General features: G+C 41.8%; 1 pseudogene; it reads left to right on the forward strand.

Annotated features, from left to right (window-relative positions):
- Positions 1–7,562: 7,562 nt before the first annotated feature.
- Positions 7,563–46,175, forward strand: LOC134203461 (suppressor of lurcher protein 1-like; annotated as a pseudogene).
- The last annotated feature ends 25,914 nt before the right edge of the window (positions 46,176–72,089 follow it).

Raw genomic sequence — 72,089 nt, forward strand, 5'->3', positions numbered from 1 at the left:
CTCACAACAAAATTTTCTCGCTACGCTGCTGATTCACCGGGCATGGTATCTTTTTAAATGAAATTTGATTTTATGACTGATGACAGATATTTTGATGTAATGTGCCATCAGATGGTGCGATACGGTGATCAACACCATTGAACCATTTCACACAAAAGAGCTAGAAATATTAGCGAGCGCCTTTTTACATAACTGGTACCAAACATGAAAATCCTCTTGGTATCATTTTCAAGAAATCATTTCTGCGAAATTTCTTTACTCTTCCCACTCAACGAATTTTTAGAAATTGCTTCTTCCTTCCTTTTTCTTGAATCCTGTGCATTTCTTCCCCCAGGAATTCTGCAAAACTTCTTCAGGAATTCTAGGAAACTCATATTAAGAAAAAGCAGGGTTTTCCTGCTTTAGAAATTATGGGGAATTCTTTCCCAGTAGTTCTGAGCTTGTTCCCTGTTCCACTAAAGGTATTATGGACAATTCTTCCTCCAAGAATTTTGGGAAAATTTGGACCTCATCAGACTGGCATTTTTCTTGAATTCCGTTAAAAACTTCCTAAGGAATTCTAAACTACAGACTACCTTCTCACTTCAGAACAAGTATTTTTTTGTTCTGAATTATCGGGAAATCTTCCTCCCAGATATTTTGGGGCTCGATATACAAAAGAATTGTGGTATATTCCTGCTTTAGAATTGTTGGAAAATTGGAGAACCGGTGAAGAACCTTCGAAAAATTTCATCCTACAAGAATTCCTTCCACGGAAATTCTCCGGAATACTCATTCAGAAAATTTTGGGAATGGCCCCACCAAACGACAATCACACTCGCTTGAATTTTAAGAAATCTTTTCCCCAGAAATAATAGTAGTTTCTGTTTCAGTTCGCCGCCGTACCAAACTGACAATCTACAAAACGCTCATTAGACCGGTAGTCCTCTACGGACACGAGACCTGGACGATGCTCGTGGAGGACCAACGCGCACTTGGAGTTTTCGAAAGGAAAGTGCTGCGTACCATCTATGGTGGGGTGCAGATGGCGGACGGTACGTGGAGGAGGCGAATGAACCACGAATTGCATCAGCTGTTGGGAGAACCATCCATCGTTCACACCGTGAAAATCGGACGACTGCGATGGGCCGGGCACGTAGCCAGAATGTCGGACAGTAACCCGGTGAAAATGGTTCTCGACAACGATCCGACGGGCACAAGAAGGCGAGGTGCGCAGCGGGCAAGGTGGATCGATCAGGTGGAAGATGACTTGCGGACCCTCCGTAGACTGCGTGGTTGGCGACGTGTAGCCATGGACCGAGCCGAATGGAGGAGACTCTTATATACCGCACAGGCCACTTCGGCCTTAGTCTGAATAAATAATAATAATAATTCTGTTTCAGGAATTCGGAAGAATATATCCTCAATCCTTATGAAGGAACCTTAGGTGATTCTTCGCATGGTCTTCCTGATGGAGTACTTTGCAGCGTATGTACTATATAAATTATACTTATTGCGATTAGGGCACGAGAAAAGCAAATATTTAACGAAAGCATTTTTCGTCACCCACCGAAGAAATGTTTGAACGATAATTTTGAACCGCGCCGATCCGAGCCGCCGCCACCGAGAGCAATCGCGTGCCCCGGCTAAGCCGCCGCTGCCGTTAGAAAATTGCGTTCACGCCGCCGCCGGCTTAAAACAGATCGGCGCAAAGCTCTATTCGCGTATAGATTTTAGAAAATACCAGATCGAAGCTTCGGACGTAGGTAGCGCAGAACGGGTTCGCAACGTTAGGCATTATAAGTACGTTAGGCATACCCAGTACAGCCTTTCAGTTAATAAGAATATGATTTTTGTTATACCGCAGTTACGTCGGCGTTTTCTATTACTCGTTATTTTAATTTGTTCGACATCCGATATTAGCAATAAAAGTTGCTAATTGTTATCGCAGTTACCCACTCTTTATCGAGATCCCAAAACCCAACAGTAGTGACGACTTCTGCAGCTCTCTCAGCCAAACCAACCAAAACTCTGCCAAAAGTGCCACACGCATCTTCCCAAAGTTGCCGGTTTCCACCGCGTCGGAGCAAGGAACTGGAAGAAGGACTAACGCTTAAAAGCAGCTGAAAAGAGGACCAAAGAAGCACCAAGCTCATTTGCTGTGTGCACAGCAAATCAACGACAAGCATCGATTTTCAACAATCCGGTTTCCGAATGGCTTGAAAGCGGGAGGTAAGGTGGGAATAGGCGCATCAAATCCGGTGAAAACACCTCTGCTTCCATCTGTTCGGTTTTCTCAGCGCTGTGGTCTTCCAAGCAATCTTCGAACCAAATAAAGATGTTACATTCATTCATTCAGGAAATCCAGAAGGCGCTCAACAGGAACATTACCCTGATGTGGGTCCCTGGATATTCTGGCATCATGGGAAAATAATATCAAAAATAATGTTATAAAAGACATCAACGGAAGATTCAATATTACCTTCATTCTCTAAAATTTGCTTCCAGTTAAATCTACTTAGCTTATGTCTTATGTTGTCATAGTTTGCTTTGTCGTATTCAAGGACTTCTTCAAAGTCACAGTCGCTGGGTTTTTTATATTCATGAACGAACACAGAGTATTCGATTGCCGTGTGGAATGTTTCGTTTTTCCATAAGGGATTCAATGATTTAGTCACACAGAAATCTTCTTGAATATTGGTTAGTAGGAGATCAAGGTAACAGTTCTGTTGATTTTTAATGTGATTGATTTGGTTAAGTCCTAGGCTAGCAGTTCTGTCAAATATAAACATAAGTGTTTCATTTTCCCCAGCGACTGGAAGTAGAATTTGTTCGTTCTCTGAATCCGGAATAAAGTCAACGGTGCGTTGGTTAAAGTCTCCGTATGTACTTTGACTTCAGGTGGAAGTCCCGATAAAATTTCTTCTGCAGTTTTTAAAAAACTTTCATAAGATGTTGTTTGCGCATGTTCCGGTGGGAAATACACAGAGGAGAAAACATGGGTTTCTCCTGCAATGTTAGATTTCACCCAAACATGCTCAAAGTTCTTATATTTTTTTGTAGTTATTATTTCTGAATCAAAATTGCTAGAGATTGCGATTAGAACTCCACCGCCAGACTTTTTTTTGGATTCTAAGAGATCGCGATCGTCCCTGAATACGTTAAAGCTGCTTCCAAAAAGTTCTTCACTATTCACGCTTTCATCCCAGCTGGTTTCAGTTGCCAAAATAACCGAGAAGGACGAGCTTAAGATGTTAATATGAATTTCCTTCATTTTAGCTGGGCTTTTCATGCGATTGAAATTTTGACAGTAAATCAAAACTTCAGTGGCATTCTGTTTTGATGAAGAACTTGTTGGAAGCACGTTGGTTGTTAAAATATTTACCCCGTTGGTCGATAAGATAGTGCTATTTTCTTCAGCCGAAGAAGGCGTCCTTACTTGCGAAAATTTCCGGGGGAAGGAGAGTGGTACCTCGTTGTGCTCTCCCGTAGTTGCTGCAGGCGATGTGTCCGCTCGCTGGACAGGTATTGTCGGTATGACTGTAGATCAGCTGCAGCTTCTGCTGGCCCAATTCCGTATTCCTGATGTACTTGGATGAATATTTGATGTAGATGTTCTGGTGCAGTCGGCAGTCCTTCAGATGCAAGGAGCATCCTGATGCTCGTTGGAGTCAATCCCTCGACGCATACATTAGCAGACTGGTCCTTCATGTATGCCAAAAACAACCGGACAACCTTCATAATCCTCGGGTCACGTAGTCTGGCTTTAAGGAAACGGCCGTCTCCTTCGGTGGATTGCTGAGTCAGACGGACGATGGGTGGTCTCATCGGATCTAACTCAAATTGGCTGTCAGGATTCGGTAGTTGTGTTTCCTGTTGTTGTTGCTGATATATTTGGTGTTGTTGATGATTTTGTTCTTGTTGTTGTCGTAGATGCTGTTGTTGTTGTTGCTGGTGCTGTTGCTGAAGGCTTTGCAGATTTCCGATATTTGGTTCACTCTGTTGGTTGAGGATTGGTGGAGGTGTGGGTTTTGTTTTTTTGGCCGGGTTTATCGTTTCACCTTTTTTGAAATTGATGAACGATTTTGCAGCAGGAGCAGAGAGAGCTGCAATTGGGTGGTCTGTAGATGCTGGGGGTCCGGAAAATTGATGCTTTGCCATTACGAGCAGCTGTTTGTCTGTAGATTTGTTGTGATTGTTGTTGTTTTTGCTGGTGTAGGAAGTTGTAACGTTGTTTTTGCTTCTTATTGGTGGAGCTTTTTGTTTATGATGTCTTTTACTGTTAGTCGCCTTTTCATTCAGTGGATTATTGGTGAGGGTGTTTCTGGAGATTTCATGCTGCCGGTATTCTTCCAGTTTTTTCCAGTCTGGGCTCCAGCTGCATTTTTTTCCTGGCAGAAAGCATTTCCAACCAGCTTTATTAAGGTGTCTAACACAACTTCCCTTTACTTGCGCCATTTTTGCGCGTCGCTCAGCGAAAAGCTCTGCAATGGCATCACGCGAAATTTTCTGCCGGGCAGGAGATGGGTTTGGTTGGTGCTGTTTTACTTTGGTGTTGAGTGGAGATTGTGGATTGTGAGCCCCAGCAACTAAATTATTTTCAGTGGAGTTTTTGTCTTGGGATTCCTCTGCTAGTTCATCCGCCAAAGTCTTGTTTGCGAGCGTTGAGATTTTGTCAGTACTGCAGTCAATATTGGAAATAGCAGCAGAAACTGACCTGACCTCCTCTAAAAGCTGCTCACTCAAAGAAATTAAGTGAGGGAAGTCTCCAGTTGTGCTTCGTTTTGCTACTGCTGATGTAATTTCAGTTATTGCCGCAGTCACAGCTGACTTGGTTAAAGTTACCAAGTCGCTCTTGACTGCATTCATGAGGTCCGGCAGCAAGTCTGTTGAGTGTTCTGCTTCCGTTGTTGTTGTTGTTGCTGTTGTTGTTGCAGCTGCTGCCGAATTGGCGGTCTTTTCCACAGTCGTACAGGTGAATGCTGAAGGTGTGTCAAGTAGGGCTGATAATTTATTTTTTATTTCCGTAGCACTATTTTTGCTGCTGTTGGCGACGTTAGAAATGTTTTGCTTAATAGTAATAGTGAATATGATAGTGCTAACTCATCCTATGACTAGTGAATACATTGTACTGAAAAGTCCCAAATGTGTTTAAATTCAAATTGGTGCCCAATATTCAAACTACATATCTACCCAAACAGCGCCAGCAACGAATGCTGGATACTTTGCTAGCATCAAGATTCACAGTTCTTCCAAAATGCTTCATTCTTAGATTGTATTTTCTCAATGACATATTATATAAAATCGAATGTTTTCCAAACAAATTTCTTTTATTCCTTGCCAAATGCAATCAAAAAGCATGACCCGTCAACACCCGAAATAGAGTTGACTCGATTCAAGCGAACAAAGAACTTCGCGCGGAAAAACATCACGTCATGCCGGACATCCAAAGACAATAACAACACATCCTTGCTTTTCTTGACCGTAAATAGAAATCGAAAGCAGCCATCATCGCCGCCAGTTTATCGACGAAAAACCACGCCGTCTTTTTCGCCAATGACGATGACGCATTCAGCGAAGAACTGACTGACGATGGCTCAAAGATTCATCTGCTCGCGGGCAAACAATGAACTTGTTAAATGTTGATGGGGTTACTCAATTCGAATCGGAAGCTGCTGTCCACTGTGGGAGATTTCCAATCAATATGACCATATACTTCTAAAAAAAACAATAATCTGGGTGTTCTTACTTTTTTTAAATAGCCAAATTTGAATTCTAGTAACACAGGAGGTCATTAAATCAATGGATAACCAATGTTTCCGCCATTCTAACTTGTTCAAACGACAACGAAACCTAACTGGTCGTCACTAAGATCTTGCTATTAGTTGTTGTTATTATCACCGGCTTGATTGATAATTTTAACCAGCGCAGAACACGAATAAAAATAGACGGTTCTTTGTTTAACGACCGTTCGAAATCTGAATCGGAGAACGATGTGACATCCAAGACAATAATCGCGTGTGGGTGAAAGAAAGTAATTTCAAATCTAATAAACAAGTGGCGTATTTTTAGCGGTTTGATAAGCCACGTTTTCCTCCGAGTGGGGCTCCTTTCGAGCGGTATCAATCAAATTAGCTTCTTTTCTCCTGGGTGCGGGAGTCTGAAAGATCGTTGAAATTGGTGGTGGCGAGGTCGAAAACATTAAAAAAAGATTTACGTCAATGACAAAAGAATGCTTTAAACTGTACTCATACATGCGTGATAGCGTCTCATGAGATCATCTTTCAAGATCATGAATGAGGTTTTTTTTCGTATTCAAAACTCGGTTCTTGTGAACGTGCCTTTTGCGTCGCAAAAATAGTACATGTTCGTTGAACATGCGACGCATAAAAAAAGATCAGTAAACCTTGACAAGTATTTCATATTTCGGAAGTTGAGTGACCACTTCAAGTTTGACAGTTCGAAATGCTTGAAGGTTGGATGGCCGAACATATTTTTAGAATGGAGAAGTTTTCAGTAACACACTGTTTTCAAGATAAAGGAACTAGCTTTGTCGTTACCTCCGTTGGGGCTTACAAACTTTATGTAAACAATTCAAAACTACTTTACAAACCAGGCACAAAGTTCGCGCCATTTTAATTAGTCACACATTGTAGCGCACATAGACAGCAACCAGAGAAATGGTCTCGTGCATGTCAGCGCCAACTAAGATATTTACTAGACCAGAAAAGCGCAAAGCCAACTATGCCCCCCACACAAGATGGCAATCAGATGACAAGCAAGGGCAAGGCACACTGACTGGCGAAGATCACCGAAATTGAAAGTGGTTTCCTTCGGCACTACCGGCACGAACACACAGTTTAATTAAATTATCTAATCTTCGCAAAGTTTCAACACCATTAGCTGCTGCTTTTTGTGTCCCGAAAATCCAGAGATGGAATCTGAGCATTTTACTTAAATTCATTTGCTCGAACGCTTTCTGGTTATTTGTTGGTTTTGAGTCGAATTCAACAATTTGTACTTGTCACAACAAACCATGCTTTCAACTTCGAAAGTCCCCGAAGATTATCCGCATTTCCCTGCGGAGATATTTAGGATCATTTTTGGGTTTTTAGGTGACAAAAAAAATGCGCCCTTCTGTTATACCGCAACGTAACAAAGAAAAATTTAGTGCCATTTTGAGAAAACGCGATTTAGATAAAGACGTTTTGTCCATTTGCATGCAAGCTGATTTTTTATAAGGTTTTTTGCACGGGGATGAGCTTTGATAAATTTTCAGGTTATCAATAATCTGCTAAATAAATTGAGGAAAAAGAAACATACGACATTTATGCAAGCAATTTTTATCCACCACTGAATCACGTTAGGTCAAATGCAATTCGGCCATGCCAAACCAACCCCTTTTAGCTACAGATTGGAACCCACAAATCCGACACGGAAGAGCTTACTGGAACGCGTTATCGCGCTTATTCAGAAGCTTTGCCACAGATTTGGAAAGTTTTTCACAAATCCCGTCGAAAGAATTCCCAACCATCAGCAGCTCCACGTTTTAACAAACTTTCTCTTCTGTTCTCTTGTTTCAGGTCCGCCACACTGCAAACCGCACACTTTTAGTTCGATCCAAATGCGAAACGGCAGCATTGCACCGTCCCACAAACGGTCGGGAGTTTTCCCGTCGGCCACCTGCGAGCTGTACGAGTTCGTTGGCCAGGGAGTGGAACGGATCCAGGTACGCATTTGCTCCCCGACCGAAGAAACTAACCGCTTTTCTAATCTAACCCAAACCGACCACCTCTCCCTAATTTCAGATTGTTTTCTCCGAGTTTCGTCTGCCTCCAAGCTGGAACCGAACGAATGTGGCGAGACGGACATTCTGATGGTAATTAGCTGATTGAACTTTGTCCTCCCTTCGGGCGCGGGTTGAGGTTAATTTGGATGGAACTGTGCTTGTTCTTGGGAATCGGTTTTGGCTGATGCAGAAGGCACCTGCTTTGCGATTGTTAACTTTTCCCATTTTGCAAGTGTAAACCATTGAATGAGCGTGCAATTTATGCGGGTTTGGTACACTTGGGGAGGGCTGTTGGCTCCTAGCTATGTAGACTAGCTATTAGAGGCAAATTGTTTGTCTACTCTGAATTGGCGAATAAATTGGGTCATTACACAAGTCAAGAAGCACAAAGACGCAAGAAGTCGAAATCATTGGAACATTCCAATCACGTCATCTACATCTGTTAACAAACGAATTTGATTTAAAATTGTTAAATGCTTTCCATGTCCAAGGAACTTTACGCCGACATTCAAACCAAATTCCATTGAAACCATAATTTGTTCAAATGAAAAGAAAAATGATGATTTATACAGCAAGAAAGTAACACCTCACGTCCAAAAGTCTTGAAACAAACTTCCTTCGGCAACAGCCACCTTTCATCATTCGACCCCACCTTAAGCCATGAAAACTTTTACAAAGTCAAGTCGCACCCACACCACTCTCAGCGTAAAATCGAACCCGAACTGCTCGTCATTTCTTCTGAAACTCCACTTCCAGCAACTCAATTGAGCGCATAAACTTTTTCAGCTTGAAATATATACACCCTCCGCCACAGAACAGGCAGCCGTTGTTTCTTGACCGACAAAAAGCGAACGCAAGGGGGGAGAAAAATTACGACCACGTGCTGAACGTGCACGCGAAAACGGTAGAGGTGTTGCTCGAATCAGTACCCAGCTCAATGTCGACCAACTGTGGAGTAAGTGAAAAACTTTTGACTGCCAGGCATCCCCCACATCGCCATAACTTTGCCATCTCACTTGTGAGTTTTACTCAAGGGGCAGGGGTAATGACCAACATAATAAAAACTGCACAACCGAAGTGCGGAGTGAATCCGTTCGGGTGAAGGAGGATTGATGTTCGAAAAAAGAACCATGTTTTTTGCTTCGTCTCCTCCATTCTGGGAATGGAAAGGATTGGGGAGCACGAACCAAAACTGTTTCCAATTTCGGTAATTTCCGAATATTTTCTCAATTAAAGGATTTGAAGCCAATTGTTTGAAAGTTTAAAAACTAAAGGAAACAGATGTATGGCAGAAGTTGATTTATAACTCCTTAGTAGTGGAGTATTGGATTCCTGCATGGCTCGAAATACGCCTGTGAGACACTACAAAAGCTGAGCCAAGATCTGTAATTTAAAGTACCAAGGTCGCAAAAACGTAAAACGTAAATATCTTTAGATTTTTTCAGTGATGCTCCTAAAACCTAGTAGAATTCTGAAAGAAATTCGTGGGGCATATTGCTGAAGTAATTCCAGCAGAAATTTCTTAACGATTATCTGAATGTGAATTCCTGCAGAAATTCCAAAAGTAGTTCCAGGAGGATTTCGATGAGAAGTTTCTTCAAGAACTCCAGTAGAAATATTTAAAAAAAAATCAAGAATAATTCCTACAGGAGTTCCTGGAGGTACCCTCATAGAAATTTTAAGAAAAACACCTGGAGTAGTTTCAGGAAGAAGTTCAGGATGAATTTCAGGGGGAACTTTCGAAGAAATTCCAGATAGAACCTATATGTTAGTTCGTGGATGATCTCTTGTAGAAATTCTGGAAATAATTACTAGACCCTGCATGAACATCTTGAAGAATTCTGAAGGGAATTCCGAAAAATCTGCAGGGAATTTCCGTGGGAACATCCGGAGGTACTCTGGAGAAACCTTCTGAAAGAATTCCAGGAGGACTTTAGAAAGAACTTCTGGGTGAACTCCAGGAATTTTAAAAGGAAAATTCAAGAAGGAACTCCAGCAAGAGATCCCCAGACCTTCCACCTGCAGTTCTTCCAAGAATGTCTCCTGGAGCTGGTCAAGGAATTCTTCCCGAGGTTCCTAAAGAAATTCTTCCCGAAGTTCATCCAGGGATTCCTTTCGCAGTTAGAGGAGTTCATTCTGGAGGTACAGCAGGAACTCCTCTCAAAGTTCTTTCAGGGCTTCCTCCAGAGATTCCCCCTGAACTTCCTTCAGAATTCCCCCTAGAGTTCCTTTAGGAACTTGGAGTCCCTCTAGACATTTCTTTTGTAGTTTCTTCATCAATTTTTGTTTGGAGTTCTTCCAAATATTTGTCCTAGGATTCCGTAAGGAGATAATTCAAGAATTCCACCAGGAGATCCTCTAGCAATTTATTTTGGAGTTCCTCAAGTTATTTATATTGAAGTTTTTTTTTAAGAATTCATCTTTATTCCTCCAGGAATCCCTCAATGAGTTCCACTCCACCAAATATTTTATCCAGGAATTCTTTTTGCTGTTCTTCCTGGAGTTTCTTTAGGAATTTCTCCAGGTATTTCTCTTGACGTCTTTAAGGAATTCTTCTTAGATTTCCTCCAATAATTCTACCTGAGTTCATACATGAATTCTTTGAGGAGTTCATGCAGGAATTACTTCTGGAGTTCTCATCTAGGAATTCCTCTTCGAGTTCCTTCAGGAACTCATCTTGAACCTTCCTTCAATTTCCTTTATAAATTCCAGGAACCTAGCAGCACTATTCGGACCGATTTTTATGCTGCAACTAAAATGTGGCCTAATTAAGTTGCATATATTTAGAAGAAGCTTCCATACCACATGTGTGCTACTCGTAGAAAAGTGTTCATCCAGAAATTCTTCCAGAAACTAATCATTGATTCTTCTAGAAATTTATTCCAGAATTCATCCTGAATTCCTCCAGAAATTCAATCTTAATTCCACCAGGAATTCATCAAGAAATCCTCATAGGAATTCATCTAGAAATCATCCCCCAGGAACTCAATCGGAATTTCCCCAGGAATTCATTCAGAATTCTCCCATTAATTCAGAATGAGTTCCGCCTCTAATTCGGAATGAACTCCCTTAGGAATTCAGAATGAATCCACTTCCTCCAGAAACTTACTTGGAAATCCTCCAGGAATTCATTTTAAATTCCTCCAGGAATTCATTTTGAATTCCTCGAGGAATTCATTTTAAAATCCTTCAGGAATTCATTTTGAATTCCTCGAGGAATTCATTTTAAAATCCTTCAGGAATTCATTTTAAATTCCTCCAGGAATTCATTTTGAATTCCTCGAGGAATTCATTTTAAATTTATTCAGGAATTCATTTTGAATTCCCCCAGGAATTCATTTTGAATTCCTCCAGGAATTCATTTTGAATTCCTCCAGGAATTCATTTTGAATTCCTCCAGGAATTCATTTTAAATTCCTCCAGGAATTCATTTTGAATTCCTCCAGGAATTCATTTTGAATTCCTCCAGGAATTCATCTTGAATTCATCCCCCATTTGGAATTCCTCCAGGAATTCATTTTGAATTCCTCCAGGAATTCATTTGGAATTCCTCCAGGAATTCATTTGGAATTCCTCCAGGAATTCATTTGGAATTCCTCCAGGAATTCATTTGGAATTCCTCCAGGAATTCATTTGGAATTCCTCCAGGAATTCATTTGGAATTCCTCCAGGAATTCATTTGGAATTCCTCCAGGAATTCATTTGGAATTCCTCCAGGAATTCATTTGGAATTCCTCCAGGAATTCATTTTGAATTCCTCCAAGAATTTATTTTAAATTCCTCCAGGAATTCATTTGGAATTCCTCCAGGAATTCATTCTGAATTCCCACAGGAATTCATTCTGAATTCCCTCAGGAATTCATTTGGAACTCCCTCAGGAATTTATTTGGAATTCCCCCAGGAATTCATTCGGAATTCCCCCAGGAATTCATTTGGAATTCTTCCAAGAATTCAGTTGGAATTCCCCCAGGAATTCATTCGGAATTCCCCCAGGAATTCATTCGGAATTCCCCCAGGAATTCATTCTGAATTCCCCCAGGAATTCATTCTGAATTCCCCCAGGAATTCATTCTGAATTCCCCCAGGAATTCAATCGGAATACCCCCGAGAATTCATTTGGAATTCCCCCCGGAATTCATTCGGAATTACCTCCAGAATTCATTTGGAATACCCCCAGGAATTAATTCTGAATTCCCTCAGGAATTCATTTGGAATTCTCCAGGAATTCATTTGGAATTCCCCCAGGAATTCATTTGAATTCTCCAGGAATTCATTTGAATTCTCCAGGAATTCATTTGAATTCCTCCAGGAATTCATTTGAATTCTCCAGGAATTCATTTGAATTCCTCCAGGAATTCATTTTGAATTCCTCCAGGAATTCATTTTGAATTCCCCAGGAATTCATTTTGAATTCCCCAGGAATTCATTTTGAATTTCAGGAATTCATTTTGAATTTCAGGAATTCATTCTGAATTTCAGGAATTCATTCTGAATTTCAGGAATTCATTCTGAATTTCAGGAATTCATTCTGATTTCCCCAGGAATTCATTCTGATTTCCCCAGGAATTCATTCTGAATTCCCAGGAATTCATTCTGAATTCATTCCCCCAGGAATTCATTCTGATTTCAGGAATTCATTCTGAATTCCCCAGGAATTCATTCTGAATTTCAGGAATTCATTCTGATTTCCAGGAATTCATTCTGAATTCCCCAGGAATTCATTCTGATTCCCCAGGAATTCATTCTGAATTCCCCAGGAATTCATTCTGAATTCCCAGAATTCATTCTGAATTTCCCCAGGAATTCATTCTGAATTTCAGGAATTCATTCTGAATTTCAGGAATTCATTCTAAATTCCCTCAGGAATTCATTCTGAATTCCCCCAGGAATTCATTGTGAACTCCTCCAGGAATTCATTCTGAATTCCCACAGAAATTCATTCTGAATTCCTCCAGGAATTGATTCTGAATTCCCCAGGAATTCATTTTGAATTCCCCCAGGAATTCATTTTGAATTCCCCCAGGAATTCATTTTGAATTCCCCCAGGAATTCATTTTGAATTCCCCCAGGAATTCATTTTGAATTCCCCCAGGAATTCATTTGAATTCCCCCAGGAATTCATTTTGAATTCCCCCAGGAATTCATTTTGAATTCCCCCAGGAATTCATTTTGAATTCCCCCAGGAATTCATTTTGAATTCCCCCAGGAATTCATTTTGAATTCCCCCAGGAATTCATTTTGAATTCCCCCAGGAATTCATTTTGAATTCCCCCAGGAATTCATTTTGAATTCCCCCAGGAATTCATTTTGAATTCCCCCAGGAATTCATTTTGAATTTCACCAGGAATTCATTTTGAATTTCCCAGGAATTCATTCTGACTTCCCAGGAATTCATTCTCAATTTCTATAGGAATTCATTCTGAATTCCCCCCGGAATTTATTCTGAATTCCCCCCGGAACTCATTCTGAGTTCCCCCGGAATTCATTCTGAATTCACCCCGGAATTCATTCTGAATTCCCCCGGAATTCATTCTGAATTCTAGGAATTCATTCTGACTTCCCAGGAATTCATTCTGAATTCCCCAGGAATTCATTCTGAATTCCCCAGGAATTCATTCTGAATTCCCCAGGAATTCATTCTGAATTCCCAGGAATTCATTCTGAATTCCAGGATTCATTCTGAATTCCCCAGGAATTCATTCTGAATTCCCCAGGAATTCATTCTGAATTCCCCAGGAATTCATTCTGAATTCCCCAGGAATTCATTCTGAATTCCCAGGAATTCATTCTGAATTCCAGGAATTCATTCTGAATTCCCCCAGGAATTCCATCTGAGTTCCCCAGGAATTCCATCTGAATTCCTCAGGAATTCCATCTGAATTCCCCAGGTATTCCATCTGAATACCCCAGGAATTCATTCTGAATTCCCCAGGAATTCATTTTGAATTCCCCCAGAAATTCATTCTGAATTCCCCCAGGAATTCATCCTGAATTCCTCTGGAATTTATTCTGAATTCCCCCTGGAATTCATTCTGAATTCTGCTAGGAATTCATTCTGAATTCCCTCAGGAATTTATTCTGAATTCCCCCAGGAACTCATTCTGAATTCTTCCAGGAATTCATTCTGAATTCCTCCAGTAACCTCTAGGAATTTGTCTGAGGGTTCTTTCAGAAATTTCTCCTAAAGTTCCTCTAGGAATTGCTTCTGGAATTCTTCCGTTATTTTCCGTTATTTTGAATTCTCCAGGAACTCATTTTGAATTCCACCAGCAACTCATTCTGAATTCCCCCAGGAACTCATTTTGAATTCCACCAGGAACTCATTTTGAATTCCCCCAGGAACTCATTTTGAATTCCCCCAGGAATTCATTTTGAATTCCCCCAGGAATTCATTTTGAATTCCCCCAGGAATTCATTTTGAATTCCTCCAGGAATTTATTTTGAATTCCTCCAGGAATTCATTTTGAATTCCTCCAGGAATTCATTTTGAATTCCTCCAGGAATTTATTTGAATTCCACCAGGAATTCATTTTGAATTCCCCCAGGAATTCATTTTCAATTCCCCCAGGAATTCATTTTGAATTCCCCCAGGAATTCATTTTGAATTCCCCTAGGAATTCATTTTGAATTCCTCCAGGAATTCATTTTGAATTCCCCCAGGAATTCATTTTGAATTCCTCCAGGAATTCATTTTGAATTCCCCCAGGAATTCATTTTGAATTCCCCCAGGAATTCATCCTGAATTACTCCAGGAATTCATTTTGATTCCCCCAGGAATTCATTTTGATTTCTCCTTGGAATTCATTTTCAATTCCCCCCGAAATTCATTTTTAATTCCTCCAGAAATTCATTTCGAATTCCCCCAGGAATTCATTTCGAATTCCTTAAGGAATTCATTTCGAATTCCACCAGGAATTCATTTTGAATTCTCCAGGAATTCATTTGAATTCCTCAGGAATTCATTCTGAATTCCTCAGCAATTCATTCTGAATTTCCTCAGGAATTCATTCTGAATTCCTCAGAATTCATTCTGAATTCCTCAGGAATTCATTCTGAATTCCTCAGAATTCATTCTGAATTCCCTCAGGAATTCATTCTGAATTTCCCCAGGAATTCATTCTGAATGCCCCCATGAATTCAATCTGAATTCCCCCATGAATTCAATCTGAACTCCCCCAGGAATTCATTCTTAAAACCCCCAGGAATTCATTCTGAATTTCCCCCAGGAATTTATTTTGAATTCCTCCAGTAATTCATTCTGAATTCCTCCAGGAATTCATTCTGAATTCTTCCAGGAATACATTCTGAATTCTTCCAAGAATTTATTTTGAATTCCCCAGTAACCTCTAGGAATTTGTCTGAGGGTTCTTTCAGAAATTTCTCCTAGAGTTCCTCTAGGAATTGCTTCTGGAATTCTTCCGTTAGCTCCTCCTGGAGTTTCTTAAAAAATCATCTTTTAATCTCTCAAGAAACACATCTTGGAGTTACTCCAGAATTTCATCCAGGAATTCTTGGAATAACTCACGCCCCTGATTACGTCCGTCAAAACTTTAAAGAGTGACAAATGTGAGAAAAAAAATACATTCAACAGGGAATTTTTAAATTTGAAATTCCTTGGAGTAACGGAAGCAACTACAGAAAAAAAACCTGAGGCAACTTCAGGAGGAACTCAAAAAGGTTGTGCTTGTGGAACTTCAGGATGGATTCCTAGAAAAGCTTCAGGAGACATTCCTGAAGGGTCTCGAGAAGAAATTTCTGATGGAACCAGAGAAGAAATCACTGAAGAAGTCTGAGTACGATTTTCTGAAGGAACTAAAAAAACTCTGGGCGCAGTTATTGTAGGAACCCCAGGAGGAATTTCTGGTGAAATACGAGAAGGACTTCTACGAGGAATTTAACTCAAGATGGAATTATGTACGAACTCCAGGAGGAATAGCTATGGGCTTCTCAGGAAGAATTTCTTGGTTAAATCCAGGAGAACTTTTTGGAAGAACAGCAAAAGGAATTTCCTTGAGGATATCCAGGAGGAATGCTTAGTTGAACTCCAACAATTTCTTTGGGATTCTCCTGAATGGATTTCTGAAAGGCTTCATGTTTCATTCCTAAGCGAGCTTCATTAAGACTTTCTGGAAGATTTCTAGGAGGTATTCAACGAGGATTTCTAAAATCCAAAATACCTAAACTCCTCAACTCATAAATCTCTAAATTCCCATTACCAAGTTCCTGTGTTCGTAAATTCATAAATTCTCGAAGCCCTAAGTTTCTCAGCTCCTAAATTTAGAAATTCCCAAATTCCCAAACTCCTAAATTCCTTAATTCCCAGATTCATAAATTACTAATTTGAAACAGATTACGATCCATTACCGTGGCAGGCCTTTCTTGGCATGATGGTTTCCATACCTAACCAAGCCGCCCACAACAGGGTCATTAGGCTAGAAGATTCACGATTCGATTGTGTGCTATTTAACAGATACTTCGCTTCATACTTATTCGCACCCTAGCGAACGGCTTTCAATCTACTGATTTTGAAATAATTACTTTCGTTTGTCGATTATCCCTCATACTCTGAGTAGGACTAAACGATAGAGCCGTGTAATAAATCAATATTAATTAATAATACCTATCTCTTAATAAATTCATACATTACATTCCTAAATATGTTCTAGAACTTGATATATCGTCATTACTTGTAATTAGATATTTATCAGTTCAGATTGCAGTTTTCGGCCTGGCCATCGCACTTGCGCCGCGATCCAACTTCGTTTTCCCAGTGACCATAGCCTTTTCAAATCATCTAATTTCTAATCCCGTTTTCTCAGTATAAGAAAATTATTAATTTTTTACAAACTGGAGTTTTAGATACACATAATGATTACACATAATGATAATTTTTTGATTTGCCATAAAATGTTGGATGATTTCAATTTGAACGGTTCTCATAGAAGCAATGCGATACGACTTGAAAGCAACATATTGCGACTTTTAAGTGCTGCTCAGGGTTCATAATGCTCACTCAATCTCAGGAACACATGATTTTCCCTCACGAAAGTTTTCGGGGAGAAATCGCTTTTCGAAAAGAAAAACAGCCTGAGAGTGATAACAATTTTTCGCTCACTTCGATTGCCGCCTAACTTTGGTTTACTCTTTTTCTTTCATATTCGAGTCTTTTCGTGGCATCATCAATGCAAATGGTAGTAGCTTATGTGGAAGAAATAACTTAACTTTTCATACAGATAGCGAGGTGGTGTGGCTAAAGTAAACGCATCCCCTCAGCTATTATTGTTACTATTCTGGGATCGAATCCCGGCGCGGCCATACAATTTTGTAATTGTTCTGCGATAATTCTCGCGAAAAGTGAGTGAGAGGTAAAAGTAATGAAACGAAAATGGATTTTCATCTAATAGGCAAGATTTTCGTTCATCTTCCAATGCTAATTTTAGAGAAAAGATTGATGGGTGAAAGATGATCCTCAACATAAACAACGAAACAAGATTTTCCCTTGGCCTGAAAAACGCTTGCTTTGGTCTCATTGAAACGAAAAGTCGAAACCCTGGACTGCTGCTAAAACGAGGAACGGAATATTCTGGCTGGTTCTCAGAGGGCAATGCATGGATTCAATATGAACCGTTTGTTTGAGAAACTGCATATGTAACATTTTTGGCCAAAATGAGATTTTTATATATTCTGAATCCTTGTCCAAAAATACGTATTCTGGCAAAAACACGAAAAAAAAGTTCACAAATGTATGAATTTTTGTTTGTTTGTTTGAGAAACTGCATATGTCCACGTACTTTGAAGAGCAATTGTGGAATACTGCTTAGATTTTTTGCACTGAAAATGCCCCAGGGTGTTGAGTTTTGCCAAAAACTATTGATCTGTATCGAAGAAATCGAAAGATTCGGTGCAAATTTGTTCAGAAAACAGTTTTTTGTTGTTTTCTCGAAATAGTGTAAAATGGACTTATGCAGTTTCTCAAACAAATGATTCATATGTTGTTGCATGTTTTTATGGCTTGTAACAATTCGAAACAGTTTTTGCCTTTCTTTTATCGTTGTTCGTTATCTATTGAGAGCGATTTCTGCAAACGTCAGGCTTGGCTTCACAGCAAATCCCGAGATAATTTACAAAGAATAAAAATGAATATCGTGGTATCGCAGGATGAGAGAGAACGTGTGAAAGCCATGACCAGGTCACCAAACCTGTGGAACGACCAGCTGCAGAACTGGTTTCCCAAAGCGTTTACGGTCCCTATGCCCGATTCTACCGCGTGCAGCCAGATGCTTCTGGTCTTCCATGAAATCACCGGTCTCTGTCCGGATCTCTGTTGAATGTTGTTTTCGCTATTCTATCGTCCGACATTCGCACAAAGTAACCATCCCACTGAAGTCTGCCGTATTTTATACGATTCACAATATTTTCTTCTTTAATCACTTGACACAGCTCGTAATTAATGCGTCTGCGCCACACACCATTCTCTAGTTTCCCTCCGTGTATTGTACGCAGCACTTTTTGGTCGAAAACCCTGGAAGTTCTCCGCTTCTTTTAACGTCCATGCTTTATGTCCATAAAAGGCATGATGCAGGACCAGCTTATCCGTAGAAGACCCTATTCGAGGCAGCAATACGTCTTTTCCCATCACGAGAAACGTCATTGCCACATGTCACATGCGTCCCAAGGTTAACTCATTCTTCAACAACTTCAAACACATCCCCATCAAGCACTACTTTAGCACCAACACCACCAGGTCTTCCTTCCTAGGTCGCTACTCGCAACCATGTACTTTGTCTTGGTATAGCTAATGGTTAAGCCCACCCTCTCCGTCTCCATCTTCAGTGGTACTAAACCCTTCAATACTGCCCGGCGATCGATTCCAATAAGGTCGATGTCGTCCGCAAAACCCAGAATTATGTGTAACCGTGTGATGATAGTCCCTCCCCGTCCCTCTGTGTGCCAGATTTCCTAATAGCGCCATAGAGTGCAATGTTGAACAATAAATTCGAAAGTGCATCACCCTGCTTAAATCCATCTAAGTTCACAAATGAGGTTAATACTCGTCTGCAATTCGAATACTTGATTTTGAGCCATCCAGCGTTGCACGTATCAGTCTAATCAGTTTCGCCGGAAAACCATGTTCGGACATTATCTGCCACAGCTCATTTTTTTTTTCATTAAGCTGTACGCTGCTTTGAAATCAATTAACGGATGGTGAGTTTCCAAGTTGTACTCCCGGAAATTATCAAGAACCATGCGCGGCTAAACATCTGATGCGCCGTTGATCGGCCCTCGCGAAGACCTGCCTGGTATTCGTCAACGAAGGACTCCTCAGGTGGTCTCAGTCTGTTCAACATGGTACGGGATAGAATTGTGTACGCCGAGAAGGGCAATCTCTCTGTAATTGGCACACTTGTTACCGTTAGTAACAATAAGCCTGTAAATTAGTGTTAAATTTGTTCATCCTACCTATTTATCTATAAATATATATATATTCCGTGTAAATCTAATCTCACTTAAATTTAAATAAAAATGCCATAAAACTATACCCCTAGGACTTAGGTTAAGCACACGACACACTACAATAAACATTAGACATAAAATATAGTTCAGTGGATGCATAAAGGGAGATAGAGCAGTAAGTTGAGGTGAACAGAAAGTTTTCGAGGTTTGGTGACATATTTTTCCATGTGAACTGCTGCCGAAAAAGACGTGATAGAGCTTTTAGAGCACCGAAAAAGTTATTGAAGAGTGGAATTATTACTTCTAGTGGTGGAATAACTACATCTAGCATCTCTTTTTATGAGAAAGCAGAATTTAAGGGATTCTTAAGGTGAAACAGATAGAATCAGGGCCCGTTTTTATGTATGTGCTATCCAGATTACCGAGGTGCCAAGCCGTCGTAGACGGAAGTTTTGATTAAAGCCAAAACGGTCTTGTGGAGACCGTGTCCTATTGACCACCTCCTGGAGATAATCGTCTGCTGATTCAGCCCACCCGACAACCAGATCATCTCGCCATCCCCAACTGCTTCTGAACTCATCTGCCAACACGTGGCGCGCACATCGAGAAACCATCGCATCCGTCGTATGCCGGCCGGCCAGGTATTGATTGATAACTACACGACTCTGACACACACCCACACAGTATGTAAATTTAGGGTAATAAACCAACAACTGTTAAACACGAGATTTTGTTAATTACTCCCACATATCCGAGGTCTGATTAGTGAAGTAGAGGTACACACCAGCCGATCTTGAGACTGAAGAGGTTCTCCAGGCCGAGCTAGCCCTAAAAAGAGGTCTTTGAAGCACCCAGCCTCACACGGCAGGCCGTTGCTTAGCCAAGCTTGCCGAGGCCTTTGTCCTGGCAGTCCACGTGCTGCCCATCCTAGCAATTACAAATGGCGCCCATCTAAATCAATCGAAAAGCTAATCAGATCTCAAAAAAATAATTGGCATTATTTTTTTCATACGGAGAGTAGGGAAGACAAATTTAACAAATTTTGCAGCAATACACGGTAACTAACCCTATATTCTTGATATAATCGAACCTCTCAGAGGCGGCTTACTAGTGCGCGTACGTTTGGTGAAGAGAGCATTCGGACAGATTTCAGCAAAGAAGTGAACGAGGGAGAAAAGTTTAAACAAGTATTCCGAGAGTAGATTAGTTGGAAACGGGTCTTGATTCGATTTGATAAAGCTTTGGTAGCAAATTTTGCTTACTGGTTGTCTGTTTCATAGAATTGGTAATTGCGATATTGTCCCGCAAGTGCGGTGGCCTAGAATAACAAATTTTGATAATCTTTGTTGATCATACAGTAACTGCGATACTATACCGCAGGTGCGGTGGCTTGGAATACAATTGTAATACAATACTTAACCATGGAGCTTACTACACAGTACCATAAGATGGATGTGTCACACTTGAGTATTGATGAGGTTGAGTATGAATTATTCATTCGGAAGATTTCGTACAATTTGAATGAGCACGAGAGCGTGAAGCGACGCAAGTTAAAGGATCAGTTGAGGCAGGAAAAAGCGTTGAGTAGTCCAGTGTTGGTAGGTAGTGGTACCTGGACAACCACATCCGATGAATTGCGAGTGATATTCTCCAAACTGGTCACAATCGGAGGCCTGTTAGAGAATCCTAAACTGGATGCTAGAAATAGGGAAAAATTGTACACAAGATTGGTGCATTACAGAGTGCGAATCTTACGATTACACTCAGCGTCGGATTCTCACAAGTTCGCCGCAGAGACAGCTAGACTAGAGAAAGAAGTTAACCATATTTGCAAGCAGTATTTGGCGTCAACGAGTTCGGTAACTCAAGACGAAGATGTGGAGGTAGAATTATCAAAAGCGCTAGAAGAGGTGAGAACGGAGATAGAAGATTTGAATCAATCCATTGCTCCGATCGAGTCCGAAGAGGCTCAGAGCAACGAACGTAGGAACTTTTTGATTGCAACGAAAGAGAAAGATCTAGATTCATCAGTCAGACGAACAGAAGAGATACTAGGTGAATTAACTAAATATGAGACTGGACAGGTAGAAGACCTACCAAAGCTGTTGAAGGCGTTTAAAGACTTTGTCATCCAGTCGTCAGAAATGGAAAAGAAGCGTCGACAGCGAGACATAGAAAGAGAACAGCAAAACTTAAAGAAGCGGAACGGCAAATTCAGAGCAAAATTAGGCTAGAAAAGTTGTTGGCAAATTTGAACGAAAATCTAAACAGCGGGTCAACTGAAAGAAATATCATCCATGAACCTTCAAGGTCAAGAGGTGCAACACCCAAGCATTTAGAGAAGGTCAAGTTCGACGATAAAAGTCAATCAGAGGTTCCACAAGCGAAAAGGAGAGCTTTTCTTCGGAAGGCTCAAACGTAAGCTTGGAACCGCCACTCAGAAAATCGACTAAAATACGACCGCGGAGATCAGTTTATACTCCTCGATCCTGATCTAAGCATGCGCGAGAGTCCAAGCGGAAGAGTTCGAGGAAGTACGAAAATACTGACTCAGAGAGTTCTGATCAAACGAACAGTAGTAGTAGTAGTGGTAGATCATCGTCACAGCCGAGTTCCGAAAGCTCTGCTGGTCACCGACGACACCGAAAGAGGAAAGCGAAGAGGGGACGGTCTAGGTCGACTACACGGGTTCCCATTTCTGAATGGAGGTTGAAATACGATGGTAGAGACGAGGGTAGAAAGCTCTCGGAGTTTCTTAAAGAGATTAAAATAAGAGCTCGTGCCGAAGAGGTAGAGGATAGGGAACTTTTCAGATCAGCAATCCATCTGTTTTCAGGCAGAGCCAGAGACTGGTTTCTCGATGGTTATGAAAACAGAGAGTTTAGAAATTGGTCTCAATTGAAGCGAGAGCTCAAGAGGAATTTTGCCTCCAGACTTGGATTTCCAATTGGAAATTCAAGCGACAAACCGTCGCCAAGGTCGCGGGGAAAGGTTTGTGGATTACTTTCACGAGATGCAGAAAATATTCCACTCCATGACGAAATCAATATCCGAGCGTCGAAAATTTGATATCGTTTGGAGGAATATGCGCCATGAATATAAAAATGCGATGACTGGGGCAAACATTCGTAGTTTGTCTAAGCTCAAACGTTTTGGTCGTACTGTAGACGAAAATAACTGGTACTTGTACCACCGACCGTCTGACAGCCACAAGGCAAGGAACCCACAAGTAAACGAAATTTCATGGACAAAAGACAAATCCAAGAAGGATTCTTCGTCGAATAATATGCCTACCCGAATATTTCAAAACTCTAAACATTCGTTTAACAAAACTACCAAACCCGAATCCGAAAAACCACGTCAACTAGACCATGGCAAAGAGGCCAGGCAGAACAGTAAGTCCTCAGATGCGATGGAAGGTTCGAGTAGTGGAACGCTAAAACTTTTAGCCGAAGACTATAAACGGCCTCCAATTGGCGTGTGTTATAATTGTCGAAAATCAGGGCACCACTACAGTGAATGCAAAGAGAAGCTACAGCGATTCTGCCGAGTTTGTGGTTTCAGTAATGTATTCACTAGTACTTGCCCAGTCTGTTCAAAAAACGCGGAGAATTCGGCTTGAGAGGGCAAGTTGAATTTTTCCGTCAAAATCCCTCCAATACAGACGTTTCACAAAGCTTACGAGATAATAGCTTCATTCCTTTTTCCGATACTGATTTATACGAATCACCAGAGCTGGAAGAGCTTTTCATATATAACGATGGAGACGCACGTCCATTCGTAAAAATACAAATAATGGGAAGGGAGATAATTGGCCTCCTCGATAGCGGGGCAGAACGCTCTGTATTAGGCAGAGGAGCCGAAAACTATTACAAACACTTAAAATTAAAATACGCCCTTCTAATACCACCCTAATCAACGCAGCAGGTAATAAAATCCCTGTTAGTGGTTGTGTGGATTTACCTGTCTGTTTCGACAACCAAGTGAGAATTATTCCCATGATTGTCGCACCAAAACTGCACCGACGATTGATTCTCGGAGCAGGCGATTTTTGGAGAGCTTTCAATATTCGTCCCACAGTACAGGCGACAGTGGAGGTAGACGAGATTGAGAGTATCTTGACACGACTCCCTTGATCACTCACAAAATAGAGATCAAAGAAGAGTTTATGAACTCACCACCCATACGCATAAACCCATACCCAACATCTCCGCTAATGCAATCGAAAATTGACTGCGAACTGGACAAGTTGATTGCTCAATAGGTCGTTGAAAGAAGTCACAGCGACTGGTGTTTGAGTACCGTACAAGTTGTAAGACCAAACGGAGAGGCTATGTCTGGATGCCCGCCGATTAAATGAGCACTCCCAACGCGATGCATACCCATTACCTCACCAGGACCGCATATTGAGTCGATTGGGGAAAAGCTGATATTTGTTGACAATCAATCTCACGAAAGCTTTTCTGCAAATATCTCTTGAACCCAAATCGAGGCGATATACTGCTTTCTCGGTGTTAGGCAGAGGTTTGTATCAGTTTACCTGATTACCTTCGGTCTCATCAATAGCCCTGCCACCCTCTCGAGGCTGATGGACGAAGTACTGGGGTATGGGGAACTTGAACCAGAAGTGTTCGTTTATCTTGACGACATCGTCATTGTAAGCGAAACTTTCGATGGTCATTTAAAGAGTTTAACAGAAGTAGCACGTCGTCTCCGAAACGCTAATCTGTCTGTCAACTTGGACAAATCCAAATTTTGTCTCAATGAACTTCCGTATCTCGGGTATTTGCTCACACCCAATGGCTTAAAAACCGAACCCCGATCGAATTGAATCGATCGTGAATTATGAGCGACCCACGTCAATTCGCGCACTTCGACGCTATTTAGGCATGGCGAATTACTACCGCCGCTTTATTAGCAATTTTAGTGAGATCACTGCGCCTCTCATGAATTTGCTTCGCAAAAAGCCAAAAACCATTGTATGGAATGAGCAAGCGGAAAAATCATTCATTAATATTAAGGAATGTTTAGTAGCTGCTCCTATTCTCTGCAATCCCGATTTCTCACGACCATTCCAAATCCAAAGTGACGCGAGCGATACGGCGATAGCGGCAGTATTGACGCAGCAGCACGACGACGGTGAGAAGATCGTCGCCTACTTTTCTCAGAAGCTTACGCCAGCGCAGCAAGCATACGCGGCTTCTGGAGAAGGAAGGTTTAGCGGTGCTGTGCGCTATTGATAAATTCCGTCCCTACATAGAGGGTACACATTTTGTTGTCGTTACAGACGCATCTGCGCTCACATACATCATGCGCGGTAAGTGGCGAACATCTTCGCGATTGAGCCGCTGGAGTATCGAGCTCCAGAGCTACGATCTCGAGATAAAGCATCGACGCGGAAAAGATAACATCATTCCCGATGCTCTGTCGAGAGCCGTCGAGTGTTTAGATGTTACGGACTCAGAAGATACCTGGTACTCCGATCTCACAAGAAAAGTGAGAGAGTCTCCTGAGGGAAACCTCGATTATAAAATCGAAGATGGGAAGCTTTATAAGCTTGTTCCTACTAAAACCGATGTATTAGACTAAACCCATCAATGGAAGCTCTGTGTTCCTTCTGACTTACGTGGTCAAGTATTAGAGCAAGAGCATGACGATTCTTTGCATAGCGGCTACGAGAAACCACTAGACCGTGTGCGCAAGCTGTACTTTTGGCCCACAATGTCCGCGTCAGTTCAGAAGCACGTCCAACAATGTCGGATGTGCAAAGAAGCAAACCCCACCCCTGTTTCGCAGCACCCTGAAATGGGGAAACCCCGGCTAGTAACGAGACCATTGCAGATTCTGTCCAGTGATTATATGCAAGCATGGCCGAGAAGGCGGGCGGGTAATGCGCACCTCGTAGTTATGATGGACCGGGACTCAAAGTGGACGATGTTAGTACCCGTTCGAAAAATATCGACCAGCCTAACGATCAAAGTCCTAGAGAAACAGTGGTTCCGACGGTTTTCGGTTCCTGAAATTCTCATTTCCGACAATGCGTCGAGTTTCGTCAGTCATGACTTTAAAAAGTTTCTTGAACGGTACCAAGTGAAACATTGACTAATGCTAGACACCACAGTCAAGCCAATCCGGTGGAAAGGCTTAACCGTAGTATCAATGCTTCCATAAGAACCTACGTTAAAACCGATCAGAGGTTGTGGGACACACGTATTTCGGAGGTAGAGCATGTAATAAACAACACTCTACACTCATCAACCGGTTTTTCGCCGTACCGAATAGTTTTTGGTCACGAGATCGTCTCTGCTGGCGATCAACACCGACGCGAGGTTGATGTGAGAGACTTATCTCACCAAGAACGCGTCGAACAGAAGCAATCTGTTGATAGTAAGCTTGCTGAGATCGTTCGGAGGAATCTCGAGAAAGATCATGAGCACAGTCGTCGCAATTACAATCTTCGGTACAATAAACCGTCACCGGTGTACCAAGTTGGCCAGCACGTCTATCGTCGTAATTTCACTCAATCCTCTGCTGCAGATACGTATAATGCTAAATTAGGCCCAGCGTACGTTTCATGTACAATTGGCGCGCGTAGAGGAACTAACTCTTATGAGCTTGCCGATGATCAGGGAAGAACATAGGGTATTCTCCGCTGCTGATCTTAAGCCCGGAATCCCTGAAATAGAATAAAGGGTCACATCAGTCGCGTCTGGTTTGTTTTATTTTGTTGTTTGTCTAAGTCATAATAGGTTCGTCCAAGATAAACAATTCCGTCCAATGGTTCGTCGTTGGTCAACTGTCCGTAATGAAATAAAGATCGATCGCTAAAAGTAAACCAAGTAGAGAGATATTAGATAGAAGCTCAAGCTTGCGTGTTAGGTGTTAGTGCAAATATTTTTCCTTGTCCATAGTCCATACTATCGCCCCTCTCTTCTGCCATCGCCGCTAAGCGAGTAGTGTGCTCATTGAAATTGTCGAAATGCTCAGGGCGATTAAAACAGATAAATGGAGGCAATCAATGTGCGTAGCAGCAAATTTAACCGGTTCCGCTCCGCACTCAATAAGGAGGCAATTTTGGTAGATTAACTTCGCAATAGAACACTAAATTATCCCAGTATTTTGCCAACACTTAATACAGCGTACCGCACAAAGCGATTTGGGAAGCAAATGGCTATTGTGTTGCTTGAGAGATGCTCTATCAGTAAGCAAAACGGAGAAAAGTATTAGTTGAATTTATAGCAGCAAATACAAACATACCCAGAAAAAGCAATAGGGTAAAGCGCGTAAAATGGTACTTGTTCGAATTTCAGGAACAAATTTACTATTTTGTTGAATTTCGCGTTCACAATGCTACTTTTCTCATTAGTCGAGTTAACCACGAAAGGTGTTGTCCCAAACCTGGGCTTAATTTGTTTGGTAAAGTTTAAATGAAAATAGACTTTATCATGGATAAAGTCTATTTTCTAGAGGGAGTATGTGGTAGTGTTACCGTTAGTAACAATAAGCCTGTAAATTAGTGTTAAATTTGTTCATCCTACCTATTTATCTATAAATATATATATATTCCGTGTAAATCTAATCTCACTTAAATTTAAATAAAAATGCCATAAAACTATACCCCTAGGACTTAGGTTAAGCACACGACACACTACAATAAACATTAGACATAAAATATAGTTCAGTGGATGCATAAAGGGAGATAGAGCAGTAAGTTGAGGTGAACAGAAAGTTTTTGAGGTTTGGTGACCTCTTTTCCATGTGAACTCCAACCGAAAAAGACGTGAAAGAGCTTTTAGAGCACCGAAAAGTTATTGAAGAGTGGAATAATTACTTCTAGTGGTGGAATAACTACATCTAGCATCTCTTTTTATGAGAAAGCAGAATTTAAGGGATTCTTAAGGTGAAACAGATAGAATCAGGGCCTGTTTTATGTATGTGCTATCCAGATTACCGAGGTGCCAAGCCGTCGTAGACGGAAGTTTTGATTAAAGCCAAAACGGTCTTGTGAGACCGTGTCCTATTGACCACCTCCTGGAGATAATCGTCTGCTGATTCAGCCCACCCGACAACCAGATCATCTCGCCATCCCCAACTGCTTCTGAACTCATCTGCCAACACGTGGCGCGCACATCGAGAAACCATCGCATCCGTCGTATGCCGGCCGGCCAGGTATTGATTGATAACTACACGACTCTGACACACACCCACACAGTATGTAAATTTAGGGTAATAAACCAACAACTGTTAAACACGAGATTTTGTTAATTACTCCCACATATCCGAGGTCTGATTAGTGAAGTAGAGGTACACACCAGCCGATCTTGAGACTGAAGAGGTTCTCCAGGCCGAGCTAGCCCTAAAGAGGTCTTTGCAGCACCCAGCCTCACACGACAGGCCGTTGCTTAGCCAAGCTTGCCGAGGCCTTTGTCCTGGCAGTCCACGTGCTGCCCTTCCTAGCAATTACACACTCTAGTCAATGCCATTTCGTGTAGATTGGGCTTATGAGGCCATCCAACTAGCCGATAGGCATTTCTTCGTCATCTTATATTGTATGAATAATGTGGTAGATCGATTGTTGCTGCTGCTCACTTCCGTGTTTGAGAAGCTCGATCTGGATCCCGTTCTTCCCAGCAGCTTTGCTGTTTTCCAGCTCTTCACCTCATCCAGCGTTGGTGGTTCAACACCTTGACAACACCTCGCCGACTACGTTCATACTGCTCCTAAATACACCTTGAACTTTCACCATTCAACAAATCTTCGAAGTGCTCCTTGCACCTGACTGCCACCATAGTCTTGTCTGTCACCAATTTTTCCTTCTCGGCCATTGCACATGGCTGGCATTGGCGCAATCTTATGTCGCGCGCCATTGACTGTTGCGTAAAACCTCCGCATATCGTTTCGTTTCTATCCATGTTCTCCTGCGCTTTAGCTATCACACTCTTTTGTTCAGCGGTGGATTCGATTCTCTTCTGCCCTTGCTACACTATACCGTTCTCTATTGCAACGGGTACGAGCCAGTAGCCTTCGACTCCTGGCAGCATTTTTCTCGATCACCTATTTTGTTGGCATTGCTCACTTCCTACGCTGTTACAACAAAGTTAAACAGACAAGTGTTGGATATTGAAACTCATCGCTCTGTCGTTTCTTGAATTCGTCGTGCCTACAAGGTAGTGATCTGAGTCCATGTTCGGGCATCTAAAGGACCCTACATCTATAACATCAGAGAAATGCCGTTAGCAAGTGGTCAATTTAGATCATTACCGTTGGTAGTGGAAAGGAGGCTTTCCGTACAAAATGACAGGGCGAAAGAATTTTTCTCTTCTGATCTGCACGTTTGCATCCCCGATCACAATCTTTATTTCGGCTCTCATAGAATGCATCTCTCACGTCATCAGGATTATTGTTCGCTGGGGCATAGATGCTTAACGATTTCCGCCGGAAAAACACTGAGATGTAGTTTACATCAAGATAAGGGCTGGCTTTATAATTATTACTGTGGATGTATTATTGTTACAACAAAAGAGAAAAAGAAAAATTTCGAATGCATTTCGAATAAAAATGATTAAAAGCATAGCGAACAGAGGTGAGGGCTCTTAAATCTGATAGCCGATGCTTGAAAGACCGACATAATGGTAACAAAAATGGCACTCATTTACATCTAGTGTTTGACTTAGCAATAGAAAGTTGGAACCATTGCATGAGATTATTTTTGAAAAACGTTCAGCCATACTCCTCCTTAATCCATTATGTATGACTTTAAATAAAACCACCCGTCTTTGATCCCCCAAACAAACATTTTACACATAAATAAATAAACATTGTCACCTGAAACAGATAAGCTGTAAAAATACATCGACCGTACCCAATGACAGAGAACCTTTTTTCTTCGAAACTCCCAAACTGTTGGAAAATCCACACTAAACTATCTCCATTCGCTCGGCCCCTGCCGCCCAGCAGGACGAATCCATTTATGTATTCTGCGAGGATACGTGTCTCGAAGCGAATCCAACTTTTACAGCAATCTCCCATCTCCGTAAGCCCAGTTCTGCACTTCAAATCCCGTGCAAAATACACGTGTGCTGAAGTGCTGCCGCTCGTTCGTCCCTCCGATAGCAAAACGGAACTAAAATTTTCATAATCCTGTTGCTCTGTTTTCGTCCTTTTGTGCACAATTTCTCACACCCACTTACGGAAGTAGTCGGTATCTCAATCGCAACCCCCACAATCCCTTTCAAGTATCAAAAGTGGTAAATATTTGCATTTTGTTCCCCATGCACACGCTGAATCTGATGGAGCAATCTTGCATTCCATGTGGAACGATGCATTCGAATGTGAAGTCAAGTATGGTTGACTGGGTTGGAGCTGGCAGCAGACAGAGATCCCGGGCAGACGAGCTTCCACGCTGCACGTTTGATCGTAAAATAATCCGCAAAGCATAATGGCAGACGTGTCAAATGGAAGTGAAAATGAGTATTCCACTTGGCCAGCTGGGACCGCAGAATGGAGGAGCTGCTGATTGTGGTAGCACTTTGCGACTGGAGTAGGTACTTGAGCAGCTGTGGAGAAAAATCGAAAACGCGAAGAAATTGAAGTGATGTCAAGAAATTATGGCGAACAAACATCTCAGTGTCATATATATTCCTGTTAAGAAAAACATTGGAACTTCTTCGGAATTTCAGTAGGATATTTTTCTGATATTTTCCAGAAAATTCTTTGGAATCTCATCGAGAAATTCTGAAGGCAAAACACATAACTATAGAGCTTCAATCAAATGGTGGCATTTTATGGAATATAACTAACTCGTTGTAGACGAAGAATTCTAAAAATTAAGCATATTGCTATTTGATATTAAATTACTCAGGAAACGATTGGCAACCCTTTTGGCAGTAAACGGAATAAATCCATTATCACGCGATAGAGAGATTGTTATGGCTCATAGAAGAACACTGCTCTGCCTCCGGTAGTAGCGCTAGGATAGTAGAAATCGCAATAATCTCATTACATGATATCTCTTTTTTTTCCGATTGTGCTCGTTTCAGGTGTTCTTCAACTTCGACGGTCGCGATGAAGTAGTGGAAACTCTCTGTGGAGACACCCTCCCGAAGCCAATTCTTTCCAATGGACCACGATTGCTGCTGGAGTTCCGCAGCACCTTCAACAACACCGAGAACAAAGGATTCACAGCGGATTTTATTTTTCTGACAAGTGGGTGGACTTGGTTTCATTTTCCACCGACATGAATAACTCATGAGTTTTGTATTGACCAGATTTTGGTGTTTCCACCGGTCATCAGCCGAGTCCTTCGGAGTGCAACTTCTACTATTTCAAAAACGCCTCCAACCAAGGATGGATCCAGTCGCCCAACTTTCCAGGCGCCTACCCAAGGTTAGCTATCGTTGACTGTTATCTCATTTTTCTATCCAACTTGGTCCCTTCCAAACAAGAAAGCCAATTTTTCATGCATCGAAGCAACCATTGCACTCGATGGTGTCCGCGCCCGTTCATGGCTAACTAGATTTGTCTCCTTCGACAACAAACGACGACGGTCGGTGATGACAGAGAATGGGAAAATATTTTTAACCAAGACCATGCATAACCGCCGCCGTCGGTCGTCGTCGTAATCCGTCGAGAAGCAAAAAAAAAAAACGCCTTCAAAGGCCACCAAGTGTCACTTTCATCCATTTCGTCGATCATCACCGTAATGATTACCGTCATTCTGAAAATCATCATCGGAAGCACACTGCCTCCCACCTTCCCATCTATCGCCATCAAGCGGAAAAGTAGCGAGTGTCATGACAGTCACAAACCCGAAAGAAAAACACAGACCCAACTTCTGATAATTTGTTTTCGTTTTCCCCCCTTCTCTCTCTTTCATGCAACCGGAAAACAACCACCCAACCACCAACGGCAGAAACATTCGCTGCAATTACTATTTCTACGGTGATCCGCTCGATTATGTTCTGATCCGATTCACCTATTTCGACATCGAGGGAATTACACCGTAAGTTTTTTTTCCTTCTTTCCGACGGCGACAATGCACTGTAGTTTAACAGGTGACCAAAAATGATAAATTAGAAGTCGATCATTCGTTTGAAAAGTATTGGAATATAAAAAAAATATATTTACTTACATTTTATTTAATTTGATTGTTGATTAGACAAATTTGGATTCTAATTTATGAGTTTTTTTATTTGTTCAACTATCTCCAATATATGACAATCGAAAATGTGTTCAGTCCTAAGCTACGAAGGAGGTCCTTCGTAGCTTAGTTGGTTAAAGCACCAATCTAGCGTACTGTAGGGTCGTGGGTTCGAGTCCCATCGAAGAGAAAGTGGTTACCTCCAATACATTTTTCAAATCATCATCATCTTCCCCATAATGTACATATTCACATATGAGTTTTCATAACATTGTTAACGAAAATGTGTTATTATTTTAAATTTGAACCATGCTTTCCCTCTTTTATTTTGTTCTTCCGTAGTTTTTGGCTCAAAATACCCACAGTGGGCAATATTTTCAAACCAATTTTCGCATTTTCATGCACATTTTACGGCGGCACCGAACAGGAGGGCTCCAAGTGTGTATATTGTGGTTAATGGGGGTTGGCGAGACGATCCAATCCAGAGTGTAATTTAGATAATGGCCCAGTAAGGATACATGGTCAGCAAAAATAATGACTGGCTGGGCGGCTTGTAATGGCTGCGTCGGAGCCTACTCAGCCTTAAGGGAATGCGGCCATTATGAATTTATGTTTTTTTCTTGTCTTGGGCTGAGTGAAAAAAAAACAAGATGAATAGAGATGTTTTCTTGGAAATTTTCTTTCAAACGGTTATTGGAGTGAGCAAAAGACTGTAATTTACAGTCAAGCTCTGTTCAGATAGACTGCAAATATTTATGGTTCCTGCAACGTGATTGATCAGATTTGATGGAGTTACTCATAGAACCATCTTAAATTATAAAAAAGTATGAAAGACATAAACAAGAAATTTAAATTAGTCATAACGGCGCTGGCCACGTCCGTTCTTACGTCGTTGTAGGGAATGGAAAAGAAGAATAGGAAGTGATCTTTGTAATTAGGGAGGCGTTAATATATGGTAGCTGATGGTATTTATCGAGACCTCCTGTGGCAGCTAGGGTACGAACACGGATTTCCAAATAAACTGATACCGTTGATCAAGGCGACCATGGATCGGGTGATGTGCGTTGTTCAAATTACAGGGGCATTATTGAGTCTACTCGAAACTCGCAAAAGGTCACGGCAAGGTGATGGTCTTTATTCAACATCGTTTTGAGGGTCAATAAGGGAGAAGGGGAGGGTCTATACGAAGGGCAGTGATTGGTACGAGTGCTGCGATTTTCATGACGTCCGTTAAGCTGTGTGGTTTCGCCGACGATTTTAATATTACGGCACGTTACTTTGAGAAGATGGAGGACGCCTGCAACAGACTGAAAAGGAAAGCTAAGTGGATCGGCCTATTCATCAATAAGGTGATTATGGGTTTGATCCCTTCTTTAAAATCGGTCAATGTTTTCAAGGAACATGGAACGTAATAACCCTAGCCCAGCAAGGTAAATTGGCACAACTTGGCAATGAGACACGCCGCATGAAGCTTGAGATCCTGGGACTGAGTGATGGCCATTGGCCAAACTTTGGAGAACACAGAACGCCGTCAGGACAAGTTCTGCTATACTCTGGTTTACGAGGTGAACACGCTCCCCGGCATCGCGGAGTTGGCTTCCTACTGAGCGCTCAGACACACTCTGCGCTTCTGAAGTGGGAACCTATAAGTGAAAGGATAATCATTGCCAGGCTTAGAACACAGGTCCGAAACCTTACTATAATCCAATGTTATGCGCCAACCGATGCTGCCGATCTGCAAGAGAAAGAGAACTTCTACAGTCAACTCAATGCCGTCGTAGATATAATTCCGAAGGGTGATATCAAGATCTGTATGAGTGACTTCAATGCGAAGATCGGATCCGAAACCTCGAATCATGGGCGCATTATGGGACGCCATGGTCTCGGAGAAATGAGCGAAAACGGAGAGCTGTTCGCAGAATTTTGTGGTAATAACGTCATGGTGATCGGGGATCGCTCTTCCCTCATCGACCGGTTCACAAGGTCACGTGGGTCTCCGTGACGGCTTTACAGAAAATCAAATCGACCACATCTGCATCAGCCGAAAATAGATACGGAGCCTTCTTGATGTACGGAATAAACGTAGTGCCGATATCGCGTCTGATCATCACCTCCTCATTGGCGAAATACGCCTACGCATTGCGTGGATTCGTCGGCAGGAGGAAAGAGTTGGACGACGATTCAACACACGCCGACTGGAAGATGCCACGGTGAAACGGTCCTTCGTTGAAGGAAGGTGGTGGTGGTGAAGGTGGAAGGTGGCAGCGTGGAAGACCAATGGAGAATGCCTTCATCGCCACCAGCGAGAACAATCTGGGCGAACTACGCACCCAGAGAAAACAATGGATCACCGATGAGACCTGGAGGAAGATAGAGGAGCGAAGAGAAGCCAAAGCCGCAATAGAGCGATCGAAAACCAGAGGAGCCAAAGTCTTAGCCCGTCAACGATACTCGGCTCTTGAGAAGGAAGTAAAACGCTTATGTCGACGAGACAAGCGAGCGTGGGCAGACTCTCTGGCCGACGAAGGAGAGAGAGAGCCGCCGCAACCGGGGACATTCGCCTCCTCTGCGATATCTCACGACGCTTAAGCGGGGCGAAGATGAATGCAACGATGCCTGTGAAAGACGCGAATGATCAGTTATTGAGCGACCCAACTGACCAGCTGAAACGCTGGTTCGAGCACTTTGAACAACTTTTTCAAGTGCCAGCCAGGCCATCACCACCTCGGCATGATCTGCCTAGGATCCGACGTATAACACGCGTCAATACCGAAGCTCCATCACTGCTAGAGATTCAAACAGCCATCCAAAGCATGAAGTTGAATAAACCCCCAGGGGTCGACCGCATATCAGCCGAGATGTTAAAAACTGACCCATGACATCCGCTCAACTACTGCATCGTTTATTTCGTAATTTCTGGGACACCGCAACCGTCCTGGTCGACTGGTTGCAAGGTATCTTAGTGAAGGTGCCTAAAAGGGTGACCTGACTGTATGCGATAACTGGCGAAGCATTATGTTGCTGTGTACCGTTCTCAAAGTTCTATGCAAAATTATCTTAGCCCGGATTCAGGAGAAGATCGATGCGACTTTCCGGCGACAGCAGGCCAGATTCCGTGCCGGAAGATCCTGTGTGGACCATATTGTCACGTTCCGCATCATTCTGGACCAGGTCAACGAATTCCAAGAGTCCCTTTACTTGGTATTCATTGACTACGAAAAAGCTTTCGACCGTCTCAATCACGAGAATATGTGGGGCGCCCTGAGACGCAAGGGGGTTCCTGAGAAAATCATCGGCCTCATCGAGGCACAGTACAAGGCCTTTACGTGTAGAGTGCTGCACAATGAGGTGTTGTCCGACCCTATCCAGGTCGTAGCTGGTGTGAGGCAAGGATGTATTCTATCACCGTTACTATTCCTCATCGTAATCGATGAGATTCTAGTAGATGCGATTGACCGTGAACCAAACCGCTGGCTGTTATGGCAGCCTATAGCCATGAAGCACCTAAACGACTTCGAATTGGCTGATGACGTTGCACTCCTCGCGCAACGGCGATCTGATCTGCAGTGTAAGCTCAACGACCTTGCCGAGCGCTCCTCTTCGGCAGGCTTAGTCATCAAGGACTTAGGATGTAAGGATGCTTAGGATGTAGGATGTAAACACGGTGACCTCTTTGAGTTTCACAGTAGCCGGGCAACCAGTGGAGAATATTGAAAGCTTCCAATATCTTGGTAGCCAAATGGCGTCAGACGGCGGTACCAAGATCGACGTAGGCGCACGAATCAAGTAAGCAAGGGCTGCCTTTGCGAGTTTTAGAAATATCTGGAAAAACAGGCAGATAAGTGAACGCACCGAAATACGAATTTTCAACTCTAACGTGAAATCTGTGCTGTTATAGCGAAACATGGTGTGTATCAGTGGAGAACACTCAACGCCTGCAGGTGTTCATCAACAGATGCCTGCGGTATCACCTGGTAGGCCGATAGCAACAGAAATTCGGGATCGGAAGTGGGGCTGGGTCGGCCACACTCTACGTAGGGGCGGAAACGAAAACTGTGAACAAGTATTAGACTGAAAGCCAGCTGGACATCGCAGCAGAGGCAGACCCAGAGGCTCCTGGCGGCGAAGCCTCATTAAAGAAATAAAAGACGTCGACCGAAATCTAACCTGGAAACAGGTTAAAGCGATAGCTGGGCAACGCTCAGGATGGAGATCTTTCAAGTCGGCCTTTTGCACCACCGGAGGTGTACAGGATTCATAAGTAAGTAAGTAAGTAAAATGAGCGAATCATACCTGATTCACTTTCTTAAAAGAATCGATTCAGTGGCTCATTTCACTAAATGTTTTTATTCATTAATTAAGAAACGTTCCACACATTGTTCAATGTATTGCTTTATTGAAGTTCCATTTTTAAATGAGTATATTCAACATTGTGCTTTACGAAAAAAAATCATCATTTTTTGTTGTATGGCTATTTTTTTCTCGTTATAAATCTATCCAGTCTTTGAGTATATTCTCCTACATGCTACAGATGTCTAGGATATGCACAACATATGAGTGCTCTCTCTTGCTGCAATCGCAGGATTCGATGAACCTTGGAGTTTACATGCGCTGTCATCAAAATCCTTCCAAATATCAGATGGTTTAACATTATTAGATGCAGATGGTTGCCGGTTGGTATTCGACTTGATTTTTGACGTTTTTGGATTATACTTCGCGAAGTAAATGATTGATAAGCAACTACAAAACTGTCGTCCGCATTAAACCCATGTGATAGGCCTTTGAAATGGAAGACAATGGAATATTTTTCCCAAGCAGATCTAGGATAAAAACCTAAACCAGTAGGGCAATATAGGAACTAAAGAGCTTTCATATCATTAATTCAGCAGCGCCAACTCAAGAACATATAAAAAAATTGCAATTTTCTGCAGCACTGTTAATTTAAAAGAAAGTTCGCACAAAATTCGACCCTGCTTATGTTGATGTTTTCCGATCGGGTTAAAACTGTCAGAGATTTTTTATCTATGTAGAAATAAAAAAATAGGGTTTTCCATTGAGGGAGAGTGGGATAAAATAGTCTTTAAAAAATAAAATGTTAAAAATTCATAAATGTTTCATATGTGAGCTCAAGCAGAATATATATTATTAGGTCTAGAAGATCGGACCCTGCGTTGCTCGGGATCGGCACTTTTGCTTTGTAAATGTCAAATATTGCAGCGTCGCACTTCAGGTCGATTTATGTAAAATCATCTTGAATTTCTTCACAACTCCACAACTTTTAGCATATTATTGATTTTTGAACTATCTCCGTAAAAATCCATGTATTTTTCCACATATAAACACAGCGCCAACTTAACAACAATCAATTAAGGCTGTGAAACATTCCAGCGATTCGTTTAACTTTTAGTTAAAATTTGACAGTTCAATGGTTATTTCTTCATGGTTAAAAATAACCCTGCCCAGGAGCATGATTAGATTTGACAGTTCGGTAGTTAAAATTTGTTCGCGAGAAAATTGGCGCCAAATCCATTTTGTTCCAAATAACTATCAATCTGTCAGAACTCAAATGGGTCGACTTCAGGGTAAAATTTTAACCACGATGGGAAAATAACCATCGAACTGTCAAATTTTAACTAAAAGTTAAACGAACCGTTGGAATGGTTCATAGCCTAAATTATAAGCCTGCATTTTTATTGATTTTTCAGGATCTGGCTGAAACTTGAAATTGTTCCAAGCGTAGTATTTTTATGATTTTTTAACTGTCATCTGGGTGACGTCTTAACGGCAAGAATGATAATTCAAGAACGATGTAAAGCACAGCTCAATGCTTTAACTAGTTTCCATCCATTCGGATGGAATCCTGTCCGGATTCCGGATGGAATCCTGACCGGATTCCGGATGGAATGCTGTACAGATTCCGGAACTCGTTTTCGTCTCTTCCAGAAAAATCAAGCCATCCAGTAATAGATGTGCCAACTTCCGCAGAAGTTATGCAAGAAACGGGTGTGCCCGATGCAAAGACGGGAGATGATCTGTTGAACCCTGTTGCTGGGCATGTCGTTCCAGGGAGCTGATAACCTTTTAACCAGCCGTAGGTGCGTGGAATTGAAGGCCACCCACTAGTTCTCTCAATCCTGACTGACAATTAATCCAACGGTAATCCAGGTTTTAGCGTCAGCCGGAAGAACCAAAGTGGTAAAACGCTGACCTTGGTGACCGACACCAGCCAGATTGTCAGCTGTAACACTCCATAATGTCCCGGGATCCACGCGGATGCTGTCGATTGATGTACATTGACGAGAATGTAATGAATCTAGAATGTCTTTGGTCAGCGGTTCTCAACCTGGGGTACACATGTACCTTCGCTAGCTCCAGGGGGTACCTCGGATAAAAATGCGTAATGGCGGATGTATTACGATTCCAATCAAAACTTATTGATAAAGCTTTGATAATTGTGTTTTTTAAAATTATTTTTAAACTTTGTCTTGTACATGGCAATCAATAAATCATTATTTGCACTCTGTGAAACATGGCTTTCTTCTGAAGATGAAATCAACTTCCACGATTTTAATATTATTCGCCAAGATCGGAATGATCATTATGGTGGCGTTCTTTTGGGGATCAAAAATGCTACTCCTTCTACAGAATTCCCTTTCCGACTGTTCCCGGCTTAGAAATCGTCGCATGCCAAGTAAATGTGAAGAATAAAGATCTTTTGCATAGCTTCAGTGTACATTCCTCCAAATGCCTCTATTAATCGTCGACATTTTTGGAACGCAGTCTCTCCTATCATCTCCAGTATTGATATTGGGTGATATGAACGCACATGGTATTGGATGGGGCGAAACGTATGACGATTATAGAGCGCCTGTTTTCTATGATTTGTGTGACGATTTCAATTTGAATATTTTGAACACTGGTGAAGTAACTCGAATAGGACCAAATGGTCAACAAAGCCGTATTGATCTGTCTTTATGTTCAAATTCACTATCATTAGATTGCACGTGGAAGGTAATTCAAGATCCCTATGGTAGTGACCATATGCCGATAGTCACCACAATTAAGAGTGGCTATCAACAATCTGAGCCAGTTAATGTTCCTTTCGATTTCACGAAGAACATTGACTGGCAAACATTTGCATCGGCGGTATTGGTATTGACTCAACTGATACTCTTCCACCTTTGGATGAATATCGATTCCTTATTGAGTTGATTCAAAAAAGCGCACTAGAAGCTCAGAAACGACGCGTTCCAAGTACATCTGTCATCAGAAGACCAGCCACTCCTGGATGGGATGATGAATGTACTAAGTTGTATTCTGAGAAATCTGATGCCTTCAAGGCCTTCCGTAAACACGGAAGGTCAGAGCTTTTTGAAAAGTATTTGAGGCTCGAAAGAAAACTCAAAAATCTTCTCAAGGCAAAAAAACGTAGCTACTGGCGACGTTTTGTCGAGGGACTATCACGAGAAACCTCAATGACAACACTTTGGAAAACGGCTCGCAACATGCGGAACCGCATTTCCAACAATGAGAGTGAAGAATACTCCAGTCGATGGATATTCAACTTCGCAAAAAGGTCTGCCCAGATTCCGTACCAGCAGAACCGCTATTTCGAGAATCAGTCACTGATCCCGGTTATTTGGGTGGACCATTCTCAATGCTGGAACTTTCTATGTCTCTTCTTTCATCGAATAACTCTGCTCCGGGATGCGATAACATCAAATTCAATCTTCTTAAAAACCTCCCAGATATCGCAAAAGACGATTACTTGACCTGTACAACTGTTTCATGGAGTACAACATTGTGCCACCTGAATGGCGACAGGTCAAAATAATAGCTATTCAAAAGCCTGGGAAACCAGCGTCGAATCACAATTCATACCGTCCGATTGCCATGCTATCATGCATGAGAAAGTTATTAGAGAAAATGATCCTTTCAAGAGTCGACCATTGGGTCGAACAAAATGCATTACTCTCAAATACTCAGTTTGGTTTTCGAAAAGGTAAAGGAACAAACGATTGTCTAGCGTTGCTCTTTTCAGATATTCAGCTGGCCTTTGCACACAAGGAGAAATTGGGTTCAGTATTCTCGGATATTAAGGGCGCTTTTGATTCAGTTGCCATTAAAGTACTGTCAGACAATCTGCACAGTAATGGATTACCCGTTATTTGGAATAATTTCTTGTACAATTTGTTGTCAGAAAACGAATAAACTTCACACTCGGCACTCTGACAGCTTCCAGAACTAGCTACATGGGCCTTCCCCAAGGTTCGTGTTTAAGTCCCTTGCTTTATAACTTCTTTAAAGATATTGACAATTGTTTGGAAGGACAATGCACGCTCAGACAACTTGCAGATGATGCCGTGGTCTCTCTAAGAGGTCCATGTGCAGCTGTCTTGCAAGGACCATTGCAAAGTACCCTAGATAATCTGACTGGTTGGACCAGACATCTAGGGATCGAGGTTTCACCGCAAAAAAAACTCAGTTGGTTGTGTTTACTAGGAAGCGGTACCCAGCTCAACTGAAACTAAAACTGTTGAATGATGACATTAACCAATCTTTATCTTCTAAATACCTTGGGGTCGTGTTTGATTCTAAATGCACATGGAAGCTCCATTTTGAGTATTTGATACAAAAATGCAGGAAAAGGATCCATTTTCCACTTTCTATCTCCAGAACATGGAGGGGTGCTCACCCGGAAAACCTCATCAAACTCTATAGTACCTCTCTCTGTTTTAGAGTATGGCTCTTTCTGCTTCCTCTCAGCAGCTGATTGCCACCTGATCAAATTGGATCGAATTCAGTATCGTTGTTTGCGTATAGCCCTTGGCTGCATGCATTCAACGCATAACATGAGCCTGGAGGTGCTTGCTGGAGTCACTCCTTTGAAGCACCGTTACTGGGAACTCTCACTTAGAATACTCATCAAATGTGGAACAAGTAACACACTTGTCTTAGATAACTTCGATAAAATTTTTGAACTGCCTTGTCGTTCAAGATTCCTTAGAGTCTATCTCAACTACATTTCTTCAAATCTTTGTCTTCCGTGTCAACTCGAGTTCACTTCATCAACGACAGTTCCTCCATTGAATACGATCTGTCCATGAAACATGCTATTCAAGGAATACCAGATCATCTTCGACAAATATCTATTCCCTCCCTTTTTCAGAAAAATATGAACATGTCAATTGCAACATCAAATATTTCACTGATGGTTCTCGCATTAACGGATCCACTGGATTCGGTGTTTTCAATGTAACTTCAACCACCTTCCGGAAACTTCAGGAACCGTGTTCGGTTTATGTTGCTGAGCTGGCAGCAATTAACTTCGCTTTGGGGATAATTTCCAATCAGCCCGTAGACCATTATTTCATCTTCTCGGATAGTCTTAGTTCTATCGAGGCACTCCGGTCGATGAAACCTGTTAGCACGCATCTTACTTTCTTACAAACATAAGAGAGCAGATGCGTGTTTTGGTCGAAAGATCATTCAAGATTACCTTTGTTTGGGTCCCATCTCACTGCTCAATCTATGGCAATGAGAAGGCAGACTCGCTGGCAAAGGTGGGCGCACAGGAAGGTGAAGTTTATGATAGACAATACTCGAGCAACGAGTTTTTCCGATTAGTCCGTCAAAGTACTCTTCAAAGTTGGCAAAGAAATTGGACACACAACGAACTTGGACGGTGGCTATTTTCTATAGTTCCAAAAGTTTCCGGGCGAGCGTGGTTCAGAGGTGGGGCTTATGTCGAGGCTTCATTCGCACGATGTCAAGGCTTATGTCCAATCACTATTCACTAAACGCACATCTGTACAGAATAAACCTTGTCGATAGCAACTTATGTAGGTGCGGAGCCGATTATGATGACATCGATCGATCAATTATTGGATACCCTTGTGGCCCGAGGTAAACAACCCTTCAGGGAAGTTCGCGGTGTTTTGGGAGATCGTGATGTTGTCTATATGCGGGCCATTGATAGTTTTCTTTGAGCTTCTAACATAAAAATCTAACATTTTGTTTTTTTCTTCCTTTAAAGTTTTTTTATCTGTCTCTGCTTTTTGTTCCGTAGAGCTCCATAGCTCTTGCCATCCGGAAGATGCTCCCAGTCGAACCATTCCTCGAGCACGACGACACGCCACATCGTCACTGACGCCAAATGCCCGGATGAGAAGCTGAAATTTCCTGATCCCAAATCCTAAGCCCCGTCCATCCTTAAACATTGTAAACTAACCTCGAGTCACCACGAGTACGCTGGCTTCTACCCCCTTCTTACTAACCGTATAATAAAATGATATTGATTGTATATATCAAAAAGAACAATGGCTCCGTAAAGTGTTATACACGCCTGAGCCTACCAAATAAACGAAATTGGAAAAAAATCAATAAATCAAACAAAATAAACTGAATTCAGCTCTTCACAACGAGCGCAGTGTTTAAAGGCTGTGAGACAAAAATCAAAAGGACAAAACATCCAACGAAACAAATTTAAAAAAATTTCATTACAATACTAGGGTTTTTAGTACCGTCCCTTTTTGGCGAGTCCCGGTACTACGGTACTGAACCCCTCAGTACCGGGAGTACCGGGAAAATACCGGTACTGGAAGATTTTTTTTTCGAAAATCATTAAAATCAATAAAAAGTCAGGATTTAATGGTAACGATTCAACCTTTATTCATTGCTTTGTATGTATTCAACACTTGTCTTGGGGCTTGTCCTTTTCCTTGAAATATGCTTTCAAAACGCTCAGCATATTCAATGTTTCGTCAGACATACGGGATCGTATTTTACTAGCGAAGCTTCCAGAAACAGAGAAAGCTCTTCCTGAGTCTACAGAAGTAAGGCTAACTATTGTCAAAGAATCATGAAGCATTGACAAATATTTTCCTTAAAGCTTTTTCCGAGTCGTTGTAAGTTAACTCTTGTCTTATCTCTTATACTCTTGTCTTGTCTTGTCTAATCTTTACGAATCCTGGTGCAGTAATCGAACTTACAGGAACACTCTTGCCTCAAGCAGGGACGATTTGGAAAAATACTGATGAAGTGGGACGATTTTTTTTTTGGATGTGACGATGTCGTTGCAGTTTGATTGTCTTGAGGTACGTCATCGGACGCCTGACGTTTGTCTTAATTGATTGTTGCTGTCGTCACTGGCGAAACATCTTTTGCTGGCAAGGATAGGGCACTAAATGTCAACGAAGGAAAAATGAGTACGTTTTGACAGATAGGTAGCCAACATGTTTGGGGACGATAACAAAGGGAACCGCAGCGACAATCGTCCTCTACAGCTTATTAACTCTATTGTCAAGTGTTTGAAATTTTAGTAAAAAAAATAATATTTTTCTTACTAGCTGCTGCATTCAAAAAATGTGGTTTTAACCATCGGAAGTTTTAACCAAAACTTTTTCCTTAGTACCGAAAATACCGGTACTTTCATTAAGCCAGTACCGGTATTTCGGTACCGAAAATTGGTCGGTACTCCCGGGAATTCCGGTACCGGTACTCCCGGTACTAAAACCCTATACAATACCTGATCAAAACAAAATGTTGAATAATATGCCAAGATGCTGCTGAACTAAAATCTAATGTGCAAAGGTTTGGAAGCCTCCATTTAAGAGGCATGAAGGCCTTTTATTCGAAAAGCTTAGTTGCTTCGTTGCAAGACGATTGGAAGCATCCTTCTACGTCTCTCGGAAGCCTCTTTCCAAGCAGCTCGGATTCTCCCCTTCAAAAGGCTCGGGGAACTCAGTTAAACAAGCCAGGAAGACTTTTTTTCAAGAGGCTCGAGATCTTCTTTCAAGAGGTTGTCAATCGGGGAGACCCACCAATCAGCATGAGACAAAATCATGAAATCACCATTAAGGGGAGGTTCCGGTAATTTTGACCCAAATTTTGGGTTTATTTTTCACAAAAATGATAAGAGTTAGAAATCTGATTTTTCTTTTGCTGAAGGTCAATTAAGTCATGCTCTATAATCTCATTTTTGTTTCAAACGTGGAAATATTAAATGGCAGCTAATGTGGCCGCTTCCGGCGACACCTCTGCAAAACTGCGTTAGTTCCAGAGATCGCAAAAATGCAGACTTTTCAAACGATGGAGTATAAGCATATAGCCTGCAGAATGAAATCTAATCTAATCTAATCTCATACATGCGTAGCCAATACTTGAAAGCATCCTGGAAAATGACGGTTTCTGATTTCCGTCATTTTTCTTATCATATGGCCAGGCCAACTACGCAGTATGTACCGCAGAGATGACTCCTAGATATTGAGCGACTTTCACCACTGCACAATAAAGCTTCTCCGAAGAGCGAGAGTGATAATCAGGTACATAGAAAGATTTAGTACAGTGCGATCGAACTCCTCTGTTATCACACTGCCCAGACGAGTGGACTTCATTTCATTATTGTACCGAGAGGGTAACCGTCATTTAGGTAGGATGGAATATATGTGTTGGGAGGACTGTGTAGCAGACGTAACCCTCGTAAGCCTACCTCCAAGAAGCTCCGAAGCCTTTTTTTTAGAGGACCGGATGCCTTCTATTAAGAGGGCCGGAAACCTTTTTTCAAAAGGCACGGAAGCCTCCTTTTGAACTTTTTGAGCAGCACGGAAACCTTCTTTCAAGTGTCTCGGAAGCCACCTTTCAAGATTCTCGTAAGCCTCTTTTAAAGAAGCTCGTAATCCTCCTCTCAAAAGGCTCGAAAGTCTCCTTTGAAGAGGCTCGTAAGCCTTCTTTCAAGAGGCTCGTAATCCTCCGTTTAAGAGGCTCAAAAGGCACCTTTCAAGAGCCTCGAAAGCCTTCCTTCAAGAGAGTCGGAATCCTTCCGATGTTCATGGTTCCTATATTCCGTGTTTAGCAACTCAGCCAACCGACCTACGAAGAGCCTCCGTATTGTCTCCTCTCTTGAAGCGTCTTGCGATGGAGTGATTTATATTGGCTATGGAGGATTGCCAGCTCCTCGCTCCATACCAGTGGATCTTGGCCATTGGGGGAGACGCGTAATCCGGTTACCTTCAATAAGGAGAGAGAATCTATAACTTCCGGTAATGGAAGCGACGAAGGAAGCAGCCTTGAGGCATATATCAGCCAGAACGCGATGGCGAACTGGCAAGATACCTGTCTCGGCGCATGCAGACTCGGTAGATATGGAGGGTATTGTTTATTGTTTATTGTTTATTGTTTATTGTTTATTGTTTATTGTTTATTGTTTATTGTTTATTGTTTATTGTTTATTGTTTATTGTTTATTGTTTGTTGTTTATTGTTTATTGTTTATTGTTTATTGTTTATTGTTTATTGTTTATTGTTTATTGTTTATTGTTTATTGTTTATTGTTTATTGTTTATTGTTTATTGTTTATTGTTTATTGTTTATTGTTTATTGTTTATTGTTTATTGTTTATTGTTTATTGTTTATTGTTTATTGTTTATTGTTTATTGTTTATTGTTTTTTGTTTTTTGTTTATTGTTTATTGTTTATTGTTTATTGTTTATTGTTTATTGTTTATTGTTTATTGTTTATTGTTTATTGTTTATTGTTTATTATTTATTGTTTATTGTTTATTGTTTATTGTTTATTGTTTATTGTTTATTGTTTATTGTTTATTGTTTATTGTTTATTGTTTATTGTTTATTGTTTATTGTTTATTGTTTATTGTTTATTGTTTATTGTTTATTGTTTATTGTTTATTGTTTATTGTTTATTGTTTATTGTTTATTGTTTATTGTTTATTGTTTATTGTTTATTGTTTATTGTTTATTGTTTATTGTTTATTGTTTATTGTTTATTGTTTATTGTTTATTTATTTATTTATTGTTTATTGTTTATTGTTTATTGTTTATTGTTTATTGTTTATTGTTTATTGTTTATTGTTTATTGTTTATTGTTTATTGTTTATTGTTTATTGTTTATTGTTTATTGTTTATTGTTTATTGTTTATTGGTTTCTACCGAATTCGAAGTAATCAGCCTTTTAACAAACAAAAATAATAATCGACCTTTCCAGAGCGTAAAACCACAAATCACTGCTACTGCTAAATATCATCAGACAGAATAGGAACTAAATTCTTTAGCAAATATTTCTCACCCACTAAATTTTCAACCATCTCCTATTAGCAACAAACTAACCAACGAGCTAATAATTCACAATGTTCTCATATTGGATAAATCACTCGACTCGTCTGTTTTTCCAATGCACTTCTCCCACTAATCTGCCACATTGTCTTTCTCTTCTCCCGCAGCTGCGACGAAGACTCCGCCAGCGATTATGTGGAATTTTCTAATTTTAACACCCGCGATCGAAAGTACCCCTTCTACTGTGGTACGCGGCGGGATCTGATCACCCGCTCGGACGGGCGATTCTTCCGCATCAGCATGGTGTCCAACGATCGGTTGGACGGGACCGGGTTCAGGGCGCTGTACGCGTTCGAGAGCACCCTGAACATGATGGGCCCGGGCAGCGGGGCCATCGGCAGCGGCGGCCTCTACGGCGTGGGAGTGGTCGGGGCGGCCGGGGTTCCCTTCATTCCCGGCCACTACCAGGTGGCGACGTCCACGACGACGGAACGCAATGTCGCGGCGTCGGTGGCGAAGGTCACCAGCGGGAAGCGTGGCGCTGGGATGCTCGCCGCCAGCTGCAGCGCCCGGTTAGGTAAGTGGTTAGTCGCGCAATCCAATTGGTCTCGCCATTAATTTTGCACGCTTCTATAAATTTGTTGTCTTATCTGAAAATAAATACGTAGGTTGTGGAAATTCTGCAGCACCGCATCGGTGATAAATAAAGAATGTCGCAGCGGGTCGCACATTCTCGAGAAGGTGCAGGCTCGAAGCAACCGTAAAGTGGATGGAAACCGCACCACCGGTGTTGTCTCGAGTTCAATTTGCAATGGGTTGGCGCGAAAAAAAATGTGCCTAAAAAGAAATTTCGAAACAGTTACTAGAAGCGTTTTGGAGTTACTCAGAGCACAATGTATATTTCGTTAATCTTACGATCTTAATAGAAAAGCTCAAAAACTAATATATGGTTTGATTATAGCATATGTTAAAGAAAGGATACATTTAGGATAAAATAACAGAGTTCGTGTTAATAATTTTGTATTTAGCGAACACCAATCATTAAAGAAGAGCATGTAAATGTAACTGAGTTTTCTCCGTGTTTAAAGTTAAATATTCATTATGTTTGCCTTTCTATTTGGCAAACGGCTCACATTACCAACAATTACCAACTATTTTTTGGCGGAAGAAAAAAATATCGGATTTCATTAATACGGTTCAGCCCACAGTGCACGGTAAACAACGCTGGATTTTCCTCTTCTCCCTCGGTTGCAAAAGCGCGAAGCTCACTCTTGGCCCGACTGGGACACAGTGTGAGTGCACATACTCTGCTCGAAATTGAAACAAATTTAGCCCGCGAATGCGATTACAAGCGTCGCATAAATTTAAATGGGCCGACATAAAACACGGCAGAAGCTACCGAAGGCGACTGGCGACCGACGACAGCTATACGTCGTCGGTCGGTATGATATCATGGGGAATGGCGGGGTGGGAGTGCTAAGAAAGCGCCCCGACACTTACGATAAAAGCAAAAATTCGATTTCGGACTACGTATGTCGGCGACGACGTTTTACGAAGCTGCCTAACCAAAGGCGCTGCAAAAGTGGGACATATTTTTAGAATCTAAGCTTGGCACCCACCTTGATATATAATTGATTAAGTATGGGGAAGCATGGTAGCTGAAAAGTTTTATTTGCGTTTATATCAAACCGGAATTTTTAATTGAAATTTATTTTAGAGATTTTTAGTGGAATGTTTTCACTTGTCATAAAAGAAGCAAAGGTCAATCAGGACGTGTTTTCTGAGCTTGACAGATTTTTCCATCTTGCTCAGAGCGAAGATTTTTAATCAAGATTTTGGAAGAATTATCATTGGATTTCCTGCTAAGAACGTTTTGGCTGTTGGCAATGGATTTGGCTGGACGGAAGAAAAAGCTTTTGCTTAAGAATAAGAAGGTTGCGCTGACTTCAAAGTGATTATGCTTACTGTTGCAATTATTAAAAACCTAAAAACCGATATTTTGAAAATTACACCAAACCTTTTGCTCAGCTGTTATAATCCCATGTGCTTTCCAAATAAAGTAATAGTTGAACAGAATATATTTATGAATTAAATGTTTATTAATGATGTATCGATTTTTCTGAATTCTGTAAAAGCTAAGTACCGTAGTCCGTGGGAACATTGATCGTCGGTTATCATTGATCAGTGTAATTAATTTCAAGTACTTATTGTGAGTTATATATTTTAATCTTGACTACATTTGCTGCTGAATTATATAACCTTCAGATGAATTTTTGATGAAGTTGAGAGTGTTGTGTACTGATTTCTTAAGTTAAAAAATGATACGTTTGAAGTTTAGTCGTTTGACTGTTTGTGTCAACCTACTCTGTTCATTTACTAATGCATTAGGTAGTTCAGGATGTTTGTGTTCTCTACACAAATGCATGTAGCTGGATTTATCAGCGGAAATGGTCATTTGAGTTTGAACTGACCCCAACATTGTAGCTGTTCTCTGAAGCTTTTTTCGCGTTTCGTTCGGAAGCTTATCGAATACAAGCACTAAAATATCTACGGCGTATGCTTAAATTTATACTCTTTTGGAAATTTTGTTGAAGACGGTTTCCATCAACGCCATAAACAAAGTAACAGAAAGAATCGATTGTGGTACGCCAGTATCCGCTCTGTTGGGAAACCTTTGATGAATGTAAGCATTTTACCTCTAATGCCCCAACTTATAGGTTTAGATACAATTTGTGTCATGTTTGCCCTATCATAAGCCTTTTGCAGATCTAGTGTGAGAGTTTCACAGTGCTCTCCATTGTCGAAAGGTTCCCGAATTTCTTTTTTGAAGGTTGCCACGGACGTATCTACTCCTCGTTCATTACGAAATGCGAGTTTGTGTTGGCCCAGAAGTTGGTTGGCTTCGATGGAGTGTAATCTTCTATTGACCATACGTTCTATCGTCTTTCTCATACAGCTCAGCAAAGTTATAGACCGTGGCTTACCTATTGTGACGAAGTCGACTTGTCGTCACTGGAGTTTCCGGTGCAAGAGCTACTTATTTCTCCGAGTGAGGAGACGTTTTTCGCAGATGCACGCCGGCTTTGTGATTCCTCGAAACTACTTGTTTCTCCTGTTAGGGAGAGACCTTTTCGATCCAAGGAATCGGGTTGTGACGACCTCGCTGGACTGTCACGGATTTTCTGGGTGCAGGAGCTACTTCTTTCTCCGGTTAGGGAGATGTCCTTCGCAAATGCACACCGCGAGGTTACTTTTCCAAGGGACTACTTGTTACTCCTGTTACAGAGCAACTTGTTTCGATCCAAGGAATTAAACCAAAAAGTCCTTTTTGGTACCACTTGTTTCTCCTTTACAGAGAGAGGTTTTCGAGTCAAGCAGGGAAGTTGAAGACCGGAGTTTCGAATTCTAATTAAAGAATCAGGAGTAAAACATCGAACTTAACTTTATTGAGACATTCACGGGGTAAGGATCTTACTTCTACATGATATGCTAGTGATTTACAATTTAGGAAATATTTGGGTCACATTTTTGCTCTCTTTTGGGCATTAGTGATTAATTTACAACATATTTTCTATTTCACTCATTATAACTATTTCTCAATGTGTGGTGATCTTCTACGTTGCGCCTAATGTAACTCTTGAATGTGTGGTGATCTACCACTTGTATAATAGTATTGAGCTTATTAACTAACGCCCATCCAGATCTGGTTATTATCCTTGATCGTTTCTATTTCGCTTCCTCTTGCGGCCAGATCGGGAAGGGCTTACAATTTAAGGCGCAGCTTATCTTCTACGATAGCATAACATTAGTTTCTAGGATTGGGAAACATTTGTATCGTTCCTACTAAAGGACTGCATTCTGGCAGGACGAAAGAGAAAGGAAAAGTGATTATTGCCACATGCGCCTACGCGTGGGCGTGTTTATTGCCTAATCTGTGTATGATATTCGTTCCTAGCTGTCCTTATGTAAATTGGTTGTGCCTTTTTCTGCTTTACTTATCGCTTAGATATTCTGAATATGACATCAAAATCGGTATGGCTTAGACCAACGCGTTGCAGTGCTGGGTGCAACAGCGTGATTGTTTTTTAGGACAAACTATTTTTGTTCTCGCAGCGACACCTATCTTTTTCGAATCCTTGCCAGATTTCATCTTCAGAGATATCCGATGCCACGGCTTCAAAGAGTTGACTAACTGTTCTGCAACTACGATGGTTCCTCTTACAGTTCCATTTATTTTCAACACTGTACTGGTTTGGCTACGATATCCACAAAAACTGTTCACCTTCTTCCATAGCTCGTTTAAGGTTGTTTGTGATTTGAAGCTAGAAACGAACCCGAGCAACACAAGCCAGACTAAAAAAGGGTGCAGCAACTTGATTGTGACGAAATCTAGTCGCATATCCGTTGCAGTAATCTATGTGGGACATATGTGTTGCTAGGGAAAACGTCTCACGATTTCTTTGCCTCTTGAACAACTTCCTAGACTCATTGCGAGCCTACTGAAACCTTTGAAATGTTACTTTTTTTCGTGCACAGAAAATAGTTTTGAAAATTCAACGACGTGTAAAACTGTAGCTGATCCAAACACACGAATTAGGATTCGATATTCAATTGAATTTGACTGAATTTTAAAAGCAAGCACAGTTTAAATTTATTTCGATATAAACGAACAGTAAGATCGATTGAATAATGCGCTCATTTGCATGCTCCAAATATGTGCATGGAAACAGTGACGGGAAATGTCATTTCAATGCCATGAGACTAATTTGCTAATAACTTTTTTCACAGGTCATTAACAATTTATTATGGTTTACATGTAAACATGTAGCTATCAAAGGACCCGAAAACTTTTTCTAACAGATAATTTCTCTAAGCATGATATTGCCGACATGAGAGCCGAATTAGTTTCAAATGACATTAATGTCATGACATTCCGTGTTTTTTTTTAATCTTGCTCTCATGGCTCACACTTTGTATTTAGAACAATGATCTGTTCGACAAAGTTCTAGGACCCTTTAAATACTTTATGTCAATCAAAAAATCCGAACTGTAAATGACTTTTGGAAAAAGTCATTAGAAAAATAGTAATAGCAATACCATGACATTTTTTTTTTTTGACATTTCCCATCACTGTATGGAAATACATTCAAAAACACAACATATTTTTATCTGTGTGGGTATTCATAAGCAAGTCGCTTTGAGCTTGAGCTTCTTTCGTTTATTTTTGATAGCTTTGTAGACGTCACTGTTCCACCAAGGATACCGCGTTCAGCTGCGTAAATGATGTGATTGCCCTAATCTTCTGACGAAACATAGTGATCACGGGGGATGCGTTCTAACAGGATAGACGCGGATTATGAGCATTGAAGTTGCCCACATACTGAGGCGTATGTTACACCGAAAGGGTTACTGACACGGGCCCAATTCATTCAGTTAATTTTTTTAGTCTACATCTAAACAGATAACACTGAATCAACAATTTGACGCCACAATGCACGGTTCGTGGCCACATCTCTCCAACCTCGAATACGCCCCACGCTCGCCAAGTCGTTTTGCACCTGGTCTGCCCACCTCGCTCGCTGCGCTCCACGCCGTCTCATACCTGCCGGATCCACAGATGATGCGCCTTCGTATTTCACGACTAACATTGGCAAGGATCCAAGGTAGACGAATTCCTCGACCACTTCGAAGATATCCCCGTCTATCGTAACACTGCTTCCCAGGCGGGCCCTGTCGCGCTCGGTTCCGCACACAAGCATGTACTTAGTCTTTGACGCATTCACCATTAGTCCAACTTTTGTTGCTTCACGTTCCAGGCGGATGTACAGTTCTGCCACCTTTGCAAATGTGCGGCCGACAATGTCTATGTCATCCTTGAAACAAATAAATTGACTGGATCTGTTGAAAATCGTACCCCGGCTGTTACACCCGGCTCTCCGCATGACACCTTCCAGCGCAATGTTGAACAACAAGCACGAAAGTCCATCACCTTGTCTTAGTCCCCGGCGCGATTCGAACGAACTTGAGTGTTCGCCTGAAATCTTCACATAGTTTTGCACACCATCCACCGTTGCTTTGATCAGTCTGGTAAGCTTCCCAGGGAAGCTGTTCTCGTCCATAATTTTCCATAGCTCTACGCGGTCTATACTGTCGTATGCGGCCTTGAAATCAATGAACAGATGGTGCGTTGGGACCTGGTATTCACAGCATTTTTGAAGGATTTGCTGTACAGTAAAGATCTGATCGGTTGTCGAGCAGCCATCAACGAAGCCGGCTTGATAACTTCCCACGAACTCATTCACTAATGGTTACAGATGTCGGAAGATGAGACAAGGGCCCAAGTCGGAGACACGGGCCCAAGTCAACCCCATTTTACGACCAAGAGTACTTGTCATAAGACGAGTTTGTACAATCCCATTGAATTCCACCACTTAATTGTATCTTGACAGATACGTATTTCGACCTCAACAGTAATGCTGTCTTCAGTGTCTTGTACTTCACTCGACTACGAGATACTGAAGACGGACTAGTGTTATGACAAGTGAAGACATTCCACTAAAAATCTCAAAATAATTTTCCTGCCCAAGAGTAGTTTGGTGGAAATTTTGTATAGTATCCACAACGAAACGAATGCGCAAGCACCCCAAGAGGCTTCGAAGAAAAATCCAGTCCGCCGTCAGCAAGGTAGGCAAATGGTGCCTCCCGGCTGGCTTCATAATGTCAGCCAACAAATGCGTGAGAACGCATATTTGTCAAACCAACCACTGACAGCCCTACAGCCCTTAGAAGATTGCAACATTTTTTTACGCAATTTAACCACCAAACACCCCATCACCCAAAACACTACGAAGACCCAGCAAAGAACACGGAATCCCTTTGAACATACGGAACACAACACTTCTCATGGAACCCAGAACGACCCCCCGCAAAACCCAACGGACAACGATCAATGAAAAACGAACCTAAAATTCAATATTTTCTTTTTTCGGCACCTACATGGGCCACCCAGCTTCTAGAATACCAAATATTACAATCGAATCCATCCGGTCCGATTCCAACCCTGGAATTATTCTTTTTCCCAACGAGACGAGCCAGCCTTAGGCTGAAAGTTTCGCTAATCAAGACAAAAAAAAAAGAAACGAAGCCAATCAATCCCGACTTTCAAGGTTCAAATTTTTATACCGAGCTTATTTCTCGGTCGAAGACGAGCAAAACCAGCACTGAACGAACCATATCGGACCAGTCGTTCTGGACTTTTTCCCGGATCTTTACTGAAGGGTTATCCGGGTTCGGAAATCTTCAAATTTTACTTTCCGTCAAAGATCATCACCTAAGGGGTCAATCATGAACCCGAATATGGGCGATTATATAGCGATACTAGAAAGCCTGGAAAAGGTCACATGCGCTAGGATAGAGAGTACTCGGTGAGATTGGCGGAATAGGTGTTCCGTGTCCAGTCGACGAAAAGTTATCAACTTTACTATCGTGATGGAGTATGATGGAACCGAAAAAAAAGGTGATGCACAATAATCTATGCAGAACTAGACTAGAACACAGCTCCCAACCCCAACTGCCAACGGCAGATCTGGAACTACCTCGGCTGGGTTGGGGAAAGGCATAGGGTTATACAAACTCATGGAATCGCTGATGAGTATCGGACAATGTGAATTAGTTCTGAGCTTGGGTTGCAAATAAATGTTGGCTCGTTCTTTCGCGTGCTTGCTTATTCAGAGCTCGTTAAATTACAAATCCGCGTTATCAGGACGAGAACATAATTTGCCTGTCTCTGGTTTAATTACGTCCCAAGTCATGTGCAGTATGACTCTCTGTTGAATGAGCCCGTTTCGCTACCATGGATAACGAGAACGATGTTTTCCAGAGAATGACCCTCGCTGTTTTACTTCCTGTTCCTTAGAACAGCTGTGAAAACCACAATCCATTTTGTATTATCCTCGAAATTGATTAATTTTAATTTTGGTTTCTCATTTGGCAAATCTCATTGTTTTCTTATGGGATTGGCCAAATTGGGACCTCTAGTGCGACAACTGGTGCAAAAGTCGTCAACAATTAAGCAAATAAATTTTTACAATTATGCTTTGCTTGTTTTGGAGGAGATCAAAGGTGTTATCGTATCATATGAATATGCTTTATCGATATGAACTTGGCTTGGGGTGATTTGATTGGCCATTTGGCATATAAAGTACTAGTGCGGCAACTGGTGCTATAGCCACGACTGGTACATCTAGCCTATTGGTTTTAGTTTATTTTATTTTTTGACGTAGAACTACGTCTGTCTTTTCTATATTGGGGTACACTTTACGATTGCAAAAAATCGAAAAACGTCACGAAAATATGATAGACTTTGACTGTTAATATCTCAGCCGTTTCTCGGTGGATTTTCAATTTTCTTGGACCATTCGATCAAGGAAGAGTCAATGCTTCATACCCGATGTACACTGAAGTCGCTTTTTACGCGGTTATTTTTACTGGAATCGCTTTTTATACGATTTTTTTTCACTCGAATTTTGGGATTTCCGTGGTTTATTCAGACATATTATGGGATTTTCGCGGTATTTCACGTTGTTTTAATTTACGCGGCCCATATCCTCCGCGTAAAAACCGTCTTCAGTGTGTTACAATATTTATGTATGATAATATTTACTATTGAAAACTTGCTAACAGTTTAGCATTCGGTTTCGGTGAATCAGTCAATCTCGTACGTGCATCGCAAATCGCAGGCTTTCTCCCATAGCACTACATTCCAACTAGAACTTGGCCTGCTTTTCAACTTAGTAATCTATTAGCATTTTTTTAGTTATAAATTAAATACTTTGCATGAGTATCTGACGAAGTCAATGGATACACTATGCCCAGAGTGTCGAGAGCATAGACGTCAAATTAATGCAACTTCCAAGTTTGATGGCCACTTCTTGCTTACGTCTATTGATGCCAGTAGAGGGGCTCGGAATCTTCTTCGCTGCTGCAGTGGATGCGTTCTGTGAAACTTCGGCTCGTTTTTGCTGATGCCTAGGTGTCTACCGGAGTAAACGCATAGTCCGACGCAACTCACGTGAAGCAATAATAATTATAACTTCTTTACTGCGTCTGCTCTGACTTACTCCATAGGATGACCACCAAACGCCGTTGACAGCCCAGCTTCCACGATAGGCTTTTCTGTAATGAGCCACCGGGGCTTTAGACTGACTTAGTGGCGGGTACTAAGTCTCTGTTCCAGTTAACGTTGGTGATGGATGCAGCGGTACACTAAAGGCTGTCCACGTAAAATTTCGGACACATAGGGGAACTGTTCCGTTTTCCATCTCACTGTACATATATTCATCTCATAGCGAAACAAAGAAATTCCGCACCAATTTCGTCGCTTCTTTTTGCTAACATGCATGCTCACTGCTGAAAAAAATCACAAAAATAATAAACAAACAAAATACCTTTTCATTGCTTTGTTTTTCGTGAGACCAATATCGGAGCTATGAGATGAAGTCCAGGAGCAGTAACCCTAGATAATGTCCATGTGATTTGTCGCCAGTTGTAAGTTGTCATCGGCGATATTTTTTTTAAATTTTAGAATCGATTGGTAATAAACACTTATATATATAAATAATACGAGAGAGCGTGAGAGTAAATCGCCGATTTCCCCTCTTGGGAAAAAATGTTACAAAAGGGAGTTTTCTTAAAAACTAATGCGAAATATAACCAAATGAAGCATCCACCGGATATAATTATGTCTTCGCTATTGGATGATGAAGTTTTGCAACAAAAATACTTCCCCCATCCAGCTGGAGACTGATTTTTCTCCTCGGTGGGTGGTTTTACTGGGGGGTGGTACGAGCACGTGGCTGTCTTACTCGTCAATGACTGGATGACGTCAAATTACCGCCTTGAACTAAATGATTGGAATTTTGTTATCATTTAGTCTAAGTTACTGAAACTATGGCTATAACTTCGTTACTAGCGGAATTCAAACAACGAATCATGAGGCATAGTTGTAGAAAAACTTCCGCACTAGAAGTCCCCCATACAACACTTTTTGAAATTCAGCTTCTGAAATGAGTTATTGACAAACTACTAAATGATCAAACGCTAATTACTAAATGATCGATAACATCATTGGTTTTTATCTTCCTTTTCAAATGATGGTCTAATAATTATATACATCACCAGGGTTCATAATGCTCACTCAACCTCAGGAGCACAGGATAAAGGCCACCTCACACCTCGGGAATTTGGTCCGCGGATTTTTTCCCCATGCATTTTTGCGTATGCGATGTTTTCGGGATTTGGGCACGGAAAATCAAAATCCCGGTCCCATTTAAAATGCACGGGGACTAAAATCCGGAGGAAATTTTTCCCGAGGTGTAAGGCAGCCTTTTACACCTCGGGAAAATTTTCCTCCGGATTTTGATCCCCGTGCATTTTTAATGGGGCCGGGATTTTGATTTTCCGTGCCCAAATCCCAAAAACATCGCATATGCAAAAATACATGGGGAAAAAATCCGCGGACCAAATTCCCGAGGTGTGAGGTTACCTTAAACAACGAAAGCAGCGATTCACCCTGGGCTTGAAAAAGGCTTGCTTTGGTCTCATCGCACAGAAAAGTCGAAAACCTGTACATTACATACAGCAACGTAGTTCAACGTCACCTTTGCGTACAACCTGAATGGGCTGCACCTTTGAGTTTTTAACTATCATTTATTTGGAAGGCTCATTTGCCGTTAAGCGTTACGGAGCCGAAATCATGTTTTAAGTACAGGGTTTTAGTCAGTTTATATTTATTAGTTTCTTAGCAAGTAAAACTAGTGTGAGCTCTATCAGTCGTGTTTACATAAGTTATACATAGATTGATAAAAGGTTGAGAACATATTGGTCGCGACCATCAAACTAACAGAGCCACTAAGGGTCAAGGAATGAAAAAACATATTATGGTAACCTGTGGTTTCTTAGTCGCGATGTTATGCCTTCTGGGTAGAAGGTGTGGTTGCTAGCGTTGTGTTTGGTGACGACGGTCAACAAAAGAAAAATGACTGTCATGATCAATGCCAAGCCTGGTCCCGGATAATTCCTTTTCCCAGCTGCCCTTTCTCTTTTGAAAGTGACGGGAGCACTGCACTTTCCTTGCCGCCACACCTGTAGTTGCAGGTGTCAACGTCTGTATAATGATCGTTGTAGTCTTTATGTTTGCGGATTGTGGTTCAGTGGTGTATGCAGTGCGTGTGTAGTGCGTGATTTGATTTTTACGATGTATGATTGGACTTGATTTCATGAATGCTCTGAAAATACAACTGACTTGATTCAGCCAATTCACTGTCTAAAAATTTCAACATCTCTTCTTGAGTTACAATAGAGTTATTATCGTTATCTGTAGCGTCTTGTGATGTTGTTGTAGTTATTGGGGTGGGATCAGTTCGTTGTAATTTTCTTTGCAGTATGATGTTTTCGTTTCTGCAATTTTCTTGTTACCTTCCCTTTTACACGCATTACTGGATTTTGCCAAGTTTTCCCTTTGGACATTTTGAATGGCCCAAACATTACCTCCACTTGGTGATTGTGTTTCGTGGTGAGTTACTTGACTTGAGTTGTCCAGTAATTATAGCACCAAAAGATTCCATCTTGCTCAGTTTGGTTGCTAGATGGTCAATTTCATGTGTTTTTCGCGGGTTAGGGACAAAATATCGAAAGACAAAAGGTCGACAATCAAAAGGTCGAAGGGACAAATGGTCGAAAAGAACCAAAGGTCGAAAGGGTCAAAAGGTCGATGGGGCAGAACGTCTAACGGGACAGAAGGTTGAAAGCGTCAAAAGGTCGAAAAAAAAACATAAAAACTCAAAGGTGCAGTCCAATCGAGTTGTATGCAAAGGAGACGTAGGACCACGTAGCTATAGGAAATGAATGGTATTTGCCATCATAATTTGTGCTTCTTTATTAAAATTAAGCCAACTGCTCGAAAGTCAACTGAATTAAGAAGTAGAATAGTTGCACCCTGGGACGGGACTTGCAAAGAGAAAAAAATATAATTTCATCTGCAACCAGCAAGCGCTGTCACGAATTGTCAGATGCAACCAGCACCTTTTTGTGTGAAAGTATTGGTATCCCTCGAAAAGTATTCCGAATGATTTTATTTTACGAGTACTTTTTCACTTTGAAATCATTCTACAATAGCCGGACAGATTATTATTGAACAGTTATAAATACATGTTTTATTTCCGATAGGAAAATCTTTATAAATATAAGTTTACAAATTCGTAAATTGCAAACACGTTTATGGTGCTCAGAAGATTCTACCCGGGATTTAGGTGAAACACACAAGGAAACAGTTCAGAATTGATGATCAACTGTGATGAAAAGAAGAACAAGTGTCAAAACAAGGAAAAAGAATGCCGTCTTTGCAGGTCTCGTCTCAGGTTGCACCCAGTTTGATGGACTTCGAGTATCCAATTAACATGACCGGCCGCATCGCTGCTGAAGCCACTCAACTGTCTTTCAGTGGAGGACATCACAATCCTAGAAGACACCACCCTCAAAAATGTCCGGAATAAAGGAGAAATTAGCAGAATCAGAATTGAAATCGATTTTTTTTTTCGAACTACCATTTTAAACAAAAGAAGGTCAATCCGAGATAAATTTTCTTGAAAGTGCAAAACAAGCGCTCGAGGCAATGGATGATGCAATAAATTTGTTTGAATGGATGGAATCACTCACAGCAACCATGCTACCGCGCCAAACGCCGATGCCACCGAAACTGTCCATTTTGGCAATCAACCCTGAGAAGAACAAATTTTCTTTTCCCAATGCGCCTTTCCAATAAGGGATCGTTCAAAAATTACGTCCATGGTTTTTCGGCATTTTGAACCCCCCTCCCCCCTCCTGTCACAAACTGTCACAAATCATTGACTCCCCCTCCCTCTGTACGTACATGTGTCATTTTTATATTGGCGATTATTTTGGTTTTTCTTTTTCGTTGACTATTTTTACAATAACATATTTGGTGAGTTTATGTCCCTTATTAACAGTTTGAATATGTTTTTAAAAAGCAAGTTGTTCCTAAAATGTTTTCAGGATTTTTTCTTGTGGATGGATGTCACATAAGACGAGCCCCCCTCCCTCCCCCTGTCTCAAAACTCTGACCTCCCCTCATACCTTGGACGTAATTTTTGAACGGCCCCTAACTAACTGTATCCAAATCCCTGAGTACACGCGACCACATGCGTAGGGCGATCAAACTCATCAAATGTATCCAAATGCTTGTCGGAACCTTGCGTTGAAATTTTCCGACAGCCACTCGCTGATATTTCGCTAAGCCTCCACCATTTGGATTAAATTTTCAGCATTGCCACTGGTGCTACCAACGCCTTCGTGCTGCTGCGTCCGCTCCGCTGCATCAAATCTTGTTGAACCGCTTTCTGGGGAATCCCGATCAAAATGGCTCTCGCGCGCCGGAAAGCAGTTTTCTTGTATTTAATAAATTAAGCCCGTTAGCCCCGCCCATTTTTGATCTGATATGGGTGTACATATAATGTGCATTCATAACCTTCAGACTTCAGCTACCTTCTGGATACTGGGTTCACCGTAGAGCTGATCGACCTCGTCCCAAGTAGCACAAGCAACAACTTCCAAAAAAACACCTTGTTTCTATTTAGTTTCATTAAAGGCATTGGAAAAACATCAAAGCACTTAAAAGCACATTGCAATGCAGTACGTATTTGATATTTGGAAACAAACAACCAAAGAATACTGCACTTTATGTTGCAAACACGAAACAAAATCATTAAGTTGCAAATTTTTTACCATGTAACTTCAATGCGTCTTTCAAAATTGAATTGTTTGTTTAAATTAGATTGCAGATAAGTTGAGTGTGTCTTCATGTTTAATTTAGCATCGTTCAACGTTTAGACAACTCACATTTTTTTCCTGTGATGGTGCAATCAAGTAACAGGAAACCCGAGTACAAAACTTCATAATCGTATTTTTATGGTGAGTCAACACATGCAGTCCCTTCGAAGTATTGAATGGTGCTGTGGTAGAGTGAAGGACTATCAGTCACAAGATCCATAAACCGAATCCAATTTTATGTTTTTATTTTAATTTTTGTTTCCGCTGTAGTATTTTGCAACATTATTGCAATTTTACTGCAATCGAAGGATGTTTCTGTAGGCTCCACCTCTTGCACTTTTAAAATTTCAATAGAGTTATATTTGATGGCACATACGCAAAGATTGTTTCTTTCTGAATAGTTGCAACACAGTGAAATGTTCAGTAGTGAAACAAGTTGTGCTGCTCGGGGTGGTTCATTCTGCGCCGCTACACACCGCCTTCTTGCACACCGCCAAAGATGGTCCTAAGCACCCGTCTCTCGAATACTCCGAGTGCTTGCAAGTACTCCTCGAGCATTGGCCATGTTTCATGTCCGTAGAGGAAAACCGGGTTATACGTCTTGTACATGACACATTTGATGCGGTGGTGCATTTTTTACCGCAGTTTCTTCTGGAGCCCGTGGAAGGCCCGACTTCCACAGATGATGCGCCTTCGTATTTCATGACTAACATTGCTATCAGCCGTTAGCAAGGATCCGAGGTAGACGAATTCCTAGACCACCTCGAAGGTATGTGCTTTGTCTTCGATGCATTCACCACCAGTCCAACTTTTGTTGCTTCACGTTCCAGACGGGTGTACGTACAGTTCTGCCACCTTTGCAAATGTTCGGCCGACAATGTCCATGTCATCCGCGAAACAAATAAGTTGACTGGATCTTTTGAAAATCGTCCTCCGGCTGTTACAGCCGGCTCCTCGGCATGACACCTTTTAGCGCAATGTTGAACAACAGGCACAAAAGGTCATCACCTTGTCTTAATCCCCGGCGCGATTCGAACGAACTGGAGTGTTCGCCCGAAATCTTCACACAGTTTTGCACACCATCCACCGTTGCTTTGATCAGTCTGGTAAGCTTCCCAGGGAAACTGTTCTCGTCCATAATTTTTCATAACTCTACGCGGTCTATACTGTCGTATGCCGCCTTGAAATCAACGAACAGATGGTGCGTTTGGACCAGGTATTCGCGGCATTTTTGAAGGATTTGCCGTACAGTAAAGATCTGGTCCGTTGTCGAGCGGCCGTCAACGAGACCGGCTTGATAACCTCCCACGAACTCATTCACTAATGGTGACAGACGACGGAAGATGCTCTGGGATATCACTTTGTAGGTGGCATTAAGGATGGTGATCGCTCGAAAGTTCTCACACTCCAGCTTGTCGCATTTCTTGTAGATGGGGTTATATGCCCCCGTCCACTCCTCCGGTAGCTGTTCGGTTTCCCAGATTCTGACTATCAGTTTGTGCAGACTAGTGGTCAGCTTTTAAGGGCCCATCTTGATGAGCTCAACTCCGATACCATCCTTACCAGCTGCTTTATTGGTCTTTAGCTGTTGGATGGCATCCTCAACTTCCCTCGGCTTGTTGGCTTCCATCATCCCCTGAACTGACGTAGTCATCTCCTCCGCTGCCTTGACTTTCACTGCCTGTACTCTCAGCGCCTTTTAAATATTCCTCGTAGTGCTGCTTCCACCTTTCGATCACCACACACTCGTCTGTCAAGATGCTCCCATCCTTCTTCTTCTTCTTATTGGCATTACATCCCCACACTGGGACAGAGCCGCCTCGCAGCTTAGTGTTCATTAAGCACTTCCACAGTTATTAACTGCGAGGTTTCTAAGCCAGGTTACCATTTTTGCATTCGTATATCATGAGGCTAACACGATGATACTTTTTTGCCCAGAGGAGTCGAGGCAATTTCAATCCGAAAATTGCCTATACCGGCACCGGGAATCGAACCCAGCCTCCCTCAGCATGGTCTTGCTTTGTAGCCGCGCGTCTTATCCCGGCACATTTCGGCTCGTGGCCAGAAGCCTTTGCAGGATGCGTTGCGCTTCTGTTAGAACTGTGTTTCTTGAGGACGGCACAGCTGTTCCATCTCCTCATACTTCGCTTCCTCCAGGCGACGTTTCTTCTCCTGAAAAAGGAGGGTCTGCTATCTCCGCTTTCGTCTATAACGTTCCACGTTCTACTGGGTACTTTGTTGCAGCGCGACCGCCCGCGCTGCGTCCTTCTCCTCCAGAATCTGCCTGCACTCTTCGTCGAACCGATCGTTTCGTCGACTTCGCTTCACATACCTGACGTTGTTCTCCGCTGCGACGTTAATGGCTGCTTTAACTGTATTCCAGCAGTCCTCAAGAGGAACCCCATCGAGCTCACCCTCTTCCGGCAATACTGTCTCGAGATGCTGCGCGTATGCAGAGGCGACATCAGGTTGCTTCAGTCGTTCTAGGTCGTACCGCGGCGGTCGTCGGTACCGAACATTGTTGATGACGGATAGTTTTGGGCGCAGTTTAACCATCACCAGATAGTGGTCAACCTGAGCGTTCAAATCTCCTATGATGATTTTGACGTCGTGGCTTGGGCAGCTGTCGTACTCACGTTCCAACGCGTAGAATGCGTCCTTATCATCATTAGTGCTTCCGGAGTGTGGGCTATGGACGTTGATTATACTGAAGTTGAAGAACCAGCATTTGATCCTCAACCTGCACATTCTCTCATTGATCAGCCACCACCCGATCACACGCCTTTGCATATCGCCCATCACTGTGAAAGCTGTTCTCAGCTCGTGTGTTGTCGTAGCTCTTGTAGACGGTATGATTACCTGCAAACGTTCGCACCATTGATCTCTTCCAATAAACCTCCTCCCACGATGCCGAATTCACGGTCCTTGAGCATATCGGCCATACTCCCGTGTGCTCCCGATGAAGTTGAGAGACTTGCAGTTCCACGAACCGAGTTTCCAATCGCTAGCCATTTTAGCCAAATGTCCTATTTGGCCAAATATCTTATTCGGCCAAATGTCCTATTCGGTCAAAAATGTTCTATGATGCCAAATGTTCTATCCGGCCAAATATCCTATTCGGCCTAATGATCTGTTTGGCCACATGGTATATTCTGTCGGCCAAACGGCAGCAGAATCACAAGCGCGCGACAGCTTGTGGTTACCCGAGCAGCAGCGGCGACCTCAATAACAGAAATTGGTATGAAGTAGCCTTGCATAAGAGGTAAAATACCAAAAAATAATACCAATAATGTAGAATACTTGAGGCATAACATGCTGAGGTATTTCAATACCAAACGAATAATAATTGGTTATGCATTGAAATATAATTTAATAACAGAATATGTTATGGCTCAAGTATTGTGCATATTAATTTTTGGTATTATCTTTAGTATTTTATCTCTTATGCAGGGCTAGTTCATAACAGAATTAGGTATTATTTAGCCAATTTCTCCTGCTCGGGACTGCAGAAAATTTATTCAGCAATGTGCGTCTCTAGCGATTCGACGGTAATTATCCTCAATTTATGACAATTTAATGGCTGAATATAGTAAAGAGTGTAATTTCACTTGTCAAAATGAAATTCGAAATATGTAGCTGGTTCCCTGGGAAGCTTACCAGACTGATCAAAGCAACGATGGATGGTGTGCAAAACTGTGTGAAGATCTCGGGCGAACACTCCAGTTCGTTCGAATCGCGCCGGGGACTAAGACAAGGTGATGGACTTTCGTGCCTGTTGTTCAACATTGCGCTAGAAGGTGTTATGCGGAGAGCCGGGTGTAACAGCCGGGGAACGATTTTCAACAGATCCAGTCAACTTATTTGCTTCGCGGATGACATGGACATTGTCGGCCGAACATTTGCAAAGGTGGCAGAACTGTACACCCGCCTGAAACGTGAAGCAACAAAAGTTGGACTGGTGGTGAATGCGTCAAAGACAAAGTACATGCTTGTGGGCGGAACCGAGCGCGACAGGGCCCGCCTGGGAAGCAGTGTTACGATAGACGGGGATACCTTCGAGGTGGTCGAGGAATTCGTCTACCTCGGATCCTTGCTAACGGCTGACAACAACGTTAGTCGTGAAATACGAAGGCGCATCATCTGTGGAAGTCGGGCCTACTACGGGCTCCAGAAGAAACTGCGGTCGAAAAGATTCGCCACCGCACCAAATGTGTCATGTACAAGACGCTTATAAGACCGGTTGTCCTCTACGGACATGAAACATGGACAATGCTCGAGGAGGACTTGCAAGCACTCGGAGTATTCGAGAGACGTGTGCTTAGGACCATCTTTGGCGGTGTGCAAGAAGACGGTGTGTGGCGGCGAAGAATGAACCATGAGCTCGCCCAACTCTACGGCGAACCCAGTATCCAGAAGGTAGCTAAAGCCGGAAGGGTACGATGCGCAGGACATGTCGCAAGAATGCCGGACAGCAACACTGCAAAGATGGTGTTCGCTTCCGATCCGGCAGCGACGAGACGGCGTGGAGCGCAGCGAGCGAGATGGGCAGACCAGGTGCAAAACGACTTGGCGAGCGTGGGGCGTATCCGAGGATGGAGAGATGCGGCCTCGAACCGTGCATTGTGGCGTCAAATTGTTGATTCAGTGTTATCTGTTTAGATGTTAACTAAATAAATGAAATGAATGAATGTAGCTGGTTTTAAAGATCTTTCGATAAATACCATGTTTTGTTATTCCCTGAGTTTTAAGAATATATAAGTAACTTTTTTAAGCGCAAATGTCGTAAATTGTAGTAACCAACAAACTTCTCATTTTGAATTTGGTTCGAAACCAGTGATCAAAAGAGTTATTTTGAAATGTTCATGCATAATGGCATTGCGTTCCTCAGAGAACCAAACTATTTTACGTTGTTTAGGTCGGGCGGTCGTGGCATGTACCCAACCCTTACGATTTTTTATTAAATGCATGATTACAGATTATTTATGTATCAGAAAGTGCTTAAGCGTCCGAAGTACGAATTTGCACGGTTTACGAATGCAAAAATAGTAACTTGGCTTAAAAACCTTGCAGTTAAAAATCGTGGAAGTGCTTAGCGCTGTGAGGCTGTAATGTCTCAAAATAAGAAGAAGAGTATGACAAGCAGGTAAAGCAGTGCAGTATACAACCATAAATTACTTTATGATCAAAAGACTGCAATGAAAGTATGTTCGGGGAAGTCAAAAGTACGAGGGAATCAAACTAAAATTATGGTAAAGTTATGCAGCGCAAAAACTAGTAAGACAAACACTGAAAACGTTTTTATGTGATTCAAGGCCGACAGTCTGAACACCTAGATTTATTCTCGGTTGTAAATTGTTATTTTTTTCCAACAATTTTTAGAGCAACTGACTACTGTTCTTCGATTTGACACCACGCTTGCATTAATTTGATTCATTATTTTTTGCTAGAAATTTTGGGCAAGCTACGCTCGATAAATAGCTTTAACTCTTAAGCTTCAACGTTTCCTTTAGAGATTGAACTTGGGGACTTATTTACTCTTTAATTACACTTTCTAGTTCGTATGACAATATTTTGCTTCATAAACAAACATGCTGCATAGTACCTCTTCTTTAACATATCAAACATTTACGGAAACATCACCGTCAGTTTGTCCCCAGTGGCCGTTTGCCACAGCGCTTCCACGCGTTTCCCATTTTCACCAGCGACACAACTGCGTTCGTGATTTGATACTTTTATTTATACCTCACAACTTATCTATCCACCGCAAATCCGCCAAGCACTCTCGGTATCCAAATAACAAATTCACTTATTTATTCACAGCGTTCCACCGACACCTCGGTTCTGCTGTCAGGTGTGCTGCTGCTGTTGCTTGTTCTACCGGCCCTGTTCGCGTCGCAGCTGACCGCGAATCCACCGGCGCCGACATCGTCACCAACGGTAGTGGAGTCTAAACGAGCATCCCGCCAGCCAGCAACGGCAATGCTCACGTTCCCCTTTGGGAAGGTGGCGCGCACCGGTTGAATAAATACGGGCGTCCATCATCCGTCGCGTCGCGTCCTCGTGCGGTGGCGGCAAAGCATATCCGGCAGCGAGAGCATCATTTTCACGGACCACACGGTGTTCCATCTTCGTCGTCGTCGTCGTCGGGGCTTAACCATCCACAATCCTATCAGCCAAACGTGGTTGGAAAGTCAGGAAAGTAAATAATTAAAGTGTCGGTCTGATGGGAGTGAAAGAAATTCCGTTTTCAGTCTGAGGTTTTTCGTGCAAAGAAGTCTTTTCGAAAAACATGCATTAGATCAGCCGCACGGCAAAGCACACAAAGTTTTTCCCTCTGATGGTAAAATTATCAATGTACATAGACATGAGCACGTCGGCTTAGCAACATGTGAAAAAGAGAACCCAATTTTCTCCCTTTGATAGTGACCTACTTGATTGTGGTAGCAACGAGAAGAGACATTCATGTTCACACACATCCTGAAATTAGAAAATTCATGTGCGACCCCGAAAAAAGCTCCAGAACGCGAATTCGCACAAAATGAAACCACAAAACTATGGCGACCGCGCAGTAATTGACCGCCAGCGGCAACAACCCGAGAAACTCTGAATAAATGCAATTTTTAATATGTTTTTCATAAAGAAAAAAAACTGTTTGCATTTTCAATTCCACGTTCGAAATCCCTGCGACTTCAATAGGGAGAGATGGACCAAATAGTACCAGGTAAGTGAAAATAATTATTGTAAAGGAATTAATTTTTGAATCTCTTGTCAATTTTGAAGGAATCATGATTCTGAAAATGTGTTCTGATGAGATGAAACCATCCAGAAACAACGTATAATAGGACCTTGAGATATTGAAGCTTAATGCAGATTTTTTGCGCTTAATGCAGATTTGAGCCTAATGCAGATTTTTTGCTTGCTTTTGATTAGAGTTTTAAAATTTTATTTAATAGAGAATGCATCTTGAAATTTTGCTACTGAACATGAATGAAAACAGTGGAACGTTTCGAGTCACCGTCTCCTAGACAGAGTATTTTAAAAACAGTTTCTCGAATGCTAACCACACAACCCCTTCTCATCCAACCTGACTAACTCAATTGTGGCAAGGAACATTCCACTTAGAAAAGCTGAGCACAGACGTGCAGTCATACCACTTGTTAATATCTTGGATAATCTGTCGAGTCAACACCTGGAACGTGACCGTTACTTTTGTTTGCAATTGAAACTCTCTTTTTACAACCATCGAAATGGTTCCCATTAACCATTCCATTAGTTCAGTCTGTTTGCCTGTGACCAACGAGCTTCATGTGCTTCAGTCGCGGAAAAGTGCGGTTCACTCGACTACATATTGCTCGCTGCTTGCGCTCGGTGGAAAACTTTGCCGGGAAAACCGCTCATTAGGACGCCCATGCCATGTGTGCATATGAACTCATTAGAAAAGGAAATGATCGCAAAGTGCCGACAAGTGGCGCACGGCAGTGCAACGCAATTGAAATGGTATAGTCGGTCAATTAAAGTCCGGCCGCCTGTACGGAGTCAACTTGAGGTTGGAGTATGAAGTAAAATCATCTACATGGTACTTCATTTTTTCTACGTTGCGTTCAGGATTTTAATGACTTTGGAGAGAAAGTTGCATTGAGTCGGTTTGAGAGTGTCATGTTTGTAAGAAAATACCTTTTTTATACAATTTTTGTGTTCGGTGGCAATGAAACGAGCCATATCACTGAGCACAAAATAAATTTATAAAAATCATAAAATGGGATCCATTATGCACTTTAAAAGAATGAAGCTATGTGTAGAGTCAGAAATAAGGCGACATCCAACATATTATCAAGACAGACAATCAACGAGAAAAGGTAAGCATTGGATATATGAAATCCAATTTCAACTCAATTTGGCATAACTCATTAATGGGTTATGCCGCCGAACTTAAAAAAATGGGTAAATTTTTCTGCAGAGAGAAAGAGATAGCACAAAAAAGTACCCATTTACCCATTAATGAAAATCTCCTTAAATAGTTTAAACCTATACAATAAAGACAAGAAAATAAAACAAAGTTTTCCTCAAAATACTACAACGCCAAAATGCATTATTAAAATATTGATCTTGAGTGTCGCAGAGAAATATTCGAACATTTCTACAATTTTTCTGACTTGTCAAGCTTTTCTTTCAAATTGAGAATCTTAACGTTTGAGTTCTAATTATTTTTCTAATCCACTCCCATTGACTGTCTGGAGTGGTACGCATCACGAAGAAATAACATAACTGACCAGCTCTGGTTTGAACCAATCGAACATCTTTCGCAGCGATATCAGTGTTTGGTCGATCTGTTATGTCAATAAAAGCAATTCAGAATGACAGTTATCACAAACAATAACAATAATTTCCGACCCGACGCCAATCGTTTCGATTGAGCGTGACCATTATCTTTTAATTGCGGCTTTTCTGGTTACTTAGTTGGCCATCGCCACCTCGTAATCGCATGCAAATATTGCAAATAAATGACCCATACAACTGGAGGTCTACTGTCGAGCGTGAAAACAACGGTATAAAGTGTGAACACAACGCTGCATTTATTATTAATTATGGTGCTGACTCTGCAGTGGTAGCACTAGTGCCACCAGAAGCCGCGTGCGTAGCGTAATTGATTATTATTCATAATTAAAATCAACAGCAATTTCACACTTCGTTTACAAGTGGCCGGGATACGACCGAGACACGAGCCATGCAGTTGAAGAACAGATAAGCAGCATAATCGTGCAAGCAAGTTATTCAAGCAGACTATTTTATTGTAACCAGTTCACTATGGGGATTTTGGCGGTCATTTATTGGAAATCCGACTATCACCAAAAAAATTTCCCTATTTTCTACTCATGATAGGGTAGAGAACCATTTGGGCAGTACCCCCTATTCCCGTCAGCAACCTTCATTACTCGAGCGCATTACAATCGAATTGCTTGTTTTTTAGTACCGTCGCTCGGGGTGACATTGGGCCTAGGGGGTAAGATTGGGCCAAAAACGAAAAATGTCCTAAAATCTCAGAAACTGTTACGAATTTTGATGAAAACTTCAAACGGTTCGAAATTATAATAAAGTTCACGTCTAGGAAATCACAAAACAAATTCCAAGAACTAATTGTGCTCGTACCATAATGCTTGGAATTTGAATGTAAAACTATTGATCGAATGAACCCATATTAAAATAGTCTCAGTAATGCCCCACAAATCTATTACATAACTAAATTTTACATCGATGGATACCTGGTGATCATGTTACGATAATCTGTTTGTTGTTTTATCGAATTTTATGAATATTTATTTAGCGGTCTTGCTTTTCGTAGCAACGAGCAATGCATGCTAAAAAGGGGTGAGATTGGGCCAAGCCTTTGGTTGATTTGCCATCCATAGTTGGTAAAAGCCGTAATGTAGGCAATTATATTTATTGAACGATTGAATCGTTGCATCGTCACCGCTGAACTTTACTGTATGTGGCTAATGTCACCCCATGTGAGGGGTGAGAATGGATCAATTTTAAACAACATATAACTTTGAAGAATTTCTCTCATTTATTATTTTTCCCCACACAGTGGTAAATTTATTGTTCAAGCTTGTACCTAACTAATTACAACTTGATTCCAATATTAACTACTAGAGCTTTGTAACATTTACTTGGAGCATACCACATTTTGGCCCAATGACACCCTCGTAGACGGTACATGGTAAGTTTCTGTCGATATCTAGTGATATACAAAAAATTAAGCCATTTGGTTGGAACGCGGTCGAGTTATTAAGGTCTGAGGGAAGCTCTCTCGCGGTAGAGCGCTATTTTCGTACTAAAATGTCTATAACTCGGAATTGGGAACGAATTTCGCTTATCCCAACTGACAATCTCTTTGAAATTTATCAAGGAATGTTCCTACAAAATTTCATGGACCTACTATTTCCCAAATTTGACAAAAGCCATTTGACAAAAGTTTTGAATTTTTCCAACGATCATTTTGATGTAATAAAAAGTATATGTCACCGCAATAAATTTTGCAGGAAGCTCTTTTTACTTCAACCAAGTTTTTTAAAATCCATACAAAAGTTACCATTTCGGGAGAGCAGCCAACAGCACATTTTCTTGTGGCGCACGGCAGGAAAGGAGCGATGAGAGCGGTAGAAAGTCCGTCAACTTTGTATCTAGCGTGACACTAGAAAAAAGCGTATTCCTATTTGGGAACACGAGGATACCAAATATATAAATTGAAATCAAATATTGGAATTTGATGAGATAAATAATCGAAAATAAAAAAACAAATAAGACAAATAGAACAAATAAGCAAAATAAAAGAGACAAATAAACCAACTAAGACAAACTGTACAAAAAGATAATCAAGACAAATTCCTACGGAAGTCCCTCCAGGTATTCCTCCAGAAGTTCCTCGGAAGTACCTCCGGAAGTACCTCCAGGAATTCCTCCGGAAGTTCCTCCGTAAATTCCTCCAGGAAATCCTCCAGAAGCTCCTCTAGGAAATCCTCCAGAAGTTCCTCCAGGAATTTCTTCTGAAGTTCCTTCAGGAATTACTCGGAAGTTGTTCCAGTAATTCCTCCGGAAGTTCCTACAGTAAATCCTCCTGGAATTCCTCCGAAGTTTCTACAAAATTCCTCTGGAAGTTCCTCCAGGAGTCCCTTCGGAAGTTTCTCCAGGAATTACTCCAGAAGTTACTCCAGTAATTCCTCCGGAAGTTCCTCCTGGAATTCCTCCGGAAGTTCCTCCAGTAATTCCTCCGGAAGTTCCTTCTGGAATTCCTTCGAGTTCCTCCAGAAATTCTTTCAGGAGTTTCTCCAGGAATTCCTTCAGAAGTTCTTCCAGGAATTTCTTCGAAAGTTTCTCCAGGAATTTCTCCCTAAATTTCTCCAGGAATTCTTTGGAAGATCTTCCAGAAATTCTTTCGGAAGTTACTGCAGAAATTCCTTTGGAAGTTTATCCAGAAATTCTTTTTGGAAGTTTCTCCAGGAATTCCTTCGGAAGTTTCTCCAGGAATTCCCTTGAAGTTTCTCCAGGAATTCCTTCGGAAGTTTCTCCAGTAATTCCTTCGAAAGTTTCTCCAGGAATTCCTTCGAGTTTCTCCAGAAATTCCTTCGGAAGTTTCTCCAGGAATTCTTCCGGAAGTGCCTCTAGGAATTCCTCCGGAATTTCCTCTAGAAATCCTCTCCAGAAATTCCTTCGGATGTTCCTCCAGGAATTCCTTCGGAAGATCCTTCAGGAATTCCTTCGGGAGTTCCTCCTGGAATTCCTTCGGAAGTTTCTCCAGGAATTTCTTCGGAAGTTCCGCCAGGAATTCCTTCGAAAAATCCGACAAGAGTTCCTTCGGAAGTTCCTCCAGGAACTTCTTCGGAAGTTGTTCCAGGATTTTTTTCGGAAGTTCCTCCAGAAATTCCTTCGAAAGTTCCTCCACGAATTCCTTCGAATGTTCCTCCAGGAATTCCTTCGGAAGTTCCTCAAGGAATTACCCGGAAAATTTTCCAGGACTTCATTCGGAAGTTCATCCAGGAATTTCTTCGGAAGTTCTTCCAGGAATTACTTCGGTAGTTCCTTCAGGGGTTCCTATGGGAATTCCTCCGGAAGTGCCTTCGGGAGTTCCTCCGGAAGTTCATTAGGGAATTCTTCCGGAAGTTCCTTTGTGAATTCCTCCGGAAGTTCCTTCGGAAATTCTTCCGGAAGTTCCTTCGGGAATTCCTCCGGAAGTTCCTTCGGGGATTCCTCCGGAAGTTCCTTCGAGAATTCCTCTGGAAGTTCCTTCAGGAATTCCTCCGGAGTTCCTTTTAGGAATTCCTCCGGAAGTTCCTTCGGAATTCCTCCGGAAGTTCCTATGAATTCCTCCGGAAGTTCTTTTCAGAATTCCTCGGAAGTTCCTTCGGTATTCCTCGGAAGTTCCTTCTGGAATTCCTCCGGAAGTTCCTTCGTGAAATCCTCCGGAAGCTCCTTCGAATTCCTCCGGAAGTTCCTTCGGGAATTCCTCCGAAAGTTCCTTCTGGAGTTCCCCGGAAGTTCCTTCGGGAATTCTTTCGGAAGATCCTTCGAAATTCTTCCGGAAGTTCCTTCTGGAATTCCTCCGGAAGTTCTTTCGGGAATTCCTCCGGAAGTTCCTTCGAATTACTCCGGAAGTTTCTTCGAATTCCTCCGGAAGTTCCTTCGGAATTCCTCCGGAAGTTCCTTCAGAATTTTCTCCGGACGTTCCTTCAGAAATTCTCCGGAAGTTCCTTCGAGAATTCCTCAGGAAGTTCCTTCAGGAATTCCTCCGGATGTTCCTTCGCGAATTCCTCCGGAAGTTCTGCGAATTCCTCCGAAAGTTCCTATGAGATTTTTCCGGAAGTTCCTTCGGGAATTCCTCCGGAAGTTCCTGCGGAATTCCTCCGGAAGTTCTTCGTGAATTCCTCCGGAAGTTCCTTGGAATACTTCCGGAAGTTCTTTCAGGAATTCCTCCGAAGTTCCTTCGTGAATTCCTCCGGAATTTCGTTCAGGAATTCCTCCGGAAGTTCTTTCAGGAATTCCTCCGGAAGTTCTTTCGAGAGTTTCCCAGAAGTTCCTTTAGAAATCCTCCGGAAGATCCTTCAGGGAATTCCTCCGGAAGTTCCTTCGTGAATTCCTCCGGAAGTTCCTTCGTGAATTCCTCCGAAGTTCCTTCGTGAATTCCTCCGGAAGTGCCTCCAGGAATTTCTCCGGAGGCTCCTTTCGAATTCCTCCGGAAGTTCCTGCGGGAATTCCTCCGAAGTTCCTTCGGAATTCCTCCGAGAAGTTCATTCAGAATTCTCCGGAAGTTCCTTCGAATT

Source organism: Armigeres subalbatus, unplaced genomic scaffold, assembly GCF_024139115.2.
Source record: "Armigeres subalbatus isolate Guangzhou_Male unplaced genomic scaffold, GZ_Asu_2 Contig1860, whole genome shotgun sequence".
Taxonomy (NCBI): domain Eukaryota; kingdom Metazoa; phylum Arthropoda; class Insecta; order Diptera; family Culicidae; genus Armigeres; species Armigeres subalbatus.